Genomic DNA, 60,948 nt, shown 5'->3' with positions numbered 1-60,948 from the left:
GAGTCTAACGGGGTAAATTTTTTATACCTAACCATTTGGCAAAGTGACTGTTCACACAAAACGACTAGTTTTATTAATTTTTTTTTGTGTTGTCTTATATCTGGTCTATTGTCGTGACTGTAAGGCAGCAGCCATGTGCAACTTCAGTGTCACATGCTGTGTCACATGATGCTGTCACGTCACACACCGCTGTCACATTATCCAACATCTTTATTCATATTGTTGGCCTGTATATTCCATGCATCGTAATGTTCCATGCTGTGATGACGGGTAGATATCGTTTTGTGTGTCTGTCACCTAAAGTGGGTGCCGCACCGACCACATTCCGGTTATTGCAGCATGTTAAATTAACATGCTGACACTGCAAGATAACATGTTAAAAGTGTGTTTGATACAGTTACCACTTATAGCAATGGCTAGCAGATCACAACATGGAACCTTACGAGACAGTTCTTGAATAATTTTGGGACGCAAATGTTCGTTGCGAGTTCTTGCAACATGTATTTCACATGGAGGCGACGTCTTGTAGCGCTCAAACGTTTTTCTTTGATGCCTAATGTCGTGCTTTTCGTGACATTGCCAGATTTAGTATTCTTTCTATTTATTGGCTTGAATGTTTGCATTTGCTATTGTGTACAATTTTGCCGCGTGAGTATGCCTTCCTGTGTTTGCCTTTCCCTTGAACAGAGCTGTGCACCAAATGCTTGAATTTGGCAGCCTGGCTGAATCATGCCATCACAACAAACTTTCTGTAATAAATTTCTTTTTTATTATAGGCGATCCAGGGTGTCGTCACTTTTCACTTTAGATGGTCGTTCGCTGATACCACGACAGCGCTCTATTTCGGTGCCATGTTTTCCATCATCACTCTGCGGTTTTCTGTACCTTGGTGTTACTGTACCAGATCCTGGTACAAAGTAATTTGTGCTGTAGTTGCTCTACCAAATCTGCACACTTTTACATGCTAAATAGCCTATGTGTCAGACATACCATGTTGATAGGTTAGCCGAGTCTTGTGCCCACGTGCTCTCACTCTGCTGAACTGCCAGCAAGGTTAGCAACTCAGTGGCAACAAAAAATGATGTTGCGACATTCTCTAGTACATAATACTATGGTTTTGCGTATTAAATTCAACACATTTCTTGGCAAACCGAAGGCACTCTTAACTCTTTCGTTACCATAGGAAAATTGGCCACATTTTGTAGGTTTTAGCTATTACTTTTGTCATGAATAATATTATAGATACAGTGCAATATTATATAAAATATAAAGCTAAGTGATTTAGAAAATTATATTAGGGTATAATATGCAAGAATATTTGTGAAAAACAAGATTTATTGAACGTTGCATAGAACTGTTGTAATGTTCCCAACAAGACAGAAAAAAAACAAAAAAAGAACAAAAGAAATATGAAGTGTACAAAATGTTTCCTCAACAATTATCCATGTTAGAGGAAAGTTTGAACGATCTAACTCAAAAAGTGTATGAGGGATCATTTTTTTGTCTGACGAGTGAAAACTGCATTATTCCACCAGATTACACAGTTATATTTTATCCCTGTACAAATTTTCGAAACACAGTAATACATTGGATATAATGAAGAAGAGGAATAAATTTTCTATTTAGCCATAGGTATTTTAGCAAATTATGCTTAATAGCAGCACAAAAAAATTCACATATGAAAAGGTAAAATTGAAGATGGCACCAAAACATGGTAAAGTATGGCTTCACCGCACACAAAGTATTCCAAACGTGTAAGCTACTAGAAAGCCTTCAAGTTTCAATGTCTGAGATTATCGAAATAGGTGCAACCATGTCTGAAAGCTTTCAGATGTAAAAAAATTTTTGTTAAGGTTGGTGTGCCACTGGGCAAAACGGGCTTCACAAGTGGCATTCGTCAGCCAGTCAAGTTTCTTGTCCTCATAGTACTTTTTATATTCTCAGCTTTGTCAATCGGTAGAACTTTTCTGAGTGTACTTGTTTTGTGTAGGTGTAGTTGTGGAAGCTTGACAGTGCCCAAAGAGACCAGCAGGCAAATGAAATTCACCATCTCTGTGGCCATGACCATTTTCCAAGAACCATAATCCTCGGCATAAGGCTGCTTCTACAGGATTTGCAACCACGCATATCAGTTTTGTTAATACAAATCCTGTTTATTACGTTCGCTGTGAAAAAGATGTCCAAAGCGCCAATTTTTCTTGGGACACATCGCTTCACTGCGCAACTTTACCCTGCAATAACAGCCGGGTACCCTTGTTTGGCTGAACATCACTCTCTGCTGGCTGAAGGTAAAATCACCAAATCTTCACCATACACTGTTGAGACTACAAATAAAAGATATCATAGTGCCAACATCCTCATAACATAACAAACAGCATAAAAATCGATGTGCCAGAAAGCGAAATGTACTGATCAACACCTGACTACAATCTGGGCTTGTTCTACAGTTTTTTATCATCCAAAGTATATGTCTATGTTTAAACATAATCCTCAAGGCCACATCTGCTAGAAACAGCAGAAAAATAGCTTGCGGACGCAACAGAATCGTCCAAAGAACATTCCCGAGAGGGTCTCGCTACCGGGTCATCAGTCTTCTTTGCGAACAAACCAAGCAAACCATTATCTTCCACTCGGGAAAAAAACTAACTACGCAGGAAACAAAGTATTAGTAGTGCTTACTAAATGTAGGTTCGGCTCACCGGTGACCCATGTTCTATAGGCGCAGTAATGAAAGAATTAAGCGTATCTATCTATGCATCTGTCTAGCTACCTATGACATTGTGCTCTCGTGGTCGTCTCATTAACTTTATATATACCAAGACTAGTATGGCTTGATAAGAGTGTATGACGAACATAAAACTCATGTCATGCATGGCATGTACGGCATGATTTATTAGACACCATCTTGGTGCTGTTTGGGCCATTTTATTAACTTGATACGTTCCAAAATTGGTAGGGCATGACGTGAGTGAATGACATTCATAAATTACAGGTCGCAACGTGAAAATCCTAACATGCATATCTTGTACGTCGTGATCTACGTGACACAGTTTTGATGCTCTCTCAGCTGTTTCATTTACTTCATGTAGTATACCAAAATTGGTATGTCAAGACGGTGTGTGCGTGTGGTACAGTGGTTAGTGTTCGGCTACTGACCTGAAGGTTGTGGGTACGATCCTGGCTGCAGCAGTCGAAGGTGTAATGTAGAGGCCTGTGTACTTAGATTTAGGTGCACGTTAAAGGGACCGACAACCAATTTTCATGGTACCTATTTTCTTCAGCGCAACGGAAAGTTCACCTGTCAAAGTGTCTAATCACGGTATGGTAACATGGAAAGCGCCACGAAACATTTGTAATCAGAATTTTTCCATCTGCGGCGAATATAAAGTCATATACACACGAGGCAACATATGCTGCAAACAGTGAGCGCGAGAGGTTGGCGTTTGAGCGTGGTGAGTTACTGCGCATGTGTGCACTCTGCGCGCATGCGCCGCGGCTTGACATGGGCCACTGGCAGCCGCGAAGGCAGCGCCACTTCTCACCGTGCAGCTCCTTTTACCTCGTAAGCAGCACAGAATTGAGTGGAGCTGGATAATAATATACATACTCTAACTTTCAGGACTAATTATGGCATGCATGACAGCGTCAGACTACGTACAGCAAAGCGATAGACTTCATAATCAAGCTTCAAGGCTCAACTAAGCTGCGCAACATACCGGTTTTTGTTACTTTTACACACGATTTAAAAATATAAATCCTACTCACAACGTGAAAAGGACGCTGGAATCTGTCACTATATTCTGCGGTCTTTTCATTTATACCAGGATCTAATCCCACGTTCTGGCCAGTTGTCGGTCTCTTAAAGAACCCATAGAGGTCAAAATTTCCGCAGCGCTCCTCTAAGGTGTGTATAATAGTCATATGGGGGTTTCGGTACGTAAAACTCCAAGAATTATTATTATTAGGAGTGTATGATGAACATAAATGACAGGTTAAAAGATGAAAATCGTGACATCATGATCAAGTGATCCATGCACGCATTCAAGCAAAACAAGAAAAGAAAGTACTCAAGGTCATGACGCACGCTGACGTACGGATGTGGCATTTGTCCTCCTTAGGATGAAAAGGGAGCGAAAAAGCTTAGAGTACACGACAAATTGCTGAGACTCCGCTAGCACTTGACGGATTCTAAAAATTTTCATGGCAGTCAATTCGTGAGGCAATGAACTTCGGCAACGAGGTCATTTGACGATTGCTTGGAAAAGTGTTGCAGGGCCCCTTTAAAGCAAGGGTACCATCAAATACACGGGGGGGCAGTGGTTGAGTGGGAAAAGGTGCTTATATCGGCAACCAATAAGGGAACACAGCGCAGTGTCGTAGGGAAAGGGGAGGTAAAGTAAGGAGAGAAAAAATTTCAGGCAACTTCGCACTAGGGGTGCCAAGCCTGAAGGAAGTGCGGAGCTGGGCAGCCTTCTTTGTTTCTCTTTTTTCTTCTTCTGTTCCTTTGTTTTTCTCTCATCTCTCTGTTTTTTTCGATGTCTTTTTTGTCTCTCTTTATTGCTATTTCTTTCCCTTGCCATCTTTCTCTTTCTTGCCGATCTTTATCTCTCTATTTTCTATTTCTTTCTTTGATTCTCTTTCTCCTTCTCTATATGCAATGCTTTACTCTCTCCCCTCCTCCTCACCTTCACATCCCTTTTCTACCCCCTTACTATACGATACCATACAAGGCTATGCTCTGTTCTAGCAACGTACCTGGATAGCCGAGTGGTTAAGACACACACAGTTTCGTGCTGGGGCAAGGCCAACTGTGTGGCTTTCCGCAAGGTATCTACTCTGCCATAAATCATAATTTTTGCGAAGTAGTATAGCACCCACTATGCCATCGTTCGTCTTTCTGCGGATAAGCGAGGTACCCGCTACACATCTGTAAGGTATTACGTGCACTTTGTTGATGCTGCATGTGGCTGATGACGAAGAATTATGGCTGAGCACTTTGCAGTGGGTGGGAAGCTTTAAACCACACACTCTTTGTGCAATTAGCACTGCATGATACCTGGTTGTTATTTTACTCTTCTGCCACGCTATATTACATAGGTTAACACGATTTCTTGCCCGACATGATGTCTGTATACGGTCTCTTTGCACATGAGTTTCAAGCAGCAGTGGGGTTCTGTGGTAGAATACTCAACTACCACGGGAGGGCCCGTGTTGAAATCTCATTCGATCCTGGCATATTTTTTGTCTCGTTTCATTTTTTTCATGTCTATCGGTTACGTCACTCAACACAGGAACGGGCGCCAAAGAGTTGCGCTCTAGAAAGTGTCCTTCGCTTTTCACTTGGGGCTGGAGGAGGGCATCACATCAGAGCATGTCTTGCATGAAACATTTGCTGCTAACACCTTTGGAACTTTCCCAGTAACATTTCGCCCTGAACACAGCCCTAGCCTAACACATTAGAGTTGGTGCAATATGTGCTTTAGATCCAATATTTTACTCCCACATTACTGATTTGCTGTAAATGCTCATTCAGCTCTTTTCTTACTCAGTTAAATTCTTTATTACTTCATCTTTCTAAGGCCCACATAGATAACTTTGCTATGCCATAACTTATTTACAGTGAGTGCAGATAAGCTCATGTGTTGTTCTGCGTCTAGGAGGACAATCTGCCAGACACTTTTTGCCCCAATCTGCTCTTTAATACCTTCATGATCAAGCAAACCAACACGGGTAAAACGCCTCTGCAAACAGCAGACAAGTTGGGTGTTGGTGAGTACACACTGTTTTCACAAGGCTTCGAGTCAGAAGGCATGGTGGTGTCTGCAAAAGATATCGCAGTGCAAAAACGTTTCGCGTGCTCAGCTAAGTCCTTGCCAGCATACGCGCACCTCATCTTTCTTTTGGATTGTAGATGCCACAGATTTGCTGATGAATTACATTCATGAGCACTCTTGAGCGTGGGCTAGGTGGCACATACGTTATGTCTCTGTTGTGAGGCTCAATCTATCCTAGCAATGGGTTTGGAAATTGGATGTCCAGCGGAGGATTAAAAAAAAAACACGCAATTTGGGAGACTGAGAGAGTGGTAGCCCACCTGAAACAACATTCTCCCACAAAAAGGAGCTGTTTTGAAAAACTTGGGAAGTGGAATGCATTGTCTAAACTTTTGCCGGCGCTGTGAACCCCTGGAAAGGCTGCTTGCCCGTGCAGCGAGTACTCCACGACAGAGAACGGTGCAGACCACATGAACATTGAAAAATAGTTGCTAGACTACCCGTCTCTTTGAGTGTTCTAGAGATTAACACTTCTTCTGCACTCACTGATTGCCACAGAGTCGCTATCAAACTCTCTCAAATCTGTACTAGTGAGTATCTGTGACAGCATGATGCCCTCAAAATCTCGGCACTCTGCTGGCTGCTTCTACTGTGTGGTCAGTTTCCTGCGTGTGCTTGCTAGAAGCACACCGTATCACCGATGCTTCGGAGTCTACAGTTAAGCTTGCAGTTGTAGCAGGCCACTCTACGAGCAGTGGGCGTGAGAATGACATCTACCTTGCAGTAAGCAGCCAGTACTGCATAAAACATTTTCGATCTCCCCATTAGGCAAGTGCAAAAATGTTATCTGTACAAGGAAGATTCCTGAAGGAGTGCAAGGGACTGGGAACATTATGGTAACAGGCGATGAAGCTGAGCTTTTGGTTGGCACTTCCAAACCACTGGAAGTGAAAGAAAACCCTGCTTTATGTTAGTCATATAATACAATTCTTATGCCTTTGGGACCTTGACGTGCAGTCCGAGACACCGTGAGCACACGGAAACGAGCCGGCTCAATTACAGATGCTTTCTTTAACCCCTGCTGAAGAGAGCAAAAAACCAAAAGCCTGCGACTATACTGGGAGCGCCGATTTTTTCTTAGAGGACACGCGCAAGCACAGAAGGCGAGTACACAGTGGATGTTTCACATGTCCAAATGACCAGCAAGTGGCAGCGCGCTTTATTACTGCAACGCGCCCTTGAGCTTGTCCATGATGCGGGCCCATTTGGTGGTCGGTATGACGAGCACCTTGCGTATCTGTTTCATCTCTTCGTCCTCCTCTTTCCAGTCGCCGCCGACGGCAGTACCGGTGTCTGGCGTCACGTTGTACTCAAACTGTAGGTCGGCTTCTTCTTCGAACAGCTCCTCTTCGGCGTTGGCAAACACGGCGCCTCCCTCGTCGTTCTCCGACGCCTTGTACTGCTTGCATATGACCAAGAGGTGGGTGAAGTCGTACTTCTTTCCAGCCGCCTTGGCCGCCTCGACGTCTCGCGCCAGGGCGTCGTACAGGGGTAGCGCGATCCGCGGCGGTATGTTCACGAAGCGCTCGCTGATCACCAGGCCGATCTGGTAGCCGTCCTCTGTGAAGTACTCGTCAAACTTTGCCGCCAGTCCGCTCGCCGAAGCGCGGCAGTGGTCGCGCAGGAGAGTCACGATCTGCTGGACGCACTCCCGTTGCCGGCTCTCGGTGACGTTGACTACGCTCATGACGCCGAAGACGCCGTCTTCGTCCTCCTGCATGGCCTCGTCGTCGTCATCGTCTTCGACGTCGTCGTCGCACTGCTTGATGACGCTGGCGACGAAGTTTCGTTCCAGAATGAGGTTGGTCAGGTCCGAGAGGTTGACACGTGCCTTGAGGAACAGTTGCTGCAGCAGCCTCTTGATGCCGTGGAAGTCCGAGTCGTCCGGCGTGCGAGCCTCGAAGTCCACGTTCACCTCGGTGTCGACCAGGTCGTCTTGCTCGGAGTCGGTATCCTCGTTTTGCGACTCGTTCGAGCCGTCGCTCTCCTCGTCTTCGCCGAGTCTTTTCTGCCGCTTTGACATCGCCATGTTCCTTCCACACATTCGCAAATTGAATGGTTACAGTGTTTCCGACATGGGTGTCAACTTGATAAATATTGCGCCAAAGGCAGCCAACTTGAATAATACGGTCGTGAAAAGTACTGTGGACAGTAACGAACACCGTTTTATTAATTAGAGATACACTTACTGATGTCCGCGTACTCTCTTTAATGCGCAGAACACCTAAAAAACACTTATAAAATTGCGAAATCAGAAATTCAGAAATCGAGAAATACGCTGGTGTCTATGTTGCTCGCCAGGTGACGCAAATGGTCATTGTAAGCAAAATGGCGGAAAGCAATGACTTGTCAGCATCCCAAACAGAGAAACTGTTACAATTTCAGGTAAGAGCATTTGTAAAATAACTTGGACTACACACCAGATGTGATCGTTCACATCAGAGGCGCCGTGCAAGGTGTTTCGCATGAAGTGTCATGTGTTGCTCTCGATAAACAACATTACGCTTCCAGCTCTCGTGCTGAAGCGTTAGCGTTCCGATCCAAACTGCACTCGTTTTTGATAACTGCTCTCGTGCGCATCCAGTCTTGTCATTCACCAATATTATCGTGCTCCCAGTTAACGGGGTAAGCACGAGTTTGGCGCGCTGTAGCGACGACCGACCTCTGAAAAAGAGTGTGACATGACTGCAAACTATCGCGTGCTCGGCTGTTTTGTTGCGATTAGAGCATCCCGCTGCTTTTAGTAGACGTGTACTTCAATGTCTCTCATTTTGGCAGGATCTCACGACGATAGAAGACCTCGAAAGGTGTCGAGAAATACTGGACAGGCACAACTGGGACCTCGAGGTGAGAATCCGTCGCGCATTGCTTGCTTCTACTCGTGATTGATGGCCTCACTGTCGTGTGGTAATCGACGTGTTCGCGTTTGTTCACTCGTCACAGGTCGCCGTTCAAGACACGTTAAACATCCAGGAAGGCGCACCGTCCGTCTACTCGCCACCTTCTAGTCGGCAGCCATCGGTCGTGGTCGATCATGCGGACCAAAGGCGAGTAATCGAGTAATCGCGACCGCTTTTCAGTTCGTCAGTGGTCGTGACTGGTTTGCTCAAGCTTGTTCGAATAACAGTAGCGCGTGACTGCATGTAGCTTCTGTTGATTGCTTCAAAGGTGGTGCTACAGTGGCTGTAGTAGCGCGGTAGCTCGAGCAACGTAGGGTGATGTCAACGTGTGCCTGTCAAGGAGCACGCAATATTGCGTGTACTGCTAATCCGCCGGGTTGCGTTATCCCAGACGGAGACGAGTAAATAAACCACTGGTTCGGCTTTACGAGCTTGTAGGTTATGTACAAGAAGAAAAAAAAACTTTTTTTTTTTATGATAGACGTTTCTTCAGGTCCGAATTTGATATTTTTTGTTTACTCGGGTGGCATACAGGTATGTATTTCAGGAGTGATAAAAAGATAGAGAAACCGACTACAAAAGAATAAAAAAAATACAACATAATATCGCACGTCCTTGCTTTTGTTGTGAACAAAGCTCCTGTGCAGGGAAGCCGAAACGTCATTTTCTTATTCATTCATGGTTGGTGTGCTTTGTTTACTTTTTATCATGATGCCTTCGGACCAGACGGGAGGCATCAAGTCAAAACTTTAACTTCCGTCGAAACTTCAGCTTCACAATTCAAGAATATTCAATGAACGGATTCTCCAAACTCACTGTGATGTAGCAAAGCATGTAGCTTCGATAGCAGTGCTTCAAAAGTAAAGACCTACTTATAGCAAGGTGAACACTAGTTCAGAAACTAATTTTCCTGTAGTTTCAGATGTTGTGAGCGTCTCTATGCAATTCTCCCACTTTCATTGACAGTTTATAGTGTTAATTAGGTCACAACTTGTTACAACTCAGCTGCAATCTGTCATTGAAATTATGGGGAAAATATATTGTTTGCATTTGAAATGTTACATATGGGGTGAGTTTGTGCTTGCAGCCTCCGAGCTGCCAGTGAAGCAATCATTTCAGCTATGGGTTCAGTTGCTGTGTCATTGTTAAAGATGAAGCGTTGTGAGAAAGTCACTCTTTAATTCTTGAGTAGGCTCCATTCTTTAATTATAAACACTTTTGTAAACAGGCCAACATTGTGTACGCTAAACCAACAGCACACTTTGCATCTTGTGAAACTTGCATAGAGAAGCGTTTGGTAATCTTTCCAAGTGCAACTGTTGTTAGAACAGCATAATTGAGCACATTTGAGCAGCATAATCGTAGCTCACAAAACATCGTCATGTAGTGTACACGTCAAGCAATGCAGAAGTGGCTAAAAGAATATTATGATATTAAAGGGGCCCTGCAACACTTTTCTAAGTTATAATGGAATAGTCTCACTATAGGCGCATGAGCCTTTACGAATCACATGCCGCAAAAATTTTTGGAATCTTTCAAGTACAAGCGCATTTACAGGGATTTGTCGCACGCCTGAAGCGTTTTCTCTCTCCTTTCGTACCAGCGAGTGCGCTGAAAGCTACGCAGGGAGGAGGATGACAAGGAGGCAAGACAATGTGTCCCATCGTCAGCACGCATCATGACCTTGAGCACTTTTTTTTTTTCTTTGAGCACTCGGCTTACTGTCAGTATGATCGTGAGCGCGGCCCATGGTGGCATCTTGCGGCGGCTACAGTAACTAATGCAGCTTGCGATGCTCAAATAAGCCGACAGCCATGGACTTGGGTATATGGCACAGTAATTTGGGTGTAAGGCATAATTTGTAGAGAGAAGAGAAAGCGTTTTTTAGCTGACTTTGAGAATTAATTGCAAATTCCAGGCCGCGTGCTGCGCTATAACGTTTGGCTCGCGTGTTCTCGGGAGCCTCGACTACCGATCGGCAGCATTTTGACCATGCTCAAAAAGGGTTGCCGGGCCACTTTAAAACAAAGCACAAAGACTGTATTGAACAATGAGCAGCATGTGTGAGTCAAGAACAAAAGTTCGAAATTTGTACCAGGTGCAAGGACAGTGACAACCATTTCCATTCCATCGCTGCATATTACCGAGGTGACATGTGGAGGAATATACTAATCACCAGCCAAGGTGACAAATGCCTTGGGTAGACTACTGTTCGCTTAGTGCGAATCAAAAGGAGAAAAGTTACCAGTGTAGTATGGATGTGTGGCATTTCACTTCCAAAATTTTTAATTCTTCGTTAATCAAGTTACTGATTATCTTGCAATAGAGTTTCACTACATTTCCACTAGCCAAGGCCATTAGAGGCTTTTCATAAAGAATTCATAATGCAGTGTAACAATGCTTGTTAAACTAAGGGTAATAATCGTACTATGACACATAGCTAAAGAGACGGTCATAATATTTTGTCCAGGATAGACAGAAAGAAAGTTGGATCGTGCAGCTTTGTGAGAATGCATGAATAGTAGCGGACAAATTGTCTAATTGTCATAGGTATATGTATACTGGGAAGGGACAGTACTTTGCATGTGCGTCATTGGAGCATAGAGAAGCAAATTACTGTTATTGATAACAGAATGTGATTAGCCAGTTTGATACGAAGTGGCACTAAGCTCCCATTCTTTCATTGCTCAGAATTGTATCAGGCACTGACCTTGTGTAACGCTGACTTTTTCACTTTTTCATCTCACGTTTGTGACCGATAAGGAGGTTTGTAATGTTTGCCTTGTTCACTGCAACTCTTCTCATTTGCAATCTTTTGGAGGATGGTTAGAGGAAAGAAACAACGTTTGAACGATTTACAAGTTGGTGCCGTCAGTGCTGATTTATAATGCGTCTCCACTCCGTAGGTTATTCTACTCTGTCCAGAGTTGGCAGCCCAGTGGTCTTCTGGGATGGGGCAAATTCATCATCACCTTCCCTTTCTCCTTCTTCTACAACACCTTGTTAAACATCATCCGGTATGCGTGTAAGTGAAGTTGCTTGACCTTGTGTGTGGGTCCTTGCATTCATTTTGCTACGGGAACGTCAATATTGATTCTAAATGATCTACTCCGACCTAACTCAACAGGTAATAACAAAATAACATAGACGTTGCGCCACCCATGCAAGTGGCATCCTCACTATACTCTGGCACCAAATGTGCAGAGTTCGTCCAGTCCAAAAGCAGTGGACTGGGCGACCTCTGCACATTTGGTGCCCGTGTATGCTGAGGATGCCACCTGCATAGGTAGCAAAATGGCTATGTCATTTTGTTATTACCTGTTGAGTTAGGTCGGAGTAAATCTTTTAGAATCATGAATTCACCCGGCTTTTGGAGCATTTTTATGTCAATATCGATGTTTACGGTGAACCTATGAAGGGGTTTCTGTTGCTCACCGGCTTTCGTGGGGATTTCTAACACCATTGAGGGAGCACATGTGGCACCTCTTTAGTGGCGTTAAACTCAAAGGCATTGAGTCATGTTGTCACCTTTTTAGAAATCTTTTTAGATTTTGACCCAAAAGTGAGTGTTTCGTGCTTGACTTTGGGAGGACAGTTTACGAGGACGCTTCAAGTGCGTTGAGTAAAAACATTGAAAGTAATTATAATTGCCCAGATTATGTAAAATACGCCTATGCCCATCACGCCAGCAGTCATAACTACCAATCCAACCATATGAAAAGAAAATGACTTCACAGCATTATAGCTGTGTATGTAGGCTGTACAAGGGTCTAGGCTCTTTACGCTATCGTCAATATTGGGTATATTGTAGCCTAAAAACCAAAAATTGTGTTGTTTCAAATGGCAGCATTTCAACTGAAATATTATAACAGTAAAACTTATTTATAATTTTCTGCTATCCTAGTTCATTGCACAGGTTAATGTTAAGTCTAAGCAAGCAGCATGGAAAGTTTCATTGCAAAATATTGATTTGTTCAAAAGTTATGAGCTTTCGTGCAAGAAAAACTGACTAAAAATCAGGTTTCGAGAAAAACAATAATTAAATCTTCCAAACATGTCATATTCTGTTTGAGGGTAGTCACAAAAAGATATAACTTTTGAACAGAACCACAGAGAGGTGTAATTTTTGCTGGGCCACAATTCTGAGTGTCTGTACATTTTTCGAATGTCGAAAATAAAAATTCTCCGTTTTGAAAAAAAAAAGTGTTATTTTAAAGGGTGGCAACATGCCTTAAGCTGCTCAAGCCATTTTTTTATACCCTTGTAGCACAAATACTTTAGTTCGCAAAGATGTGAGTGTATTAAAAAGCGTGATGTAGTAGATATACAGGTTATATTAGGTTATGTTAGGTTGCCGCTACAGCACTACTTGTAGTCAAAGTGTGGCTGCGGGTCTGATACGCTGTCAATATAATTGTTGATTGCTGCCTAGTAGTGTGTTAAATATACCAGTTGTTAACGGAGAGCTTGTAGTTATAACAGAACAAGGATTTGAGTTTTGCTGCAATGCTGCATATGCAGGGACTATTACTGTGTTGTTCAGTTGTACACACTGGATCTGTAGCTAACGTTGACTTTGCTATGAAAACAGCCAGCATTTACGCAGTCTCGGGATGTTGTAGTTTTAGAAGGCGGTTCCGTGATGCATCAACTTGTGTTATCACAAGTTGCTGTTCTTACGAGGGTGAATGCTCGTCAATAATATGCATCGGAGTTTGTTGCTTTCTTAGAGTTTGAAGTTCAGCTATTAGCACATGCCATTCATGTTTTCCTAATGCACAATGCACTTAATTAGAAATGTACATGCCTTGCTGTCAGGCCTGCACCAACCCAAATCCCTTCTCAGTGTTTACTGCAGCATTTTTCTTAATCCGCAGGGAGGATAATTTGGCCAGGACCAAGAAGATGTAAGTATTGCAGCTGGCACCAGGTCACTTCCGTTTTTTATTTTCGTTTGCTTGTTTGGCTTTTCCAGTTGGTTATCCTGCTATTTGGACATGAGCGATGAAAAATTATGAACAGTGTTGATGAGTCCTGTTTTGTGACAACTTGAAATCTCGGAAAATGTTGCGCAGTAATTCTGTGCCCTGATTGGTGTTTCAACATGGAGCTTTGCTGTTGTGTTGCCATCTTTACATTATTTTACTTCTGGTGGGTAACCGCTTTTATTGGAGTTATTGCTGTTAGGTTATTTCTCTCGTGCTAGACGTGCAGACCATGTGTATGTACCACTTTGACGTGTATTTTATCATGAATTCTATGGCGAGATAAGCATTTGCGATTAGTTTGCAATTGCAACTTGGACAGCTGTTCATTCTGGAATTGCTGCGAGCACGAAAAGTTGCTCTTGGACCTGTGGTGGTGCGTGTGTACATACTGAACCAGCCGCGACCGTGAGATAAGATTTGACGGTCTGCATGTGTGCTGCGTATCTGTGTGTTGATCGCGATAACTGCTGTCTTCCCTTTACAGTTGCCTTTGGTTTCGTGCTCACATTTTGCTAGGGATGGTCGAATAGTAAATTTGAGGTTCGAAGCAAACAGTGATTTTGACGAATAGTATATATCACATATTATAGTTCCAATAGTATATATCACATATTATAAAGAAAAATTAGCATTTTTGTCATGACCCAACTAACTTGCAGAATATTTTTGAGAATTGGAATTAAATATATATGACTGTCACTTTTTTGGTTTGAAGTGAAGTGGAAGCAAATTTGAATAGTGGCAGGATTTGAATAGTAATAGGGCCCAAGTTATAAGTTGCAAAATATGTTAAACTTTAAAATGTGCTATACTTAGCGCATATGAGTCCTCTTAGCACGCTTTTAAACTAAAAAAAAAAATTGAGATACAGGTAATACGTACATTTTAGCCGTGAAGTGTGGCTTCGCGGTAGTGCGGATTCCCCTGGAAAGATGGTTTCATGGCATAGCGGCCCCACGCTACAGTGAAAGCACCTTTTCAGGGGGTTACATGCAGTCAAATATACATCTATTCGTTCAGTTCAAGTACTTCGAAATTTCCAATGATTTAAATTCACGTCGAAGTGAATTCGAATACTATAATATTCGTTGGGATATTCGAAGCGCTCGAATATTCGCCCATCGCTAGCGTTTGCGCAGCAGAGGTTCGTTGGTGCTTTCAGTTCTTAGACCTAAACTGCTTCTATGGTCACTAGAATTTGTCTTATTGTTTGAAAGTGCTACGAGTTAAGGTAAACTTCATCCGAATCAGTTGAGCTGTGGCCTAAGAACAACAAACGTCAGTTGAACACACATTTGAACAGTATAATTGTAGCTCGCAACAAGCTAACGTCACCTGCTACAGTGGCTCACTGGCCATATGTGGCATCCTGATACTATATTTTGGTTCCCATTTACATTGGACTTGTCTCAGTGGGATCAGAGATCAAAGGTACAGAAAACTCCTGTGATTTTTTTAACTTTCAAATAATTTCCCATGACTGCAAACATTGTCCCTAAACTTCCACTACTGTTGCATCAACATTCTCCGCATGGCATTTGTACTCTGTAGTAATTATGTGTGGGAATCGTAACATGGCAGTGGTCACTGCTCCTGACGTGTTGGAGCTTTCTTTTAGGACTTGGGAACTTTATGCGCCAGTGTTGCAAGACTTGGTCGCATGTTCAAGAACTCAAGGTAGTCGGAACTTTCCACAAGTTCTGTTGTAACTCCGCAGCGTGTTGTGTGATTAAACTGGGTTAACCAATCAACCAATCACTTAGTTGAGCTTACTCTTAAGACCACTTAGTCCGCAGCTCTGCATAAAGAGCAAGCTGATTTAGAGCTTCCCATGTCACTCAGTTGCTGTGTCCTTGCCATTACAGTGGGTACAGATCCCCTGGCTGATGTGCTGAACTTCATTCAGACCTTTGAGACAAGATATGGGAGCAATCATCCAGTCTTTTACCAGGGCACATACAGCCAGGTGAGCCTGCATTTATTAGTACATACCGGAAAGTAAAGTACCGCAAAAGTGCCTAGTTTCGCGCAAGCGCTTAGTATTAACATTTCCGAAACTTCAGAATTCTGAAAATTATACGTTAAGCGCCCACCCCTTCAAAGTGCCGCAAGCTCCACTTTCATTAGATTTACAGCATCTGCTTGGAAATGCAGTTTAGCTGACTGGCAAAGGTAAGACTTTCTATAGAATTTGAACACTCAACCCAGTGTTTTGTGGAAACATTTTCTGATAAAAAGCAGACCATACATGCATAACTATTATCTCAAAATTGGCATTGTTATACACATCAAAAAAGATTTGACAAACTCTGTTGATTATGTGCGTTCGTATGCTGGTAGCGCTAATGGAACGGAGGAATGGCGTGCACACTGCAGACGTACATCAAAAGCGAAATTATCGCAAATTTGACAGTATTAATTTCCAGTTTTAATTCTTTCACTGGTAGCGCTTTGACTTCATAGATTTCAAGCATGATTGTCGTTCTCTAGCACTTGAAATGCCTTAAGCCACCCTTGTGGCCAAAGCCACTTGTGTGGATTTTAATGAACTTGTGTTGAGTTTGTTTCGGAGCTGTTAGCAAGGTTAATGTTCAACTGAGTGTCTAGAACATGCGTAGTTACTATTGGATGTAGTAGACCGTAACAAAGGCTCTGTCAAGGTTTCATACGTACTAAGGAAACCTATGAAGCCCATACAGAAAGCAGTTTATAGCTTACAGTGCCAAGGCTCCCAAGATTATTATAAAGTGGTTTTCAGTCGGAAGTGGCGACCATTAAAGGGACGCTAAAGAGAAAAAAGTTTTTTCTCATATTAGTAAATTACTCTACTACATTTCAAAAATCACCACGCTTGTTGCGAGAAGACGCTTGGTAAGCGAGAAAACGTGCAAAAAGAAAATGTGGGTGGGGATGCCACCTTGAAATTCCCTTACCAAACGCCGTGACGTCATAGATTTTGACGTCGTCTACTAGGTCATATGTAGTTCCTAATCAGTAAGAATGAAGTACATTGTCCTCCGAGGGGGCCATAGACTTAACACACCAAGTTTCGGGAAGTTTCATAGAGCAAATGTTGCCAAAGTATAAAAAAATACACTTCGAAATCTGACGTCACAAGCAGAGATTTCGGCATGGAATTTAGAAATGAAACTTTGACCTTGATTTCCTCCTCTATGATTTCTCCTCCTCTAATAAACCTCTGATGGTGAAATTAGCAACATTAGAATTCCCGAAGTACACTTTATCAATCTAAACTGATTCATTGTTTCAATTTCGTGTCTCTTTAAATAAAAGGCCAGTGCCTTTAGTACATACTACTTGCTGACAGCATGCTTGGCTGTGATAGTGGAGTTATTAAGGCCTGCAGCCATCTCTTCTAAAAGTACTGATTGCTTTTCTCTATGCAGGCCTTAAATGATGCAAAGCGTGAGCTGAAGTTCCTTCTCATATACCTGCATGGTGATGACCACCAAGACACACCGACGTTTTGCAGGTGGGTTGGTGTTGAGAGACTTACAAGCTCCGTTCGTTTCGCCACCTGAACCAGTTCAAGTGGTGCGGCACCCCACCGCTCGTTGTACAGTGAAACCTCGTTAATACGTACCTGCCGGGAACGCGGCATAGCTACGCACTAAACGGTAGTACGCATTAACCACCAAGTGCAAATTTGCCTCTCCTGGCGTACGCCATCGCTGCCAGCAGAGAAATAGAGTGCCACAGCAAATATTGTCTAAAGTACCCATCGCAAAGCCTTTTCTTTCTTTTTGCCAAAGTGGAGAAAATATCCTAGCACTCTCGCACGACCGCCCGATAGCGCGCGGTGGCCACGCCAAAGAGCATTTCGAAACTATTAAAGGGTCCGGGATACGCAGTGACCGACATAGCGACAAAACGGACAGTGTCTGCATTCCGCAATATATGTGTATGCGTCCGTACCGCGATCTGCTACAAAACGAAAACTGACACGCGATACGGCCGCGTGGAGCCGATCGTCTCCTGGGTAGTTGCGTGCAGCGCGTCGCCTGCTCGGCTCACGTACGCCGTCACTACCGGGCCGTTTGCTGTACCGCACGCGCGCATCAGTCGTGGGATTGTTCTTCGTGCCCACTTCGTTCCAGACCGTGCACAGATGCGGCGAGTAGCTTGTTTGGTTAACGCAGCGATGTCGAGCTTCCTCCGCGACGCTGTAGCGGTCCTGGCAGCGAACGGAGGCGCGTTGGGTGGTCGCCTAATAAAAGCGTGCAATATGGTTACAACAGTGCTACGCTTGCTGTAGCGTACGCGTGCGTTTAGCGTGATATCGTCAATGCAGCGAGGTTTCGCGGCGTCCGCGACCCGCAATGCTCAACTCCGCAACAGCGATCTGCCTTTGTTTCTACATAGCGGTGCGCGCTTGAACGCAGCCCCGCACGAGGCGGCAGCGATCGGCGGCCCAGCGCGTTGAGGTTGTCGCCAAGTAAAAGCGTGCAGTAGGCTTAAAGTAGCGCTGTGCTGCACGCGTGTCCGGGCAGATAGCTGAAGATACTTATTGTGATAAGGTTGTCGGCGATAAGTCATGCTGACGCGTTCGTCGGTGGCCGCCGCCTAGCCTTCGTTCTTTCCCGATGCTTACGTGCAAAGGCGTCGCCGCAATCGCACGGAAGTCTGAATCGGTGATCGACCGATCTCCGCACTTCTAGAAAAGACGGAAAACCTTTGGCGGCACATTGTGGCGTCGAGATTTTCAGCGGTGACGTAAAATTTTATGGCACAAAAGGTTATCTCGGGCGCAGGGTACGCCCTAACCGGTAGGCATAGGGCGAACCACTACGGCTTAAGCGGTCAGCGAATGCATTGGGCTCTATGGGGCTCGGTCGGGGATTCGTCGCAACTACGTTTTAACCGTTAATATGTTTAAAGCGGGTACGTATTAACGAGGTTTGACTGTAGTAGTGCAGCAAAGAGCGACCTCTGAAATGCATCATTCGTTTCAAATGGGCTCAGGAAAGGTGCAGGGCTGGTTCACGATTTGCCTGTACCCTTTCTGATGACACTTGATGCAAACGTTTTGGTTCGAAGTAACAGCAGAGTAGACGACGCAGCGCATAGACTTCAGTGCCGTTTGAACCACACTTGTGCTCATCTGGTATTTCTGTACGACATAGGGTGTAATTAAACCTCAGAACCTAGCCTGTGTGCCGTTCACAACCTCGTAGATTTACCTCACAACCTCGAGTACGCAAAGTGGACAAAACATGTGGCCTGCCCCGTGTCAGCACCTTACTGTTAGCTTTAACCGTCATGTCACGCCTGTACCGCCAAACTCAACTAGCACAATTTCTAAACTTCTCGTGCACCATCATGAACCAGTCCATAGCGGCGGAGGCGAATTGAACGTACTCAAAGCAGGCTTTGAGTGTTGAGGCATGTGGCACAGGACTTCGTCGTTTTCGGCAATTTTGATAGCGTGTCATTGGTTAATTTCATTTGCAGGAACGTTCTGTCCCACCAGCCACTAATAGACTTCATCAACGGACACATGCTGTTCTGGGCGTGTTCCGTCAACCACTCCGAAGGTTACCGAGGTGAGTGGGCGATCTGTGCACTTAAATCTCCTTTCGGTGATAGAGCACTATGATATGTGGAGCACATTATACTGGCCTCTCCTTGTGTCGTATTTTATGCGAAGCTTAGTGTTCTCCAGCATACTTACTGTCCACGAGTCCTTGCACAGTGGCCCTAGCCAGAATGCAAGGTATGATATCAAACGGTTGTCTGCCACACCTCGCAGTGATCAGGTTTCGTGCTCAATAGCTCTTGCCTCACCATATTGCACTGCTCGTTGAGGTAGCTGTGAAGCAGCAACTAGATGAAAAGAGCTAACGAGGGTGTCTACACAATTTTTTTTCTTTTGAACCTGTAAGTGTGTCCTTGCTTCCTAAAAAAAAAAAGAAGAGTCTAGAATTTTTTATAATGTAGCATCCTCTTGTTCACTCTGCACGAAATGCTATAGCATAGATCCTCGACTGTCGTTCGCGCAGTGTCACAGGCACTTCGGGAGAACACATACCCATTCCTGGCCATGATAGTGTTGCGGGACCACCGTATGACGGTGGTCGGCCGTCTCGAAGGCCTCATGGAGCCGGACACGGTCTTGTTGCGGCTTCAGCAAATCATGGTCGACAACGAAGCTGCTCTCATCACGGCACGCATGGAGAGGTCAGTAGGGCTTGACCTTCACCACAATGAATTGGCCCGGGCTAGTCTACAATCTGGCTTTTGTTGTTTTGGTGTTTACCCACAGTGGCGGCTTAGCAGCTGGGTCATTGTTCTTGTCAGTTCAAGGCCATTTGGTGGAGCTTCATCAGCAGACATCTGCTCCAGAATTGCTGCTGGTAGCTCATTTTAAAGGCAGCATGACATGAAATTAACATTACTGCCGTTTAAACGTCTGTCACTTCAGTTTCTTGATGTTACCGAATGAGATCTGGGAAGACGTCCAATACAGTATAGACCGCTTATAACGTAAGTCGCCGGAGTCGCGAATATCCGCACTATAAGCGGTACCGCACTATAACCAAAACAACCTTCTTCAAAGGCTGCACTTGCGCAAAACGTGTTGAGCATGTAGCCTCGCGTGTCCGATAATCGACATATGCGATTTGGGGCGCTTACAACCACTTAAATCTCCGAATGTTCAAAAATTAACCGCCAAAGACGTACCCGCATTGCCAACGAAATGAACACGGGGAAAAAAAGCAAACAAAACAAAGTGCCATCGCGGAAATTCGCCGACTACGTTTCAGGCCACCTCGAGGTATGCGCGTTACACAGAAACCATGTCGAATCGCGACCGAAATTTCACGTGCTGAGCGCGGTACCGTTCGTTCGATTTCAAGGGCGCGCACGCGATGTCCAAGACATTGCAATCGAATCCGGAACCACCATTCGGGAGTTGCTTGTGCCAACCATGCCTTCGTTTTCATTAACGATATGATTCCCTTCCCTTCAAGTACAGCCATCGCAAAAAGTTTCGTTGATTCCGCCCCAAACCGCAACTTTTATCGCCCGCGACCGCTACCGAAAAGCAACCAACGCTGATTAGGCCTAGCCTGCGGTTCGGCATGTTGTCGCGGGAAGTTTGACCAAGACAACATGAAGGTCGGACGTCGAAAAGATCGCACTCAAGCACTAACCCAAGAACAGCGCGCGTGATATGAAGTTAGTGTTAGCGGCCGGGAGATCAACGGCGACAAAAGCTCGCCAAGCTCGTTTAAGTCCGCGCACTGGCAGAAAAGGCGAAAGCTCGCGTCATGAAGCCGCATAACTTTTCAATTTGCGGACGAGGTACCAAACGCGATATCTCTAGCAAGTGTGATAACGACGACGCTTTTCCCGACAGGAAAAGCGCACTTGGTGAGGACGCGATTGTACGTTCCACGCGGAACGCGCTTGACGCGCTGCCGGCAAGCGGCCGCGGCGGCCGCGGGGCCTTGCCGCCGCCGGTGCAAAGGCTACTCCGTCGCCTAGGCAACCACCATCCTTCCCCACTCGGCGAGCCCGCACAGCGCTGCCGCGGTCTTTTTCCTCCCTCCGCCCCTCGTTCGTTCACTGTGCGTGCCCTCGCCCTTCGTAACGACCTCGTCGCTCCCTCCCCAGCGGCGTACCTCCTTTGAGAACAGCACTCGCTACAGCGTTTGTCAGAAATATTTTCCCGCAACCGCATTATAAACGGTATTTCATCTTGGGGGACTGCACAATAAGCGGTATGCGTATACATGCGGTTCTATGGGAGGGTAAACGGGAGTCGAAAAAGACCGCATTATAACCGGTCCTGCACTATATGCGGTTACGTTATAAGTGGTCTGCACTGTATATGGGATGGTATCGAAACTTTTTTTGTGCTTCATGTTCATAGAAGAGCATGTAAACAGTGGGAACACACCTGCCGTGCCATCTGTTCTGCCAAGACATAACCCACATTTTCTCCTTGCCCAGTCGTGAAACTGTCGCACTGGCCAAGCATGCTGTCGTAGTCAGAGGTGGCAAAATTACTCCGAAAAAGTAGTTACATTGCAACATTACAAATTATAGCTGGCCTAAAGTGATGACATTATATTACTATTACTTTTGAAAAATGATGAAATTACTTTGAATTACTTTAAAGGGGTACTGACACTTTTTTTTGAAGGAGAGTTTGCTCTGCCATATAAATCTCCTGTCTACAGAGACAGATCTGAGCAAGTGTGAAGCTCAGCAAACGCCGATAAGATATTTTACTTTATTAAAGTTCATTTTTCCATGGCGCACCTACTGTCATCGACGCTAGCTTGATGTCAGGCTGCAGTGCTAATTCCCGTGACTTCACACAGCAGTCTGGCTAGTTGTGATGACGCCAGGTACCACAACTTCCAAAGTGGCCGCTTCTGCATCACCAAAACATTCAATATGGCCGCTTGTGCGTCACCAATGGAGCCATGGTGCAGAGCGTCCGTGGGAATGTCGCGATATCTTGCGCAAGCACGTGACGAGAAGCTCATACCATGTTGTGACGTCAGGGTACAGTAGAAGCCGAAACTAGCTTTTAAAAACATGCTGTAATTACTTCTTGAGGCTGCACTTGCGCTTAGCAGTACATTTTCTAGGCTCTTGAGGGCTTGGCCTTTGATTTGATGCAAGAAAATGACAAATTACAATTTTCGTGTCAGTACCCCTTTAACAAAAGTTGATCATTTATGTACTAACCCATGGCTTTGAGTTCAGATTCTGTGTGGCTTTTCTGTGGGCCTGCCTCGTTCCCACATTCGAGATCTTGCACGCAGATTAAATTGCCTTTGTTATTTTTGTGTCCTTTTCCGGTCCATTTCTTATGCTATGAGGGAAGTACAAATGCTGTATATTCATATCTGAATCATTCATTCATTCATTCATTATCTGTATCAAATGCTGTATATTCATAGTCCAAAGTAATTGGGAACGTAATGAATAATTTTCATGAAATTGCTCGTTTGAAGCACTAATTCATTACATTGCCCATTACAGCAAAAAGTGTAATTTCATCACTGCCGAGTCTGGTCACAGCCTGACAGATTCCTTTGACACAGACTTCTTTGTCTGTGGGTTTCACGCTCTCTCTTTCGTGGACGCACAGGGACGAGCGATCCTTGACGCAGAGCTTGCGGCAGCAGCAGGACGAGGCGTACCAGGCCTCGTTGCTCGCCGACCAGGAGAAGGAGAGGCGGCGACTCGAGCAGGTCAAGCGTCAAGAGGAGGAAGAGCAGCGCCAGCGGGAGCAGGCTCTCCAGGAGCAGCAGAGGAAAGAGGTCAGGCTCTCTTAAAAGCTCATTTTGCACAAAGCAAAGCTTAAATACTGGTGTCATATGGTTACTTTCTGTCACAATCAGGGCCAATCCGGATTAGGCTCGACCCAGATCAGCTGCCGTCACAGTCACTTTCAATTGCGATCAGGCCTGACCGGGATCAAGACTATTACGAATGCGATCTGGCTTTCAGGTCACAATTTAACTCTCATATACACTCAAACCTCATTATAACAAAGTCACATCTGCCATGAAAACAACTTCGTTATATCCGAAAATTCGTTACAAGCGTTTATTTTTAACACTGTATCTATTACAAGACAGTTATTAATTTACTTCGTTATAACCGATAATTCGTTATATCCATGTTCGTTATATCGAGGTTTGAGTGTACACCAAACTCAGTTCGGATTAGTTTTACTTGTGTAGCTGCAACCATTGTTGACTATAATAAAGTAGGGTTAAAAAGAATTGCTGGTGTGGTAGTTACGGCTTCGCTCTTTATTCTGCCCCTATTAAAATGGTGGCCACAGCCGCCGTCTTGGTAGGGGCAGGATAAAACAGCGTTCAGTGAAGAAAAATGGGAGTGTTTTCCTCCCATGCCCTGGAAATTTTATGAGACGGGTACCGTATTTACTCGAATCTAACGCGCACCTTTTTTTCAGTAAAATGAGTCTGAAAATCGCATGCGCGTTAGAATCGAGTACCGAAAAAAAAAAAGAAACTCGGTTATCATATTGCCATCGGCATTTCAAAATGGCCACCTCCTACTCGCCTCAGCCATTTCTGCAATTGTTTCAGTTTGTATGTGTGCCGAGGAGTTCGTCATCCCGTTCTGCATTCGCATCAACGGCATGGAAGTGCCGACTCCAAATACTCGACGAGTGCACCACGATGCCGCATTTAAAAGAAAAGTTATTACCAGTGCAGAGACAGACGGAAATCGGGCCGTATCACGGTTCACGGTCGTACGGAGTTCCCGAAACATGTGTGCGAGACTGGCGCAAACAGAAGCAGAAGATTTTTTACGGCAAAGCTGGTTTCAGTGGACCAAAGCAGGGCTGGTTTCCCGAAATCGAAGAGCGTTTACAGCGACAAGGAGTTGTCCGACAGCGACGAGGACTGATCGATTGCGCGACTCGTATCACCACCGTAGTGGTGACAGTTTAGCGGCAAGGCCTGTTTTGACTTTGTGTTTTATTTTTTGAAACTTTAGTTCTTTAAAACCCTAATACTTGTTCTTCGGAATGTGCGAAGGTTGATTCCTACGGACTTATATTTGTTCTTTTCTCTCACGAAAAACGGGTGCGCGTCACAATCGATGTTTTACTTTTTTTTTTTTTTTTTGGTCGCGGAAAACGGGTGCGCATTACAATTGAGGGCGCGGTAGAATTGAGTAAATACGGTACTGCTTAATGTGTGTGTTTGTGTCACTGGCTTTCTCATGAAACCTCAAAGTTGGCAAATTTTATGGGAGATCAAGTCATCAACGCTCATCTGGCCATGTTACTTTCTTAGGGAACAACAATCTCTTTCTTCAGAATTGACCCAGCTTTTACGTTAACAGAGCAAGAAAACTTGATCTCTAAGCAGGCACCACCAGAAAAGAGTCTGTTTCCGAGATAAAAGGTGGTCAAGTGCTGGCTTCACTTTTGCCTGTAAGGTAGCGCTTCTGCTCTAGAATTTATTTTTAATCTCCTTGATCATAATCGAGAAATCCTATCTGGATCAGCCCTGAGTGCAATCAGAAGTGTCCGTGTAATGCTGGTATTGGTACAGATGACTGAACCGTCTCAGATGCATTGTAGAAAGCATGGTCAAGCATAGAATTTTGTACGAAGGTTTATAGAGACTTTTGGCCTGCGTACTACCCGCTGCGGTGGCTTGTGGCTGTAGCGGGGCATGGGTTCAATTTCTGGGTATGGTGGCTGCATTTCATTACAGACGAGGTGCATAGTAAACACCCATGGACCTAGATTTGAGGAACTCGTCAAAGCACCCGGCTTGTCAGTAATTACTCCAGAGTCTCCTGCTACGGTGCACCTCATAAACATGTCGTTATTTCAGCATGTAAAACGTTGCAATTTTTTTTGCTCTGCAATCATTCAGTTGCCACGGAAATGATCGTTAGCATACGACACAGATTCTGTCTCATCTTTGTGCTTACATTGTTAGATGTCCTTGCAGCTGCATTCATTACAATTAATCTTTGCAACATTTCCCAGATAGTAATCTTTTTGTAGATGCACGTGTGAAGTGAGTTTCGGCAGGCATTCATAATTATTCTAAGATATCACTTGTATGGCTTGGCGTTTCCAATTTGTGATGTCACGGAGCCGTATGAAGCCAAGAGGATGAGTCTTAGGCAAATCCACAAGCTGCCGGCCATTCCAGTTTACGCTGTGCCACCGCACAAGCAGATCTCCCCGTCATCACCGTCGACTGCGTGATTCTTGCTTTTCTTTTTCTACGCTATGTGTGCAGCGTCGATATCATTCGCGTGCTGCGCATAACTTGAGCAAGAGTGAGTGAATGGATCTGTTGGTCAAAATACAGGCCTGTACGGGCATCATACTGGGAGTGCGTTACGAAAGGTGTGCAGGGAAGCCGAACCGAATGATGGGCGGATGGAATGATGGACGGATGGACGGATGGAATGAAGGATGGATGCAGTGCCCGAGGAAGTGAAGCAAGTGATTACTCTTACTTCCCTTGTAGGAGATTCAGCGTATGAAGCTGGAGCTCGTGGACCAGATCCCTGAGGAGCCGCCTGATTCGGACCCTGGGAGCATCCACCTCGTCATCAAACTTCCAACGGGAACCCGTCTCGAGAGGCGGTTCAGGCGGACACAGTCACTCAAGGTGTGTTGTTGTTACAAATTCAACATTGCATTTGTATCTGGAACAGCAGTTGCAGTAGCTTTCTTGAACGTGGTGGTGATATAGACTTGATACGACTAAAAGTCACCAGTCCAGCGCATCAGGGTGGCTCCACGCAGGAAGCGACTCTAGTAATCATGTTCACTTTCATTCTTTTTTGTCCCCACTTCCGCGTTGCTGATAACCTAAGCATGTGGAATGTGGGCAATGTGGATTCAACTCTTAGTCGTTTTTTCGATCGCTCTTTTCTCCACTTTCCCTACGTTTATTTCAGTTTAAGAAAACAGTCAGTTATACGCAGTTGTGTAGAGCAAGGTTTGGTGGTACAGTAGAACCCCGCTGATACGTTTTTGAAGGGACCGTAGGAAATAAACGTAAGAGATGGGAAACGTAAGAGCCGAAAAACAGGAAAAACGACAAAATATTTAGTGGTACAGAATTTTATTTCAATGCTTACGAGCAGCACGAAAATTGGCGCGCTCGGCCGCGATCTAGTCGATGGATAGAAACGCAGAGCTGGGGACGGCCTCATCCACAGAAACGTAATCAATGTATGTGATTTTTTTAACGCCAACAGCTGTAGGCATGAAAGAACTAAGCACACGCAATTACGACCAGCACGCCGAGTCCGACCGCGAACTGCGTGCACGACCATGCGAGCTCCAACCAGCTCGAACTCCTCCCGTCCTCCGACAAATAAGGATGATGATGAGTCTATGCCAACGCGATGGCAGAAGTGAATGCCAATCTCGAAGGCCTTGCTTTCGCGAGCAATTACATCATAGACGCCACCTTTGCAACACGAATCTCCAAGCTTTTGTTTGCATCAATTGAAAAATCCTGTTGCTTGCGCCTCTCATGCGGCTAATATTACGGTCAAACCAGGCCAAGCTGCGTGAAAATGCACCATGGCCGCTCTCTTCGGTAGTCACTCAGTCGGCTCCGAGCGCAATTCGCGACGTATCATACGGGAACGGTCTGACAGTTACGATGTAACAGCGGGGTTCCCAATACATTGTATCCTATGGGAGCTATGCCGGGACCGGCGGAAAACGACGTAACAGCCGGGAAAACGCAGCAGTGAGGAATGTAACAGCGGGGTTCTACTGTACAGTAGACTCCCGTTAAGACGAACTCAAAGGGACCGCAGTCATCTGTTCGTCTTATCAGGAGTTCGGCTTATCAGAAGTGCCCCCAAAAAGAGATGCTAACATGCCAAGTGCATCCAAATATGTTACTTGAAAACACTGAATGGAGTAGACTGACAATGGGGGCAAAAAGACAAGAAAAAAGAATTTATTTGGCTCATCTAGATAAAAACTATGCCTTTAAGCAGAGTATTTACACGAATCTTACGAGCACCCAATTTCGCGGGTTCAAAAATAAAAAGCTCATGAAGATATTTGCTACCATATTTTAATGATAAAACTCTAGCACGCTCCTATGTTGATGATTAGAAAAAAAAATTAAGAGACAAGCACAATTTTCCTTCAAAGAATATAAAATTGATTGTCATGGCAGTTCCTTTTCTTCCGCGAGCCTGTTGTGCTGGCTCTAAGATCACTTCTGGATACGTGTCGGTCGCGTGCTGTTGCCTTAACAAAGTCATTATAGGCTGAGTTGCTTAAGAAAGTCTGCAAGGTTTTCTTCGAGGTCCGGATATTTTCTTGTTTTCGGCCCGTAGTAACATTTCCTGATCGACGTGCAGTTGCCGCGGCTGTTCTCCCGACCGCGAACCGAAACTGCATTTCACGCGTGATGCCCTCAGTTTAGCTCGCGAGTGCGATCTCTTGTACGCCCGATCTCCGTGTTGCCTAGGGCAAGCTTCTCGCGGCGGCATGCCAAGTTGCAACGCGCACGCTAGGCCTAACGAGCGCCATGTCGGTGGCGGCGGACTACAGAAGTTGCGGTTTGGTGCCGAGTCAATGAAACATTTTGCAGTTGTTGGATTTAGAAGGGGTGACTTACATCTTTAACGAAAACGCAGGCGTGCGTGTGAAACACTCGAGTGGTGGTTTGTGGTTGCCACCGTTTTCGACATGGCGCACGCGCAGTGTGCTACCGCGGCGACTTCCCGTGACGGCGCATTTTTTCCACGTTCGTTATGTCGACACCCCAGGTCCGTGGACGCTAACCGTTCAACATTTCCAAATGTAAGCAGACGCTAACTTACGTTCCAGTCGCATGCCTCGAGAGTCGGAATCGCGCGCCTACCCGTTGGTCATGTTTTGAACACGTGCAACCTTTCAAAAATGTTGTTTTGGTTGTAGTGCGGATATTCGCGACTCCGGCGACTTATATTATAAGCGGTCTATGCTGTATAAACAAGTTAGAGTTAACAAGACTGCATTGTTTCGTTCTTTTTTCTGCCAGTACGCTTATCGTCGGCACGATTTCAGCTTTTGCACTTAATTTGAAGTGTAAAGCACCATTTGCAACCACATAAGTAGCGGTCCGAGATAGCGCTCACAAGTTACCACTCGCAAAACTCCTTATATACTTCGTAATTTCATCTGCGCAATTCATTTGTCCATGACTGTTCTGTCGCATTCAGTATAACGTGAAACATGGCAGGGAGCAGCCAAACGAGCTCCAAGCTTGTTGGTAGGTTTCACTGTCCCTTGTTTTCACAACTAATTGCCGTTTTCTAATCCATTGTCACCCCCAAACGAGAGAACTGCGTTTAGTTGTGGAAGCGAGGGCAAGTAGAATTCATGCTCAACATTGGATATCGTTCGGCCGTGCGCTCTCTTGTTGCACGTCATCTTGAGTGCAATAGGTACACGTGAATGGCCGAGTGGAACTTCTAATGAGTGATGTGATATCCAAACGACAGGTTTGCCTTAACGTTGCCGTGATATTCAAATGACAGCATTGCCTTAACGTTGCCTCATCATTCCTCCTTTTCTTTTCACTTACCCCCGTCCCGTATCGGCCCAGTATCTGTACTTCTACGTGTTCTGCCAAGCGGACGCGCCCAACAGCTTCGAGATCATCACAAATTTCCCGCGGCGGACACTGCCCTGTGAGCCCACACACGAGTGCCCCGAGCCGCCAAGTTTTGCCGAGATTGGACTCGGGAAGACAGAGACTGTGTTTGTCCGCGACCTGGACGCGTGAGCATCATCAGACTGCACCCGCCAACCTAGGGTTTTTTTTCTCTCTTGCCGCTGCCACTGCTGCTGCTATTGGTTCCTTCCGTTCTTTACCCTCCCAGCGTAGCTGGCAACTGTTGGCTGTGCGCGACTACAAGCCATCCATTATTTTTTTTTGTCTTCGTTCTGGGCTTTAGTTGTTGTCACGAGACCTTGTTCACTCTCATACTATGCGCAGTTATAAACTGAGAGTTTGCTCTCGGGTCGCCTTGGAGCTCTCTTAGAGTTCTTTTTTTTTTTTTTTTTTTTCGCGGGATGGAGACATGGTGAGGAACAAAAACAATAGAGTTACGCACGCTAATGCGTCGAGAGGGTTTTTTTTTGTTTTCCTCGTAGCCTCCTTTCTACAGTTTTGCGACGTGTGAATTGCACGGTGAGGTACCGCAGGCATGTCGCCGCTCAAACTGCACAGCTCCGCCACTGGGAGGTGCACAGCACCACTCATGACCTGGCAAATGTTGTTAACGAGCCGCGTAATTTTTTGGTGACCCTGTTTGTTTGTGATAAGGATGCAGGCATGCAGCAGCAACTTCCTTTTAGTTAAGAACCATTTTTTCGTTTTTTTTATATAGTAACGGAAGTCAGTGCAGGTTCACCTGAATGGTGGTGAAGTTCATCGATAATATGTAGATATCAATGGAGGGTCACCAAACGTGATGGACGATCGGTGCCCGTTTATTGTGCACAAAACCGTAGAAAGGGGGCTTCTTTTTTCGTTCATCTCCTCTACCAGTTTCAGTTCATTGGAAGATGACGGAAAAACATGGTTAAGTTCATGGGTGAACTCTACACTTGAACTACCTTTGTTAACCTGTTTTTCTCGTGTTGTCTGGGTAGTATTCCTGCTGTTTGTAAAGGAGAAAGAGATATCTGCTTTGGCTTCCAGCAAACCGCTGAGGTATGTATACAGCACATGCCAGTTTTAGGATTTTTCTTTGTTACTTTTGGATGACAAGCAAACATTTCCATGACACTTGATGTCTTCTTTTTTTCCTATGTGTCTGAATTTAATGACAGGTAGCATTTCTCACAGAAACGGGAAAAAAAAAATTGTGTTCGCCAGTCTAACTGTGACAAGGTGCTCCGCAGGAAAGTGTTCATTGTTTTTCCCCGAGGCATTTAATTACCGAAAGCCGCAGGCCAAGCTGGCCCAAAAACTTCGTATCGGTTCCATAACCACTTTGGCTTGACGCTAGCCGTGCATAGCTCGAAAGGAGTCTTTTCTCGTCGCTTACTGGTTGAAAAATTCTTACGACAAAGGCTTAACGGTTAGATTGGTGTGAGCCAAGACGTGGTGGACAAGATCGAGAAGAGGTTGCCGGTGTGAATTGATAAACATGCAGAAATAAATTGTAAGAAAAATATATATACACGTTTGGTCAAGGGATGGCAGCCTGCCTCAGAAACGGTGCGAGCTGCATTGCGTCGAGCTAGAGTTGACTTCGAGTTGTGTGTTGCGGTATTATCATGCTTATGGCGTTTTTTTATTGTTGGTTTGACAGCGATGTCTGTGTTACAAAAAGACATAATTGGAAGACATGCTGATGTTGTAGTGACGAAACCCTGCTTTGAGTTGACCTCTGGATGACGGGTTCTGCCACAGAAATTCCCGTCACTACAATGTTGTACTGCAGCACTGCATCCCAAAGCAACCGTATTTTATTAAATTACAATGAAATATGTTTTGCTTTGTTAATAAACCAATTTCAAAGCCCAGCATGTCACTCTTATATGTCCGACAAAATATGCACAATTTATTTTCTTTCTTGGGAAAAAGAAATTTCTAATGAGTGCATATGCAGTCTAACCGTGCATACTTAGTTAATTACATTGTTGAATATGGTACGCTATAGTGTGCACAATGCAAAGATGACAGTGCGGCATCTAATTTGATGAACCTCGTGACTCCCGCATCTCTGCGACTCTGACCTTGTGGTGTTGTGAATAGAAGATGTGAAATTTGTGAGATAGGTCTTTTTTGTTTCTTCCTTGAATTTTTACTACTACAGGATTCATTTGTTTCAAGCGTGTTTGTTGTAGCTTTGTCGCGATTGCGCCAAGTACTCTGGAGAGCTGCATTTTGAAAAATGCGGGCACATTTCATTTGAACTCCTTCGACGCCATGCTCTTTAGGTTCCTTCTTTTCTTACTGTCGTCAGCACCGGGCAGCATGATGTAATTATTTATATGGAGAAGTATCTACAAGATATATAGGAGGGAGAGAGGGTAAAGCTTTGTGGCGTCTTTTGAGGGCAAGCAGTGCACCGGTTGTGTGTTGCCCAGCTACTGATTTTGATGTAGCCACGAGCTCAGCTGATGTGCCTGATTTTTACATCAATAAAAAAAACAGAATAATGTATTTTTGCCCTGTGTCTATATATAGAAATTTCCCTTGTTGCCACTGAAGCAATACAAAACACATAGACATGAGGAATGGTGTTGGTGGTTCGACATTGTAGTGCTATATTGAATAATAGAAGCAGAATTGCTGTAGTACTAAGTTACGTTTTCCTTACCTACGTCATGGATTTTGACGGCGTTACTAGGGCTTACGTAGTTCCTAATCGGTAAAGATTAAGCACATTGGGCTTTGAGGGGGTCAGAGACTTAATATAGCAAGTTTCAATTAATTTAGTTGAGCCAATGTTGCCAAAATACGAAAAATTCATTATGAAATCCGTAACGTCACGCGCAGCGATTTCAGCGCGAAGTTTAAAGAGGAAGCTTTGGCCTTGATTTTCTCCGCTATTATTTTGCATTTAATACTGTGAATATCGCCATTAATGTCTTCAGAGTACGGTTTATCAATCTAAACCGATTCATTGTTCCACTTTAGTGTCGCTTTAAAGGGATACTGAACAAAAATTTTGCCGCCGGCGTACAGCCGCCGCGCTCTGACAGTCTTCCAAAAATACATGTAACTGTTAAAAAATATGTGAAATAAACTCTGTTTATGGGAACACGTATTCCGAGTAGAATTTCGATGTCTTCGTTTTTTTTTTTTCCTGATTTTTGTTTAGTATCCCTTTAAAGGGACCCTGGAAACGGTTTTGACGATTTTGTATAAACGCATTGAGCCGGTAAAGCAAGTCCTAAGAATCATTTGAAGACCGATTTAAGCTCTCTGCGTCAACTGCGTAATTTATTACAAGACTTTAAATGTGCGAATCGTTACAGATCGCAGCGGCTCAGCCGAGCGAGTTTTCAACTTCTTGCTCCTTTTACATGTAGATGTGTTCTAATACACGTAGCACTAGCGACTGATCTGATTGGATATGTCCAGTCCACGTCACTGAACCTCCTGTGGGCAGCGAGTGTCGTCTGCCTGTGTTACAATGTGCTCTGTGTTGACGTGAGCTGAGCGACGGTGTTTATCTCGAGGTGTCTTTTCTTGGACACAATGAATTGCCCTAGCTGTGTTGTGTACCACATATCTAGCAATTGGCGACTTGTAGCTGCGACATCGTGCAATGTTTGTGAGGCATATGACGAGCGGAATCCCTTCAGCTCGTCGCTGCAGTGAGCGTCGCGCTCTCGCTATACGTTCAACGCCACGATCCACGTGTCTGCGTCTGTAACCTCACACCTGAAGACACAACCACATTGCCCGAGCTAACGCTATCGCTGATCATTCTCGAATTCTTTTTGTTTGCCCGCAAGCCTTTGCAGGTTGTCGCTGTTCACCGTACAGGAGAATAAAATAAGATCGGCTGGTAGTGTGGCGGCACCTGTGGGAACAGATATCAACCACTCCGCGAACTTCGTCTCTGTTGCCAGACGGTGTGCTGCCGGGCGCACTGGGCCATGGCCTCTGAGATTGCTCGCAATTTCGAAGGCCATGACTGGGCGAAGCTCAAACCGTCGAGTGCGCTCATGAGAGCGCTGTGATCGCCAGCCGTAGCGGCTTTGGTGCACGGTGCGTCGCTTAACTTGTGGTGCGAATGATTTGATGATGCTCTAGCCTAAACGCTGACCAAACTTCAAAAAACCGTTTCAGGGTCTCTTTAAGGTGGCGGTCTCACTCCGGCGGCACGAACACATCGTTTCTGTCGCTTTTCCAGCTGAAGCGGAGGCTGTTCTTGTTTTATATAGTTGACTTATATATCATTGAAAAGCTTGATTTTTGTACATTTCAAATATATTAACCCTTTGAGGGCCGAATTTTTTCGCGAAATCCAATCCAGAAATGTGTGATTTTTTATTGCTGAAATAAATTCTTCGAACGATTCTATTTAAGAAAGAAATTGTCTAAATTTTTTTTCCTGACCGTAAAGTGACATAAAAATAATTTTGTTGTTACATACACATGGCTTATTCGTAGTAAAATCAAGCAAAATCATAAAAAAACTAACTCCATTGTATTAACCACAACTCAATGGCATACAAAAATAAGCGACCCAGAGTACTTTTCCGGTTAAAAATGTTCGTGCTCGAACACTAAAAACTTTTCAGCGTGTGATAGTCTTTGAAGCATGGCTCGCCGCGCACGCTTTTCAGGTGTCGCTCCTTGATCGTCATCGGATCTGAACTCGGCAAAAAATCTTCGTCTGACAAATTAAAATCCAGTGAACCAGATTCTGATTCGGCACTTGGGGAATAGTCCGCATCGGAAGAATTGCTGCTCGACTCACCGGCAGCAGAGCAACCGGCGCGCGCTTCCATAGCGTAAGCGAACTGCGTCAGCGAGCGCACGGAAGAAAACTCAATGGTTGTGCGCCCGTCCGGAAAACAAAACGAGTGAAAAAGCGACAGTAATCCTTCGCCTCATCGCCAACAAGACGTAGTTAGTTTTTCCGAGGCCCCAAAACAGGAAACGCAATCACGGCGGCGTCGTTTGTGTAATTTAGCGCCGCACGGAAGCAGATGTAATCGCGCCCTGGGGAGCAATAAGCGAGAGAGTAACAAGCGGTCACCCTTTGAGAGATTACAAACCAAACAGCCATCAGCTTTGTGGGCGCAAGAAGCGAAAACCACCCGAAGGACGAAACCAGCCGGACCACGTGCGCGCGTTCTGATGCGCAACTGAAAGCCGCTGCGCCGCTTTGGAAAGCAACAAAAAAAAAAAAAGGACGGAGAGCCATCGGCGCATTAAATATTCCACGTATTCCTGAAGCGTGGCAGCACATTCCAAGCAAGAGAAATGGTCGAAGAAGGCGCGCGTTTGAAACCAACCACTCCGTGGGCGCGCTCGGTTGTACAAGCGATAGCCGGTGCGCCGTTTTGCGAAGCATAAAAAAAGCAACAATGGAGAGACATCGGCGCGTGAAAAAAATTCCGCGTATTCCCGGAGCGTGGCAGCACATGCAAAGCAAGAGAAATGATCGAAAAAGGCGCGCACTTTAAACCAGCTGCATCGCGAACGCGCTCGGATGGGCAAGCGATAGCCGGCGCGCCGCTTTGGGAAGCAAAAAAAAAAATACAACAGAGAGACATCGGCGCATGAAAAAAATTCCACGTATTCCCGAAGTGTGGCAGCACAGGCCAAGCAAGAGAAATGATCGAAAAAGGCGCGCATTTTAAAAATAAACGCTATGCCGTACATGTACGACGAATACCCTTTGGTATCAGGAAGCTTCTGCCGTACATGTACGGCGAAAACCCTCAAGGGGTTAAATACAAGTCAACATTTAGTATCTGGGGATGGATAGCCAACTAGCTGTTTAGCAAATAGCTACTTGCTGCTTTTGCATTCATTTTTCATTCTAGTTTGATATTTGCGTTGCCAGCGCTGCTGCACTAGACAGCCATGACGTTTGTTACGTCGATTGTTCTATTTTATTTGTTTGAGCATGACAGACCTTTTTTTTTATTACTGTGCGCACGCGCGATGCATTGCATGCGTCTAAGCTGTTGTTTGCGTGATCTGTTAACACAGACGAAATAAAAGCTTTTGCAACATGAAACAGACATTTTGTTTTATTGAACACCCTAAACAGTACAACAATACACATTATGGTGTAGGCCCGCTTAGGAAAACACACAATACACGCGTGTTTTTATCTCGCCCAGCACTTAACTATACAGCTAATTATGCCAAGAAAACCCGCTCGACGTTTTCGAAGAGCTGCAAAAGCTTTACAAACGCCTTGTGGCAAGGATACTAAAGCCATCTGTGCTACGACAGCATGATGAAGTAACCTTGATCTAATGAAACTTGAGTTAATCTTCCTAGGCCTAAACGACGTGGATTTTGGTGGCAGTTTCACTGAACACGTCAGCAATATACGACTCACAACTGAAGAGCAACACTCACTCAAACGACGTTGTTTTTGCTGTTCTTAAAGGGGTCATGAACCACTTTTCCAAGTAATAATCTAATGACCTCAGTATCGGAGTTTACTGCCTCCCGAATCGAGTGCCGCAAAAGTTTCTCGAATCCGTCAAGAGTCAGCGGAGTTACGGGGGTTTGGCGCACGCTCCCAGCGCTTTCTCTCTTTTCTCGTGCCGACGAGCGCACTGGAAGCTAGACAGGGAGGGATGGTACGGGGGAAAGAAGTTACGTCAGCGCGCGTCATGAAACGCGATCGCTCTCCCGCTGTGATTCGCTTGCGCGAGTGCGGCTACCGTGTACTGAGGAGTGCGGCGCCGGCAAGTGGCGGCACCCCGCGGCAAGAAGCGCATCTGATCCGAACGCCGCTCTCGATTTACGTCGGCTATCGGCCAATAAGCACTCTATGTCTCTTGCGACGTAAACTGGCAGATTCGCGACGTCAACGTGTAGACGCCCCGCCCACCGACGAGAGTGAGAACCGGCCTCTGTTTGAAAAGAGGGCGCCTGAGGAAACGGCAACTTCGCGCTCCGCTTGTGGCCTTTACGCGGCGCGCACGACTGTAATATTTGGCAGAGCAGTTCATAGCCGTGTCAGCTTTCCGCAGGATGTGTTTTTTCAAGCCCAAGGGGTGCTTCATGACCCCTTTAAGGCTGGTGCATCTGATCTTCAGAATCGTCTTCCAAATGCTATACGTCTTTGGTGCGGAAGCTGAGAGCCATTAGTCCGTCATCTGTTCTAGGGCCGAATGCGACGAATGTTTTGAAAACCTTGCCGAAAGACGTATTTGGTGGCCCCGAGCATCGCACTGGGGAGCAAGTACGGCACCTTCGTCAAGTTGAGGATGTGAATGCCCGCATGCCAGCAATGTTATTCTGGATCAAAATATACAGCTACCGGGACGCATCACGCGCTAATCCTATGCAAGACATTGCAGACGGCGCATTGGAACTCCTTGTTCTTAGAAGCGGAACGAATGTTTTCTGTTGTGCCTCTTACAAAGAATTTCCCACGAACTTCTCGCGATGATCAGGATCAAATTTGGACTACGTCTGGAAGGTGTTACAAGCTCTACATTTACAGTGCCGCGAAGTATTCTGGCTAAAGTGAACTCGAATACGCGCACTTGACTGTCGGTGCAGCATAATTGACAATTCTCTAGTCCTAGTGCTTCCTCCAGGAAGTCACTTGGTTTTTTTTTACTATATTGTGATGTGATAAACATTTCTGTGATGTATATTTTTGTATATTTAAGTGTCAGAACGTAGTGAAAATTCAGCTAAACTGAAATCACGTTTGGCTACTTTCCTGGCTCCAAAATAAAGTAACGACTGCTAATTGGCTACTGTTCTGGCTACTTTGCTTAATTTCGTGGCTCTTTTTTTCTTCGAGGATCTGGCAACCCGGCTTCCGTGCTCAGAGAGGAGGTGATCCTTCCTTCCGTTGTTGAAAATACCCTCTTAAGGATGGGGTGCATGTCCTCAGGCGAAAAGAAAGGCCGACTTCTCGGGATGTCCCGCTTGCGTGTGCGCGTGTGTTTGTGTCTGCTGCGTGTGAGGCTTCTATCGGGCTACCACAAAAAAGTGAGGGGTGTGCGGCAACGGACAAAAGAGAGCAGACGAACGGACAGTGCGCGTGCGATGCGAGCGAACTGAGCACACGTGCGTGGGCCAAGTATGTTGTGAATATTACCTCGTTGTTGTTGTTGTTGTTGTTTTGCAGTCAAACGTAGTTATACAGAAGTGTGGTTAGGTGGGCCGATTGGCATGAATCCATCGCAAAAACAGCACCAATACGACACGAAGCACGCGTAAGGAATGACAAGAACTCAGTTTTGTACTTGCTGCATATTTATTTCTGTCATTGGTAATTAAGCTAACTAAATTAACAATTAAACACATTTAAGCTGTAGACCTCCACGTAAATCAAATGCAGATTGCTCGAATGTATTTTCTGCCGGCTTCCCTTCATTTATGCGTCGTCAGCATTCGCACCAGGAAAAACAACGGCGCGGCAAGTGTGCGGGTCGGGAAAGTAACCCATCAATATATATTTTTTATGACGCTTGGATAAATACAGGCGGAAGCGCTTCGAAAAAAATTAGTGTGCCAACTGGCGGCTGAGCGGTTTACCTCTCCGTCGCCTTAAATACGAGTAATGTAAGCAGCATGAAGTATAGACGAGAATTTCTTTCATAATTGTGGTCTTGATGAGCTCCAAAGAAGGTAGCCAATAAGGAATGTGATGATTTACTTAAAGTAAACTGAATTGGCCAAAATGAGTGGTCCCAAAGCCTTTTTGTGCCAATGCCGCTGTCGAACACGTACGCACGCACATATGTACGCGCGATACAGACACGCCCGCACATACATACACACGCGATACAGACACCCGCGCCCGCATATACATACATACGCGATAGAAACACGCACGCACATTCATACACACGCGATACAAACACGCAGACACGCACATACATAGACACGCGCATACACAAGCGATACAGACACGCACGCACGTAAACGTAGTGCGCTCGATCTGTTGAAGTGTTCCTTCTTTGTGTTGTCCTTTTCTAGTTTAGCGCAAATTTTCCTGCATAGTATGAACCAACTAGCCCCTCAAGACGTCCTGATCAACGTACATACACACGCGTGCAGACACGCACGCAGGCACGTACACGCGTACAGACTCGCACGCAGGCACATACATACACCCGCGCACAGACACGCGCGCATACACACGCGTACAGACACGCACGCATGTACAGTCACGCTCAATATGACTTGCAACACGGGGGCGCGTGGCCTCATGAGTTCAAAGATTGCGCATGGCCTCAACTTGTTTTCATTTCAACAACTAAATGATATTTACTTATTTGGAATGATCCCAGAATGCGAGAACAGCGTTTAGTTATGGAAATAAGGGCTAGTGGAAGCCATGAGCAGTCTTTCAACTCGTGAGGCCACGCGCTCCCGTGTTGCAAGTCATATTGAGCGCGACTGTACATATACACGCGCATACACACGCACGCAGACACATACATACACACGCGATCGACATGCGCGCACATACATTCACACGCGCGAATACACACAAACGCACGCATAGGCATACACGTATACGTGCGCACACGCACATACATGCGCGCCAATACAGACATGCAAAAACGCACGCACACGATGGCGCACAAATGCATACATACACAAACGCACGCACACGCAGGCGAACACATGCACTCACACACACGCAAACTTGTGCGCACACGCTCGCGTACACATGCCCACATAAGAACACGCATAGACCCGCACACACCCCTACACACACGCCTGAAGGGTTTACGCCTGGAGGGTTCATGGCGTACGTGAGCAACTAAAAGTGCGTGAAGTTTGCTTGCACGCGCTTTTCGTGACGTCAGGGTCACCTGACTGTGAGGTTTCGCGCGTCGCAGCCATTCAGCGTCGCGGATGCGCTGAAAAGGAGGAGGTCGACGGCGCGGCGAGGGTGTGGCGGCGTGGATAAAAGAGCGCCGCTACTTTCCAACATCAGCAGGGAATGGTCGGCTTCGGACTTGCCGTGGCCCTTTCTGAAGGCACTCTGTATGGTATGCACGGTACCAATGCGATTGGAACATGGTAACAAGTGTATAGGATAACTCTGGTCATTTCCACTTTTCGGAAGGGTAGGCGCAAGCCGCTGATCCGCCCGCTTATGTTGCTCGGTAGAGCATCGACGCGGTTAAAACAAAGCTTTTTTTTTTCTTTAACTGCGAAGCTGTTTAGCAAATCGCTCCTTGTGTGTCGCCCGCAGAAAACTATCATCATCTTAACAGGCATGTGCCACTGTGCGGCCTACCAGAAAACTATCATCATAAATGGGTATGTTCCACAGAAATTGGGTAAATTCGAACCCGCGTACCCTCGATCCGAAGGCGAGCGTCCTCACCACTCGGCTATCCAGGCACTCTAACAGAGCATAGCACAGCCTTGTATAGTATAGTGTAGCAAGGGGATGGGAAAGGGAAGTGTGCGTTAGGAGGGGAGATGTGATGGTGAGGACGAGGGAAAGGAGGAGGAGAGAGAGTAAGGCGTAGCGCAGAAGGAATGAGAAAGATAGAAAGAAATGCAGAAAGTAAAACAGTGAAAGAAATAGTGAGAGATAGAGAGAGAAATTGATAGAAAGAAGGAGGAGGCAAGCGCGAAATAGAGAGAGAGAGAGAAAGCGATGAAAGAGGCAGAAATTGAGAGAGAGAAATAAATAAATAGAAATACACGGAGAAAAGAAGACGTAGAAAAAACAAAAAGAAGAGAGAAGAAGAAAGAAATAGGGGAAGGAAGAAAGGGAATGTTTGCAAAGCTTAGCGAAACAGTAAAAGCCAGGGCTACATCGGTGCTCATCAGCTTCGCTGTCTCTTTAGCCTTGCGCCTCCAGTGCAGGCTATGCTAACTTTCTTTTTTTTTCGTTTTCTGTAGCTTTGAGAAATGAGTAAGAGGATGAATATTGCACTTGGCGCGCATGTGCGATCGTGCGTCGCTCCCGGGCAGCATTGAACTTTGACTCTAAGGGCGCGGTCGCGATCGCGATCGCTGGCGCGCGCGCTATCTTGACAGCCATCTCAGCGGGCGGCTCGTATACCCTTCTACGTGCTGCGCTCTCAACGGGAAGTGACTTCGGAGAGCATCTCTCCTTGGAGCGGCCGTTTTCTCTTACACGAGTGTTTTGTAGTTACGCATTTGACCCTACATTAAGTCTTCGAGTCCCATCAAGGCTTCGCCGAGCAGACGCGACCCTTTTGCGTATGCTGTGGTTGGGCGTTGCGTTTACCAACGCCTATGCATTCCGCATTGGGATGGCCGACACCGCAGCCTGTGACCACTGTGGAAACGCAGAAACAATTAGACATATTTTTTGCGACTGCCCACTGTACAGTGCACAGCGACTATCTCTTTGCAACGCGCTGAACAAGTTAGATGACCGACCTTTGTCGGAGGAAAGAATTATGCGCCATCGACAAGACGCAACGTCGCAGAAGGCCATGCAAGCGCTACTGTGCTTCTTGCGATCGACCGGCCTTTTTGAACGATTGTAACCAGAACGCCGTCCCTGTGTGTGTTGTTGTTTTTTATCTTGTGTGTGTACGTGCGCTTTTTTCTCCTCTTTTTTCCTCTCTCCCCCTCTCTCTCGAGACCCTCTTTCTTGCCTCTATTTCCCCTCCCCATGCAGTGCTGGGTAGCAAACCAGATGCTAATGTCTGGTTAACCTCCCGGCCTTCCTTTTTTCATCTCTCTCTCTCTCTTGTAGTTACGCGAGATCGGATACAAAACAGTTAGCTGCCAGCCTCACTTAGTATAACACTACAATTTGTTGCTATCGCGTTCATTGCTTTGCCCTTGCGGTAGAACTGTGACTTTTTTTCGTTTTCTGTAACTTCGAGAAATGAGTAAGAGGATGAATATCGCACTTAGAACTAAAGCTTATATGAATGATACACTACAAAAATTATTGGAAAAATTCACCCACAACTTTGGCAATGCCCTGCATTAAGTATGAGCCATGCACACAGGAAAACAACAACATGAACAACCACATGACTGAGGCTCACCATAAGGTTGAGATTACCCGACTCGTTGTAGAAACTGAGCAGAAGGACGCACTTGGTTATATCTACATCAGCATGCCGCCATGCCGTCCATATCATCATGAACTGGTAGAGTGTAAGATTTACTGCTGTCGTGCCTGAGTATTTGGATCCATCCCTCCTCGGCAACCAGGTTGTTGCTACGATAGGGCAGCGTCGTACCCGGACTCCGTTTGGTAGCGTAGTCGAGTCTCCGGGTTGAGGAACTGATGCTAGCAAGATGGGAAAACAATAACAAGTTTACTGGCACTTTTCGTACACTCAATTACATCGTGACAAGTCAGAGTTCAGCGACGAGCGCATTGGATGAGCCTGTTACCGAGGGCTCAGAGCCCCATTTCTCACTTAGCACCGTCGTTTTAACTCCTCAGCTGGTTCCTCCTTCTTGATGACCACCAATCACACACACGACCCCACCCACCATGGCATAGTCCGTTTCACTGTCGCTGAGGGGTCGTTGCACTCTTGAAGCAGCAAGGGTCCGGTGTTCGACGGCATGGATGTGGGGGGAAGCAGGACAACAGGTTCCTCGTGCTTGCTCCTCGATTCTTCCCCGAAGGCAGAAAAGTGTCTGCGGCGACTCCTGTCAAAACATATCGGTCAGGTGGCCCCGGCAGCACCCAGTCCAAACCCAGGTGGCCCATTGTGGAAACTTCTCCAACTTGGCCGTCCCCGACTTTGAGGTCGAGATTCTGCCCATTGTCGGTCGCTTGCCGCCCCGGGAACTCCGTTTCCAGGAAGGATGCAGGTGTTCTAGCAGTGTGAGAACGCCTCGTCCGTCCAATCTCATCGTCAGCGCGTCGCCACCGACTGCCAGTCATAACACTGCGTAAACGCTGGCAGTCTGTTATGGTGTGGTTGTGATGCTGCTTAAAGGTGTGAATACCTCGCACATGTTTGTTCGTGCAACCACGTCATCTGCGTTCACTGTTGTTTGTGGTATAAGGTGATAACAATAATAATTGTTCGGGCTTAACGTCCCAAAACCACGATATGATTATGAGGGACACCGCAGTGGAGGGCTCCCGAAATTTCGACTACCTGTGGTTCTTTAAAGGGACACTAAAGGCAAATATTAAGTCGACGTTGATTGTTGAAATAGCGCTCCAGAAACCTCGTAGTGCTACTTTTGTACCAAGGAAGTGCTTATTTTGAAATAAAATCACGTTTTAGTGGTCCGCATCGCGTTAGCGCACTTCAAATCACCCGCCTGAAAGCGGACTTTCTCACGTCACTGTTGCCGTGCCCAATGTTGCCCGCCTTTACTGCGCGGCGGCATGTACTGGCGGCGTGCACCATTCGGGCATCCGGCAACATCACATGCATGCGGCATTTTGTCGAACTTTCTGTCAGAGTGACTTTCACGAGCGCGCAAAACACACGCGGCAGTACGAGATACCGAAACTACCACTGAGGCGCGACCGCGTGAGCGAAGCAGAGCGCCGGGCGAAGCGCAGTTCGGTGAAAACGGAACCCTAGAACCATGCGCGCCGTTCCCCTATGGCAACGCCAAAGAGGTTCTTTTTTCCATGAATCAAACAGAAACGAAAAAGCAGCATTTTATTACGTCTCTTGATACACGGAAGGTTCTTTTTTTGTTGCAGCTAGCTTGATTACGAGTGATTAATTGTAGTCAGACTCTATCACGTCATCGGGATCATTTCCATAATCTCCCGCTCGTGGCGCTCATTGTGCGATACATTTAGCTTAATTTCTCGGTAAGTAGGGCACTGCTGTTGATAATATTGCCGTTTTAGACGTTGCCATACATTGAGCTTTCACTCTGATATAAACTGTTGTTTGCCTTTAGTGTCCCTTTAAAGGGCCCCTAAACCACCCAGCGGTCGAAATTTAGTTGAGGTGAGGAAGTTGTGCTCGAGTTTACAACGAACACGTAGCCGTGAGAATTTTTCGAAACGGTGCCGTAATAGCGGAGTTACACGCGTTTGATGATCGAAACGCGACGATCGCTTCTTTCTCTCTTTCCTACGTTACCCTCTTCCACAACCGCTTTGCCCTCCTCGCTGAATGCCCGTCCTCATCTCGCGTGGCATACGTCACCGCTGACGCGCTGTTCGAGACAGCGTCTACTTCCGGTTGTCGCGACTCCGGCACACTCCGGCGACTCCGACGCTCCAGCTCGCCGTCAACTCTGTGTGGTATCTGGGTGCACTGTTCGTTGACTAACCGCTGTTGCTGCCGTGCCGGCCCGTGCCCCTACGAATCGTGCCGGTATGGACCCTGTGTTGCGCGCACGCCTTCAAAGGATCGCCAACGTGATGGGACCCGTACGGGGACACGCCGTGCCAGACCACCTCGGCTCGAGATGAGTTCACGGAGCTCATCAAACCGCAAGGCGTGGATGTGTAATTACGCTAGCGACTTGGCGGTTGCGTTTTAGTCTGTCCGGCATTAAAGAAAGCGTCGCGTAAAACCAAATAAAATGTCCCCAAGCTGGCGCCAGGTCAAGTGGCGCCAGCTATGGAGAATTATAAACAACTAACAAACGCGTAATCTATGTCCTCCGAGCATTCGGAAGCGCCCTTCTCGACTCGCTAAGCCTACAGCATCGATTATTTGAGTATGGCTCTCCAAAACGGGGCTGAATCGGTACGAATACTTTGCTGTCGAAGCTTAAGGACATGAATCTAAATCAAATGGAAGCATCAGTTCGGAGCTTACACGCTACAGAGCACACGGCGGCCACTTGATACTCGAGGTACTCGAGGTGGACGACAACCGCTTTTGGCACTGCGGCCATGTTTTTCGGAGGCTTGCCGGCGTAGCTTGCCGTGCAAGTTGGACTGCTGTCGCGCGTGCGGCGACGGCCGACGTTCTGCGGCACCGCGCCGTTGCGGCAGGCTTGCCACAGGGGCGTAGCAGAAATTTTTTTCGGGGGGGGGGGGGGGGTTCAACCATACTTTATGTATGTTCGTGCGTGTGTTTGTATGTGCGCGTGTATATATACGCAAGCAAAACTGAAAAAATTCGAGGGGGGGGGGGAGGTTGAACTCCCCCAACCCCCCCCCCCCCCCCCCTTGGCTACGCCCCTGGCTTGCCACTAGCGTGAGCGGGCCCTTACGGGCCGCAGATACCGCAGATGTCGATTCGCAAGCGGCAACACGACCAAGAACAGCAAGGTGCGCACGAACAGCTGTTTGCAGAGTAACCGGAAGTCGTCGGTTGTCGTTCGGCCAATCGCAAGCATCGAAACTGATAACGTCATAGTTTCACTGGTGATGTCACACATGTCAGTGGCGGGAATGGCGGGGACCGGAAAGGAGAAGCATGGAGAAGCTATTGTTTTTTCGAAATTGTGGCGCGCCCGCGACCTGTAGCGCTGCGGCGTGTGGCATCGTTGATCGCGACGGCATTCTGCACGCGATGCGCTTGTTTACTTGAAATGTTTGGGAAAATGTCGGAGGGGTTTTAGGGGCCCTTTAACCTGCGCCTAAATCTAAGAGAAAGAAGAGGGAAAAATCTAGGGACTTTAAGCACACGGGCTTCAAGCATTTTTGTCTGCGTCTTCCTTTGTTGAGTGCATGAGTGCCGAGAAAACCAGACTGTCCCCACACGCACCTGTACTACTTTCACCGCTTCCCAGAAAGTGGCCGGCACAGCACAGCTGCGCGCGTTGGGGGGGGGGGGGGGGGGGGGGGTCAGTACGGCCAGGGTGGTACGTCGCACGCCTCTTGTGCCCCTTTCCTGGTAGACCACCTTGCCACTCGTATTTTGTTGCTTCCTGAATAAACATTAAGTTGTCGCTCAATGCCTCGTGCGTGCCGTCTCAGTTTCCATCTCGACCTGCTTCTTCCTTGTTAAAAAAAAAAAAAAAAAGAAGAAAGAGAGAGAGATAAGAACCGCAAAAAAGCGTGGGTCGTTCAGTTTAGCGACCTCCGGCCTACCGGGAAAACTAAGGTGGCCTCTCTATATTGTTCACCTAAACAACTCACAATGGTGTGGGTCGCACTCATGGTCCGCTACGGCGATAGCCATAGGCGTGCGCAGGGTTCTCCTTCAGTGGGGAGAAGGCGGGCGAAGGTTCATCGCCCCCCCCCCTCCTTATGAAGTCAATGTATGGGGCAGACTTCGCGCCCCCCTCCCCTCTTAAGTGACTAGGGGTGCCCCCCCCCCCCCCCTTCTCACGCTTATGGCGTTAGCGGCGCTTTTTGCCTGTGTCTACGGTCCAGGGTGTGCATATTCCACACTTCGCAAACCATCAATCACGAGTGCATGGGTACAGGAACTTTTGACCGGTGTGAGCTGACTGCGCCGATGGGCGAGAAACGGCTGTGGAGGCCATGGCGGCGCACCTTTTGCTTGCGGACGGTGAAAGTCACATGGCCGCAGCGCGTGGGCAGCCTTCGAGACCTTCGCACAGCGCACACCCTTCTGTGTACGCGCTCTTTTATGACATCCACGAAGACACCAGCAAGGGCTGTTTCACCCTGCTCGAGTGAGGCTCGAGGTCATCCCATCTTGAGCCGCGACTATGGGTAAAGGCAGGCCCGCAGCCAGGGGGGGGGGGGGGGGTATGCTATGCCCCCCCCCTCCCCCCGAAATTTTGACCGACGGGGATGTTTTGCCGAAAATACATAATAAAAATAGGTGCTTTTCTCAAATACTAAAGGTTTTCAGCAAGTGCCCCCTCTCCCCCCCCCCCCCCCCCCCCGCCACCCAAAAAAATTTCTGGCTACGGGCCTGGGCAAAGCTGTGGCAAGGAACGGTTCGACGGCCAGGAAACGGCAAGCTGTCTCTCTGCAAATAACAAGCTTCTTTATCATACTGAAAAAAGTTAGCGCTGACGCTCGTCATATTTCATCCTTTTATTTATTTACGTATAGCGCATGTCATCTCGGTGCTGAAATTTCCGTGATCTGAATCGTTCGTGGGACATCATAATATCTTTATTTAGAAAGGAAGTGCGGAAAACGCCGCCGGAGGTGGAGAATGATTCCGCGTGCTTTGAATGACGCTTCTACAGCTGATAGTCCAGTCACTCCACCAAGGCACTTCTCAGCTGTGCGTACGTGGATGTTTCTTTTTTTTTTTTTTTTTAACCGTCCGCGGTGGGAGCACGTCTTGAACCGCAGCGTCCTGCACTCTACGTGGTTGAACGGAACTGGCAGCCTCGCATCGTTACGCAACTTCCCAAATAATAACACGAGTCAGTTTAAGGCACATAATTTGGCTGAACAGTAAACGAGGGATCCAAAAAAAACTTTGATTGCTGTTCCAAAGCTAATTCAACACGTTCTTGGCAATGTCCTTTTTGCGTTTGTTTCCTGCCCGAGTGCATTTGGTGGGTTCCTTGTCTGCCAATAAAGAAGATGCGTATCTCATAGGAGTACCTGCGAGATGCACCTTATTGTATTTCTATTTTGCGGGTTTAGTCGCCTTCATGGCGATTGGTGCTTTTATACTACCTAGTAAAGGTACCCGAATACCCGAAGAATTCCCGAGGCGTAAACCCGCAGCATCATTTATTGTGAACTAACCAGCGAAATAACAGCTGCACCTTACCGGTACTTACCGATGGAGCAGAAACCTGGAGGCTTACAAACAGTGTTCAACTAAAAACTGAGGAAGGAAAATGATAGGTGTAACATTAAGGGATAAGAAGAGAGTAGAGTGGGTCAGGGAACAAACGGGTGTTAGGGACATCTTAGTCGAAATGAAGAAGAAGAAATGGACATGCGCAGGGCATGTATAGCGCGTAGGCAAGATAACCGCTGGTCATCAGGAGTAACTGAATGGATTCCAGGCAAACGCGCGAAGGGGAGACGGTTATAAGAAGTTCGCGGGTATAACGTGGCAGCAGCAAGCACAGGACCGCGTTGATTGGCGGAACATGGGAGAGGCCTTTGCTCGGCAGTGGGCGTAGACAGGCTGATGATGATGATAATGATGAACCAGCGAGTTCTCCAAGACAGCAGGACGAGATGATAGGTGCCAAGCGACCCGGGCATCCATGCTTCTTCGAGAAGCGCTTTAACGTGCACAAGGACCTTTATGATCACGTATTCGTGTTTCCTTGGTTCATGTTTATATATTCTTTGTTCGTTAACATCTAAAAAAGATCCGGCAGATCCAACGCACTGTGGGAATCGATGTAACGCGAAGCAGTAAGCGAGGAGCTGCATACACCGCTTTGTTTGTCATTGAGGCAAATCAAGACAGTTATGTCGTGACATATCGTTCACTAAGACTGCGTCATAGAAATCATGACATGCATTTCATGATTTTCATGCTACGACATGTCAGTCACGTTCTTCATAGAGTCATGTCACGCCGTACCACTTTTTAAACTACCAAGCTAGCGAAACGGCCGCGAGCGCACCATGAGCGTGTCATGTAAATCATGCTGTACATGGCATGCATATCATTTTAACACTCGTCATTTATGTTCGTCATACACAAATGTCATGCCATACTAATTTTTTTAATGATACGGCCGCGAGCGCCCCAAGACCGTAGCATGTAAATCATGCCGCACATGACATGCATATCATAATTTTCATGTTACGACCTGCCATTTATGTTCGGTGTGCACTCAAGCCACACCATACCAATTTTCGTTTATATCCAGTTAACGAAACCGTTCACGAAAGCACGAGGTCGTAGGCGGATAGATAGATAGATAGATAGATAGATAGATAGATAGATAGATAGATAGATAGATAGATAGATAGATAGATAGATAGATAGATAGATAGATAGATAGATAGATAGATAGATAGATAGATAGATAGATAGATAGATAGATAGATAGATACGCTTAAAGTCGCAGAAGTTCACTAAAAATCTGGGGCGCGGAGTGCACTTACACCACTTACGACGTGCATCGGAAGCGCAGAGCAAGATTCTCATGCATCGCTCGGTCTGTCGAGCTGGGATCTGCGTCACTTCCGGTCAGCTGTAATGACGACGTTTTTTTTCTAGTTTCTTGGGTAAGGAACGCATAAGTTAACCACTCGCATTTCGGAGGCGACATTTGGCAGATAGCATGATCTCCAGCTAGACTGCCTATAAATTGGCTTTTTGAGGAGAGTAAAATTTCGTTGCAGTTGGCACACACAATCTATTTCAAGAGTCCCAGCTTGTTGCGAAAACTAATGCCTGTCTGTCCATTCCCGTGGACAGCAGCATTCGTAGCGGGGGCGTGAACGAATGAATGAACAAAGTTTATGTAAGCTTAGTCCGGCAGTTTCCTGCGTAGCAAAAATGTTTTTTAGGGGGGGGGGGGTCAATCACTTTACATATATATATATATATATATATATATATATATATATATATATATATATATATATATATATATATATATATATATATATATATATATATATATGTGTGTGTGTGTGTGTGTGTGTGTGTGTGTGTTCGTGCGTGCGTTTGTATGTGTGCGTGTATATATACACGCATGCAAAATTGAAAAATCTTAAGAGCGACCTCGAATCTAATCTCCGCGACCCGAAATTTTTTCGCGGCGCGCCGGAAACACAGGAGATGCTACTAATGTGTTTCGGCCGGCTCGCACGCAAAGGGTGTCACTGGCTTTGCTGCAAGACAGGACTCCAGTGTCTGCGTCGAACTGCCGCCCGCGTGCCTTTTCTCTCCCACGGTGGGACCATGCTGGGCTTTCCTCTTCGTGGAGTCGAACTCGTTCAGGGCTACCAGGTGTTTTTTCTGCGCACAACAAAAGTTTAATTACAGTAACTTCAACTTCATCGGCATAGTTCGTTGTATACAATGAAACAGGCGTACAAAAGTGGAATCCCGACATTTATAAAGGTGAAACTTACCTCTACATGCTTCCGCAGGTTCGATGAGAACGTCTTGCTAGTAGAGCACTATTTTCTGCAAATGCTGCCGTCTTCAACACCGAAAAATATTCACGGTAGGAAGGCCAAGGCAGCGGCTGCTCTGTGTCGACAGGCATGGCTGTCGAACAGAAAGAGGACCAATACGGAGAGTAAACTAGACGACACAGACGAAACCATCTTTTAACTAAAGGCTCGTTCAAGGCCAAGCGGGGTTTTCAACGCGGCGAGGCGACGAGCGCGCAGGTTCGCAAAACCCTAAGACCGTACACCTAAGACAGTCTCGACAGCTGGTATGGTGGCGCTGCGGCGCTAGGACAGTGAGCGCCGCGAGTAGCGGCAGCGCGCGTGATCCGGTCGTGACATGTTGCGAATGTCGCTCTGTGTGAGCAGAGCAATGGCACTGCGCAACGAGCAGCGCGCGTGATTACGTGGATTCCGCGGAGCTGAATACGTGGAAAGATACTTAAAATAAAAGCAATCTTCTTCGCGGCAGTGATCTTTACGCCGCTAATCATGTTTGCGGCGTCAGGGAGCAAACTGTGCCAGCAAAGGGGCCCTTCGAAGTCAGTTGCAAGTGTGTGAAGAGCGTCGACTAGGACGTCCGCCTTCGGGTTATCAAAGTTTTATTAAGGTCTTCTATTATTTACATTAAATTAAAAGCATTGTGACGAAGATGCGCCTCCATCCAGCAACATCGCCATTGCTCGGCTCGTGCTTTTTCTTCCCTCATCTATAACGCGAAGAGCTACCTTTGACTTTTCCCTCCGTTCTCGCTATTCAGCAGGGCTTCTCGCTATTAATCAGTCTGCGTGCGTTAGTTGGTGTTCGGGCTAAGCAAGAGAAAAAAACGTTCGTTCCTCTCGCTTTTTTTTTACGCTGGCTCGTTCCCTTCGGACTTTTCGATTATTTCTGCACAATTTCCCAGCTGTCTATAAAACCAACTGCACATTGTGGGAGCAAGGTGCAGATGCAAGGGTGTACGCTGAAGATGGTGTAAGCTTGTATATGTTTGTCAACAAGTGCGAGCACACATCCTGCACAGACCTATCATGCGCCTGGCTCTGGCCATCGCCGCGTCCCCTTCTAGATACGAAGATGTTTAACGCTTCGTCGCAGGGTCACGCTGTCACCTTTCCCATAGCACGCAGGAAAACGTGTCGGAACACACAGGCAGAATGCAGGGCTTTCGAGCTTCTCTCATCATTGCGCAAGAAGTGGGCACTGCCTATGCGGTTTCGGTGCTTCACGCGAGCTGCCTAAGACCTCCATCGGGGCTAAAAGAAGGCAGAGTTTATGACCATAGCGAGCAAATATGCGCAGTAATAGCAAGGAAAGCATTAAAAAATTAAGAGCGTCTGTTTATCTCGCACTTCGCACCGCCCTTATCCGACGCTGTCGTCGCTCGTTCTCGTGAGCCTTCCATATAAATTCATATAATTTTATTTTTGGCAGCTTAACGACAGTGTTTCTGTAGCTGTTGCGACAGCGATGCACGCCACAATACATAGTTACACACCTGTTTGACCGCGAATTAGCTTCGTCCTTTCTAGTTGCTATGGTTCCCCCGTACGCACCCGCTCTCAGCCGCGACTGAATAGAAACGCGCCGCGCCGCGGGCAGCGCCACTTGTTCAGTCAAAACTGCAGCGCACTAGGCCTTATAGGCCTAGTGCGCTGCAGCTTTATGTACCAACGCGGCGGATGCGGCCATTGCACGGCGTGCGCTCGGCATGCCCCTGGCGGCCGTGGCTGTAAACTGCCTGAGAACGAGAATAGCAAAGTAGTTTTTTGTGGTATAGTATGTTTTAATGCATAACAACATTTCACACGACAGCGTGTGAAAGACACTAGCGGCGAAGTGCACTCCCTCAAAGTGCACTTAAGTTGCCCTGTGTGACAGGGGTAATTAGACGGAGCTTGGTGAACACTGCTGGACAGGACATAGCTTTGACGACGAAAACAATGCGACGACGCTGACTCATGAACGGAAGGGGGGGGGGGGGAATTCGGGAATCGTGGTTCATTCCGAACAATGCATCGGCTTGCAACAACAACCGTGGCCCCCTACCAAAGGTTTGCAAGGACATGTGTGACTAATGAACTGATCAACCTTCGTTATTTTTTTTTTTTGTTGCCAGGGCATACTGAGGATGCCACCTGCATACGAGGCGAAACGCCTCTCATTTTGTTAATAATTTTTTTGTGAAGTCGGAGTAGACCTTTGACAGTCAGTTACAAAGAGGTTCTAGAAAATTGCTTTGCTAGTTCACGGCAGTTCTGGCTTTCAGCCGTTTCGCGCTGCTGCTTTCTAGGCACCTGTCAAACACGATGAGCTCGGAACGAAGGAATGCTCCGGCACATCGAGAGCAGAGCTGGGAGCTGAATTGACAAAAAGGATATATGCCCCCCCCCCCCCCAGGGGCGTAGCCAGAAATTTTTTTCGGGGGGGGGGGGGGTTCAACCATACTTTTTGTATGTTCGTGCGTGCGTTTGTATGGGGGCGTGTATATATACGCCAGCAAAACTGAAAAATTTCGGGGGGGGGTTTGAACCTCCCAACCCCCCCCCCCTGGCTACGCCCCTGCCCCCCCCGCTTTCCCCCCCCCCCCAAAAAGGGGGACATGAACTTAGCGAGCTCTTCAGCTGCAACATGATTGATTTACGACATGTAGTTTACAAGTAAACTTCGAACTCGGTCTTCTGCGCTGGGAAGATATAAAACTACGAAGGGAGCACATTTGTGGAAAGTTGATAGGTGGAGAGGATATGGTGGAGGAGAAAGTTCGAAAACGTGGAAAGCGTTTAATGTCAGCCTTTAACGAGTGTTGGTGTGGGATAATTAAAAAAAAACTACAGAAGTAGCAGTGTTGCAGTTACAAGTTACTCTAACTTAAAAGTGACTAGTTACAGTTAGAAGTTACCGAAAAAAGTAACTAGTTACCGGTAACGCGTTACTCTGCCCAAGACTGCCTGTAAGGCTTGTGATGGTGTTTCGAAAAACCCTGGCGCGCACCAAAGAAATACTAAAACCAAATAAATTTTCTAATAAAGGAAGCTTAAATGGCAGATGGGCAGTTTTTGTCGACAGGCAAGGGTGGCGGGAAATTTTGGCTGTACGGGCAACTGGGCCTCTATGGCGTCGCCGTGCAGCCACCGGTTCTTCCATGACATGGTGAGGGACACCTCAAGCTTTTGTCGGGTACAGCTTTAAAAGGCAGCGGCATATCCGCCTCAAAGACGGACGCACGAAAGCATGCACCAACGGCCGCGCACTGAAGACAGACGTCGCGAGCCGGACTGCTGTTGTTCCGTCGTCGGAGAACATTTAACGCAGAAATTTGGGCTAAGCGTGAACAACAGCGCGCCAAGACGGGCGCTCAGTCACGCTCGGTATGTACCAACTGGCCCGCCTACAATCAGTGTTGCAGTTAATTTGGGCTAGTTGGTGGTAACAGAACTTATACATCTTAACAAGCACAAAGCAACAATCTCTTGAGGAAGAGACAAAAGGACGGGTGTAAACAGAGGCACGTAAACAGCTGCCGTCCTGTTTATGTGTCATTTCCTTGTGTGACTCATGCTTTGTGCTTGTTAAGATGTGAACGTCGGATAACATGGACGAGAATCAGCGTTACTGCTGATTCTGCAGCTCTAGTTGGGTGCACGTCTCAGCGTCTGGGTATCTAATCCGTGACCTCGCGCTCAGCACTCAAATCCACGATGCCGCCGATATTGCGCATCGTTTAAAACTGCAATGCATACACGTCACGACAAGTACGTTCACCTCTATGGTACGCAAATCTTTTTACAAACACCGTGAAAATATGCAATGTTCGCTTCCGGAGTGTGTATACATTTCTTTTCTTTTCTTTTTTTTGTATGTGCGTGGCGGTACATAACTACGGTTTGGCATCCTTACGTCTAAATCACCACAGGTTGACCTGAGAGAATCGTGTAACTGGTCTTCAGTGGCTCTGCTTCGTTGCGCCAGTAAAATGAGGACGGTTACATTCTAAGCCTATAGATAAATGCTCTAACTTCAGCAAATAAAAATTTGAAGAAATTTCAGTCGAAACAATGCAGAAAGATCCGGCCGGCGAAACTTTTTTTTGCCCACCGGCACCTGTTCCCAGGGTATGGGCTTGTGTATGTGGTGGCACTCACAGCGACTTCACACTTTCCAAACCGAGAGCTGGCGTGCTTCGGCAGCATCTCGCCGGGGCCCTTTCCCGGAACTCGGCAGCTGGTTCTTGGGAAGAGGAAAGTAGCCCGGTTTTTGGCAAACGTGTCCTTGTCAATGAAATCCCTTTACGCACCGAAATCTGGCCTGTTAATAAGCGTGACCCCCCAAAATTTCATTGCCGAGGCTGTGACGTCGGCTTTTGTACTCCCGTGCAAACGCCCAGTAAGGAGGGGAACCTCCTCTCCATTTAGAAGTCCGCGGTGCACAGTGCCTGCACCAATAGACAGACTCCTGATGGCCGGTAACCCCGCCTTCAGAAAATCGCTGACTGCATGAGCAGGACTATTTCTTTAGTCGTGAAGTTGGTCGGCTGCCACGCTTGTCTGGACGGGGCCTCTCCGCTTCCACTTTTCCTTCATCTTTCGCTCCACCACGACCTTGTGCCGTATTAAGAAATTAGTGTCTCTTCCTATAACTTCAAATTGATCCCACTCTCTCTCTGCTGACCTCAAACCTCTATCACAATCATCGTCTTATCTAACCCCAAAGCACCATTTATCGGAAGAGTCGCTGGTCCTGGGAGGCTTCGGACACAGTGCGGCAAGTCTGTTTCACAGAGCTAATGGCGCCTTCAAGAAGAGTCGTTCTTGAGTCGGGAGAGCACCAACCGACGCGCCGGTAAGTGCCGAACTTTCATTTTCCTTTCCTGTTCTGTATTATTTTACGTTAGTCAAGTGCGCGCTGCACAGCACAGATCAGAATTCAGGGTTGCCAAATTGGGCCATTAATAGTCAAACCGGGTTACATACATTTCGTTTACTTTGGTGTCGAAAAATCTAGTTCGTCTGGCTTTTTTCGTGCTATCTTCTTTTTGTTCGTGTAAAATTTTCCCGGCAGGATTTATAAACTTTTGTTTAGCGATGATAGCAGCGTTCAACTCGTCTACAGACCTGCACCACTGCCAGAAATATTGAGGTTTTTGAGTAGCAGCGTGTCCTACGGACCGATGGCACGTCAGCACCATCTCCTCCGTCGTACACGCCAGTAGAGATGTTCGCAACATGTCTCCCGCGCATGTGCATTCGATATGGCCGGACCGTGGGTCAAAGCGCTGCCATTACAGCTGCTAATCATAATGATTGCCGGGGTTATACGTCCCAAAACCATGATATGATTATGAGGGGCGCCGTAGTGGAGGGCTCCGGAAATTTTGACCATCTGGTGTTCTTTAACGCGCGCCTAAACCTTAAGTACACGGGCCTCAAGCATTCCGCCTACATCGAAACGTGGCCGCCGCAGCAGCCGCGGCCGGGATTCGATCACGTGACCAGAAGGTCGCGTGATCGAATCCCGACCTTCTGATCGCGACCTTCTGGCCGCGATCCCGCGACCAGAAGGTCGCGGGATCGCGGTATCACAGGAAGAGAAGTCAAGTGAGCGGCTTCTAGTTCTACCCTGTGTCCACGGTGTGTCGCATGGACTGAAAAAAAAAAAAAAGCTAATAGATACGACATTCCTAGCACCTTCGCGGTCCCTGAAAAACTAATTTCACTAGGTCACCAAGTTAACAGTTATCAGTAGAGGAAAAATAAGATGTGTTCTGTCAGCCATCTGAACAAGTTTGTGTTTTGTGTAGATTACGTAGCATATTGCGTCCCCTCATCACGCGTTTGACAATCTGGCATTAACACGCGTTTGCGCGAGCATAGTTACAACAGCAGACACATTGGTCACCCTGGTAACTTAGCTACCCACTGCAGCAGGTGTCATTGTCAGCCAGAACTCGATAGCGCCAGATTTATATCGTGATCTAGAGATACAAGAGAAGCGGAGGTTATCGAGGATTTCACGATGCGCAGTATCGGCGCTGATTCGTGTCTCGTGTGTCAGTGGACCATCGGTATATTTCACTGGGGATTTTTACAAAGAAATCTAGGACTTTGCATGTAAATGCATAGACGAACTTGATGGCTTGATGCGGAAGGCTCTTCTCTTGTAGCGTGCACTGCGCATGCTACCTTTGTTATTCCTTCTCTCGCCGTGTATATATTCGTTATTCTTCAACAAATAAACAGTTATAGTTCGCACTCGTCTTGTGCAAAAACCTTATTTTGGTGAGTGTGAGTGAGCTCCATTTATTTTGCCGACCTAAATAATTCATAGTGTCCCACTAGGGCATGCCTTGTAATCATATAGATGTTTCGGCTTGTAAAGCCCCATAATTTTTGAAATTTAGAAGTGCAGAATTATAAATTTCGAAGAGCGTTTAAGCTTTTACGACCTCTTCGAATTCAATCTCTTCAAGGCTTCAAGGAGATATTTCTGTCATGTTCCCAATACACGTGCAGTTCAGTGTGTGCCGATACAGCATAGAAAAGCCCATTTTTTTGTATTTTTGTTTTTCCTATTCAAACAACTTTCCTTTCAAAGTCAGCTTTGACGTGCCAAAGCACTTTCGACGAGCTTGACCGGTTTGACACCCTATGCTTGGAGCCCCCAACACAAATATCTGTATTCTTGTCCGAGAAAGGCGATCCCGAACATTTCTGCACATGAGAATAGCAACGTATATGCACGTACGTGGTTGTTTTTCAAGCGAAACTTGCAATAACTGATTTGGGAAGGTGGTTAGGTTCGCTAAAGTACTCCTCACCCACAGCTGGCGAGCACAAAAAAAGAGGCTTAGCCAAGGGTCATGAGAAAGCACGGGGGTAGCACAGCTAGATAAAAAAAAAAAAAACTGTCATTTGCCCAACCAAGCGTAGCTGACACCATTGTGGCAACCCTCCTTTACCACTGTCTCCATTTCCAGCCTTACATTCCCCCGCCTCCACCCCCCCCCCCCCCCCCCCCACCCACCGCAGAATTCGAGAGGGGATGACAGGTGCTTACTTAGCCATAGACCTCTATTCTTAGACGCTCATAGCTGTTTCGAGGGGTGGGGGGGGGTGAGGGTGAGGTGTTGGACACAATAGGAAAAAGAGGGGGGAGGGTATGCGCTGGTATGAGAATAGAGAGCGGTCTCACAAACAGAGACTGCTCTCATCACAACAGCGCCCCCCCCCCCCCCCTCCCAGCCCGCATCTTTCAAGAATGTATACTCTTTGAAGCAAGCAAGAAGGAAAAGTGCATGCCCTGCCTTCATCTCATTCCTTTTGCATTCGTTCTAGCGTTTCCTTTCCATCATTATAAGGCGCTTAGCCGTGTACCCTCGTGTGAGACAAATTAGCGCCTTGCTCTTGTGTTTCATGAATCACTATATATCATTATGCACCCCGAACAACTTGCCCACCTGTGTTATTCTACAAAGGAAAGCAGTACGTTAGGCATGACAACGCCAAGCTCCGCTTGCCTCCATTTACCCATCGGGAAAGGCTCCAGAATTTTTATTTATTTATTTATTAGTACCCTGAAAACCCGAAGGCATTACAGAGGGTAGAGATACATTTGATAATAGACAAGAGATCAACAGTTACATCGAAGAAAAAAGACAACACAAAGAATAAATAAGTCAATGTGCAATAATAGCTAGTATGATATAACAGCAATGCAGCATTACATATAAAAGTAACAAGAAATAATTTTGCTTATAGCACATTGTTAGCTGTGTGTATCTTATTGCTCCTGGTTTGCAGTACACTTTTCAATTGTCAATTCAGTGCCTTGTCCTGTGATTTTTTTCTTAAACATAAATATTCCTGTCCATTCTGTAGACAGTAGTAAGATCAGGCTGAAGACACGCCCCACCTTTCATCACGCCATTCTCGCATTTGACTTGACTTTGAGCTCTTGGGGTTCTTTGAAAGCAGCACATTGCCGCCCCATTTTGCGTGGTCTGTACTTTGACCTTACCTTTGGACATACTGGCCGGCTCTCATCGGCGCGGTCCTATGCGCGTTCCTTTTAGGGGCGAAGCTCCTTAAGGCGGCACCAGTTCGTCCCTCGTAGTCGTCGTGGTCGTAGTAGTGAGTAACAAGTCTTACGCTTTGACCTCCAAGGTGGTGCCGGTGGGAGATTACTCCTGTGCGTTGTTGAACAATAAAAAATTCGCAGCGTGCGCGTTAACTAAAAGCCGAATTCTTCTGTCTCTCATTCCCCATTAGCAGCCATTGGCATGTTCCAGTAGGAAACGTTAGTAGAAGTAGAAGTGTAAGTGTTAGCTAAAAGCCGACTTCTTCTGTCTCTCATTGCCATTAGCAGCCATTGTTTACCTCCAAGGTAGTGCCTGGTGAGATTTCTCCTGTGCGTGATTAAACAATAAAGATTTTGTTCAAAACGCCGTTGATTGATGAAATAAACCAACGAAAGACGCCAGATGTTTTGTAAAAGCAGAACGAAAGAACGCCAGATGTTTTTCTTAAAGTGTAGTAGTAGTAGTTCTATGTAGCCACCTCTCCCGATCGTCAACGGGCGAGGTGGACCGGCAACGGCGCGAGGACCCTGCCGTACGAGAGTTAAATCACACTAAAAGACATACTTTGCGGGCGATACACTCTAGTGAGCTTTCAACTTTTCGTCTTAGTGTACATGATAAAGAAATTATTTCTACGAAAAACGCAAGGCACACCTTGAGCAATATGTTTGGTTTTGGGACGCTAAATGGAACCATGAGGCGATGCAAAGCCGGAGCACTTGCACGATCGCGTCCCGTTGGCTTTCGTTGGGCATGCTACCGACCTCGCGTCGTGGAACGCGCGTCCTGTCTTCCCTCTAGCCTTGCCTTTAATTCGCACAGGGCGAGCGGGGAATGCGGTCGCTCTTGGCGCTCTTTCGCTCGGGAGCGGACTTCTTTCTTGCATTTCACCGATCACAAGTGATAATGAAGGGACCACGTAAACCAACAGTACAATAAAAGTTTGATGTTTAATATATACACGATGTTTCACACTCTTTATATTATGTACTGGGCGCATTTCACGGAAGAGTTTCACGGTTTACAGATGATTCCCTCCGTAGCTTCGCCCCACTCATCATCATTCACCCCGTGGATATGCTGTGCTTTTTTTTGCCTCGTGTTCGTGTTCACCGCGGTACTCGTACGACTCTCCACCATTATCCACGAGATAAAGCGGCTACTGACCGCGACCACTGGTTCTTAGCCGGCTTCGAAGAACATTTTGCCAGAAACATTCGCAGTCACAACCCTTTGCTTAGAGTGAGGTGCACGTTAAAGGGGTACTGACACGAATATTTTCAGTTGCTTTTTTTTTTTGCGTCAAACGAAAGGTCAAGCCCTCAAGAGCCTAGAAAAGGTAGTGCTACGCGCGAGTGCGTCCTGAAAAAGTAATTACAGTATGTTTTTAAAAGCTAGTTTCGGTTCCTACTGTACCCTGACGTCACAACACGGTATGAGCTTCTCGTCACGTGCCCGCACAATATATAGTGACGTTTCCACGGCCGCTCCGCACCGTGGCTCCGTTGGTGACGCACAAGCGGCCATTTTGGAAGTTTTGATGACGCACAAGCGGCCATCTTGGAAGTTTTGGTACCTAACGTCATCACAACTAGCCAGACTGCTGCGTGAAGTCACCAGAATTTGTACTGTAGCCTGACGTCAAGCTAGTGTCGACGTCAGTAGGTGCGCCATGGAAAAATTGACTTTATTATCAAATTAAAATATCTTATGAGCATTTGCTGAGCTTCACACTTGCTCAGAGCCGTCTCTGCATGCAGGAGATTTGCATGGCGGAGTAAACTCGCCTTTGAAAAATGGTGTCAGTACCCCTTTAAAGAATTCTGAGTTGTTGAAATTGCCGGAGCGCACCACTATACGGTGTCTCTCATAACCGTATCACTGTTTTGAGACGTAAAACACCAACTCTTATCATCTGCAATCTCTTCGCGAAAGTGCGACATCGACTATAAGCAAACATAGCATTTATATTGTTCGAAACACTAAAACTGGCCGCGTATCTGCGTGCTTCGCTGCAAATGTCGTCGAAAGACGATAGTCTTCTGCCGGCCGCTTGTTATCTGCCGGCTGTTTCAGCACAGCCTACGAAACACTATAGGGTCTTTAGAATTACGTATCTATGTATTTTCTAGTAAATGAACACCCCCCCCCCCCCTTAATGCTTACGTATTGATGTTGCGCCTCAGATATGCGCAATATTTGCCTTTTGATCGACAATGTTCGCAAGTATGAACGCAGCTACCAGTTCAAGATGGCTGGGCGTTCAGCAAGTGCTTAAACTTTGGCGGGATGGCTGAATCGTGTGACAGACAGACAGACCAAAATTTCTGCGTTTAAGTTCCCCAAGAAAGACTATCGTCTTCAATATAATAATTGTTTTTACGCTCCAAAACTATGATTTGATTATAAGGGACGCCGTAGCGCAAGGCTCCGGAAATTTTGACCGCAGGGTGTTGCTTAACGTGCACCTAAACCTAAGAACGTGGGCCTCAAGCATTTTCGCCTCCATCGAAAATGCGGGTGGCGGGTATTATTCGAAACATTAGAGAGGCACGACCACGCAACCTCTAATGCTACGTTTCCACAATTGTTTCAAGGGTCGTGAGCTCGATTCTGCAAAAGAGAGTCACCTCATACTTTCTTTTCGCGCCGTCAATGGGCGGTCAAGGACTGCAAGACCATTGGCGGTCTCGTGACCGTTCATAGAAAAGCGTCATAATGTAATGTGGGTCGACCTTTGTTCGCTGACAAGTATCAGCGTGATCAGGCCTTCGAACGGCAAAGCGTAGGAAAGGACTTCATTTAATTTGTTCTGCCAAAAACGCGTGAACGCGCTCGCCCCCTCAAAGCAAATGGCGCGTTAGCGGTTGCACATGCGCAAGGTAACACGAATGAAAGCCTAATTTTCTTTGGAGGTCTGCTGGCCCAATCTTATCCTTAAAGGAAAATTTCTCAGTATTGCAAAATTCGCGTGTAATGTTGAATTTCTCTTTACAGACATTGAGATGCGCGCGGAAATAACTTGTTTTTGTATATTGAAAGCTATCTATATATTTTCCAAAGTTGCATGATCCTTGTACGCTCTTTACATGTGTTATTCTAGATAAGCTTTTTATGGCGCTCCTTTGATATTCAATGTATGAGCCCGGCCAAATCGAATACTGCCGATTTTTAGTCCAAGTACGCCTGAATGAGTTTAGTCACTCTGATGAGTTCGAGTGAGTCCGCTTCAAGAAACTTTGGAGTCCGCCTGAGTTATATCTTCTTTAGTCTGAGTCCGAGTGAGTCCGGCTGAGCTATATTTTCGTGAGCCTGAGTCCGAGTGAGTCCGGCTGGACTATATTTTCGTGAGTCTGAGTCCGAGTGAGTCCGCTTGAGGAAAATGTTGGTGAGTCTGAGTCCGAGCGAGTCCGGTTGACGAAAATATTTGCGAGTCTGAGCCCGAGTGAGTCTGGTCGCAAAAAAATTTCGTGAGTCTGAGTGAGTCCGCTTCAGCAAAATTTCGGTGAGTCTGAGTCCGAGTGAGTCCTAAGCGAAAAACATTTATTGAGTTAGTCTCAGTGAGCTCCATTTATTTTGCAGACCAATGCTCAGGCCAACCACAGTGTTGGCGAGTGTCCGTAGAGGCGCGTCGTCCGAGGCGCTGCCTGCGCGCTTGTTTCCACACGAACCCGAGGCGGTTACGTGCTGGGTGCGCCTGGGCGCAAGCTCTGCAGGCTTTTCGCCGATACTTATATAAGCAAATGAACAGGAATGCATTGAGGCCTCGAGGGTGGATCTTTTGCCAACAAGGCCAAAGATCCACCCTCGAGGGGCCCGTTTTTTTTTTTTTATACAACCACATGAAGCCAAGAAAGCAATATCGGGCTAGAAAGGAACGACATTTTAATCTGTCATACAGACAGGCCGGCGTGATGATAGAGCAACACATCGCATGTTTCTTTTATTCTACGCCAGTGGTCGTAAGCCAGTGGAAGGGGAAAGGGTTCCAAGACCCCCCCTTTCCCTTAAATTTTTCAATTATGCATGTGTATATATACATGCGCGCACATACAAATGCATGCACT

The 60,948-nt window shown here is 46.5% G+C and overlaps 3 protein-coding genes across 3 annotated transcripts in view; 2 read left to right on the top strand and 1 right to left on the bottom strand.

Moving 5' to 3' along the window:
- Positions 1 to 6,992: 6,992 nt before the first annotated feature.
- LOC119396014 (BRCA2 and CDKN1A-interacting protein) lies at positions 6,993 to 7,925 on the bottom strand. Its single transcript, XM_037663045.2, has one exon. It carries the CDS (start codon positions 7,876 to 7,878, stop codon positions 6,997 to 6,999), a length of 882 nt encoding a protein of 293 aa, XP_037518973.1. The 5' UTR covers positions 7,879 to 7,925; the 3' UTR covers positions 6,993 to 6,996.
- Positions 7,926 to 8,094: 169 nt separating this feature from the next.
- On the top strand, positions 8,095 to 31,415 carry LOC119396013 (FAS-associated factor 2). The gene is made up of 12 exons (XM_037663044.2): positions 8,095 to 8,219; positions 8,613 to 8,681; positions 8,778 to 8,881; positions 11,641 to 11,759; positions 13,612 to 13,641; positions 15,588 to 15,688; positions 17,130 to 17,215; positions 19,195 to 19,286; positions 19,743 to 19,920; positions 22,853 to 23,024; positions 25,740 to 25,883; positions 28,842 to 31,415. Exons 1-12 carry the CDS (start codon positions 8,145 to 8,147, stop codon positions 29,019 to 29,021), a joined length of 1,350 nt encoding a protein of 449 aa, XP_037518972.1. The 5' UTR covers positions 8,095 to 8,144; the 3' UTR covers positions 29,022 to 31,415.
- A 13,846-nt stretch (positions 31,416 to 45,261) lies between these two features.
- LOC119397433 (FAS-associated factor 2-like) overlaps positions 45,262 to 60,948 on the top strand; it is a 40,747-nt gene continuing 25,060 nt past the window's right edge. The window contains exon 1 of the mRNA XM_037664858.1: positions 45,262 to 45,416. Coding sequence (XP_037520786.1) covers positions 45,262 to 45,416 — 155 coding nt within the window. The remainder of the gene's footprint in view (positions 45,417 to 60,948) is intronic.

Source organism: Rhipicephalus sanguineus, chromosome 6 (genome assembly GCF_013339695.2).
Source record: "Rhipicephalus sanguineus isolate Rsan-2018 chromosome 6, BIME_Rsan_1.4, whole genome shotgun sequence".
Taxonomy (NCBI): Eukaryota; Metazoa; Arthropoda; class Arachnida; order Ixodida; family Ixodidae; genus Rhipicephalus; species Rhipicephalus sanguineus.
This window is presented reverse-complemented; position numbering and strand designations above follow the sequence as displayed.

Coding starts and splice junctions, on each gene's coding strand:
- LOC119396013 (XM_037663044.2), top strand. CDS start 8,145: ATGGTCATTGTAAGCAAAATGGCGGAAAGCAATGACTTGTCAGCATCC. Junction 8,220..8,612: donor AGAAACTGTTACAATTTCAG/GTAAGAGCATTT, acceptor TCATTTTGGCAG/GATCTCACGACGATAGAAGA. Junction 13,642..15,587: donor TTGGCCAGGACCAAGAAGAT/GTAAGTATTGCA, acceptor TTGCCATTACAG/TGGGTACAGATCCCCTGGCT.
- LOC119396014 (XM_037663045.2), bottom strand. CDS start 7,878: ATGTGTGGAAGGAACATGGCGATGTCAAAGCGGCAGAAAAGACTCGGC.